General features: G+C 35.3%; 1 protein-coding gene across 2 annotated transcripts; it reads right to left on the bottom strand.

Annotated features, from left to right (window-relative positions):
* Positions 1-28,975: 28,975 nt before the first annotated feature.
* LOC121997244 (probable inactive histone-lysine N-methyltransferase SUVR2) lies at positions 28,976-55,705 on the bottom strand. 2 transcript variants are annotated; one of them, XM_042551566.1, is made up of 10 exons: positions 55,426-55,705; positions 55,032-55,249; positions 54,226-54,817; positions 53,999-54,118; positions 52,094-53,274; positions 51,440-51,705; positions 45,640-45,706; positions 45,482-45,532; positions 41,257-41,350; positions 28,976-29,333 (listed from the first exon to the last, which is right to left on the bottom strand). In XM_042551566.1, exons 2-10 carry the CDS (start codon positions 55,221-55,223, stop codon positions 29,305-29,307), a joined length of 2,592 nt encoding a protein of 863 aa, XP_042407500.1. In that variant the 5' UTR covers positions 55,224-55,249; positions 55,426-55,705; the 3' UTR covers positions 28,976-29,304. The 2 variants fall into 2 exon arrangements, with proteins under 2 accessions (XP_042407500.1, XP_042407499.1); XM_042551565.1 differs by having other exon boundaries at positions 55,032-55,228.
* Between the last annotated feature and the right edge of the window lie 16,384 nt (positions 55,706-72,089).

The following is a 72,089-nucleotide window of genomic DNA, read 5'->3' as shown; positions in this document are numbered from 1 at the left end:
AGTGAACGATGCTATCTTCTGATAGTTAGTTAGTAACTAACGGTTAGACAATTAAGGACAATTTATAGTTGATTAGATTATTTTGAAATAATCTCAGGTTCAAGGAGAGAATTAATTTTCAAATTTTTCTAAAAATTATTTTCAAATCACACTTATACTTTTCATAAATCCACCTTTGAAAATATGTTTTGGAAAACTTTGTTATTTCTCAATTCATAAGTTTTGAAAACTAAATTTGATAACTATTTCAATGATTTTTTAAACTACTTTAAACCATTTTTTTTTAAATTGTTTTTGAAAAGTGTTACTTAAATTCTTGGAAAATGCCTTTTATTCTTAGAAAAGTTTCATTGTTGTAAGACCTAGCATTTTCATAATTTTACCTTTGGAAAATATTTTTTTTGGGCTGTTTTAAAAGATTTGCTTTGCTCAAAACTCTTAAAGTTTTTTAAGGTTAATAGCTTTTGGAAATTTCAACTTTATTAGTCTTGTGAAAATTCTGATATAAAGTGTTTTAAAATTTGTTTTAAGATATCTTTTAAAAACAAAATCAATTTGACACCTATCTCAATTTTTGAAAATTGCTTTGAAAAATGTCTTGTAAAAACCTTATTATTTTCAAAGTTTCTTAAAAACCGTTTCTATACATAAATTCTTTTCTAAAATAGTTTGTAACTATAATAGTTTTCGAAACTATTTTAAGAGTATTTTATGATATGTTAACCAATACTTTTTGAAAACACTTTGAAAAGCCTTTATGGTTATCAAAGTTTTTTAACTCCCCCAAGTATTCCTAGAACTTATCCTGTTGTCAATTTTGTTTTACATAGCATATTTTTTTCTTCTTAGTTGTTGATATAGCGCAAATCTACTGTCACATCCGCTAATCAAATTTTACAAATGTATTTCCACTGAACCCCTTAATTTCACAATAACGTTGTAGTAACGAGCCCAGGATCGATCCGAGGAACCAACGGTAGAATGTAATTTAGGATTGTCTTTTTATTCCTATTTTTGGGGTTTTCGATATAAAAATGGAGTTGGGGGTTTTAAATGCTTTGAATCTAAATCTAACAAAAGTGAAACACAGCAGTAAAGAAATTAATCTAAAACATAACTAAAACCTACCTATGTGCCAACAATCAAACCTTAACGCATTGTCACTCCTACATTGAGATTAAATCATTGACACACTCTTAAACTAAGGAATGAAATACAAGATGCAAATAAATCTGATCTACAACACCAATTAAAACCCTAGCTTGAATTTAAACTCTAAACACTTAACCAAGCAACAAACAAGAATTAAACAACTACCAAACATGAATTAAACTTCAACAAAACAAAGAAATGCTAAATTGCAATGATAAGAACACTAATAAAACACTAAAAAAAACGAAATAAATCCTAACCAATCCAACTCACAACCAATCCATACAAGTTTCACACTCTTGCCGTCACACAAGAGTGCCAAAGTTGAGACCACCCAACTTTGGACCTCAGTGGAGAACTTCAGCAGCGTATCAGCTCAAGGAATGCTCAGCTACACCGACGGACCACCCCCGGCGAGCTAAAACAACCCAAAACCCCAAGAATGGCCGAAAATCTGGATTTCTGCAACCTCCCAACTCTGAATCTGGAATGATGCTATGAATGTTGGTGTGATGTCGGATGGAGCTCAGGAACGTCGGAGGACCACCGCCGAACGTCGCTGATGGGAATCGGAGTCGCCGATTGGAAGACCACCTCCAAATTGGCGCGGGAACAGAGAAGGACAGAAACGCAGAATTCGCCGGAGGGAACACCCGCCGGAGGCTCCAAATGATCGGGATGAGCTGCCGTGAAGCTCTACAATGAAGTTGAAGCTTGAGAGATTGATTGGAGGAAGAATCGGGGCCGAAATCCGCTGGAAGACGCGCGCCGGGACTGAGCTGCGCGAAGGGGATCGACGAAGAAGCTGTAACACTGTAGCTTCCCTTTTAAATCAGATCTGGGATTTGAACCGACGGCTGAGATCAATTTGGAACTAAATCAACGGTGAAAGTTCGCCTAAAATCCTATCTGAAGGTACTGATCTTGATCTAGGGTCTGGATCTACTCTCCCTTAGGTCAGATCGATCAGATCATCACTGGATGGCCCAGATCGGCCCAGTCTTCATTGAACGGCCCAGATTGTTTCGGCCTGGATCAATGGCTAGATGAACTCAGATCTGGATCAAAACTTCTGGATCTTCATCAATGGCTTAGATCTGCTCCCCATTAGGTTGGATCGGCCAAATCTTCAACGGATGGTTCAGATCTCTCCTATTCTTGATAAACGGCCCAAATCGACCCAAAGCTTGATCTTGTCTTTTGAATTCCGATTCGAGCCCAATTCCGGTCCAAATAGATCCAAATCTAAGATCCTCTGATGCCTACAAAATAAGAATCAAATATTAGCATCAAATAACACCAAAAATAATATAATTTGCAATTAAGTCCAAAATCTATGCAATGCACAAAAATGTAATGTAACCATGATTTAAACTATGAAACCAACATCAAAACCATGCATAAATGAATCAACATAATGCAGTAAAATCATGGTTATCAAATCCCCCACACTTAGTCTTGAACGTCCCGTGAAAGTAAAGTGAACTAAAAATCATTTCCATAGAAAATTCCCTAGAATATCTAAAAGATAGTAAAAAGAATTTAACTAAGATCATCTAAAGATCACAAACAATCATGCATACCATTCAAACAATAATCAGTAGGTATGGTAGTTTCAATCCAATTGAAAAATTAAGCAAGTTGCACTCTCACAAGGGGTTTACCTATTCTATCTCCCACACTCAAAATTGCATATATGTGGAGTTCACTCAATGCAACTCACAACATTTCACTACCATAAGCTTGCTTATTTTCTAATTCTCCACCACTATAAAACATAGCTTACATGAATCAAAAGGATTTTATCATCAAAAATTTAAAATGGAGCAATAAGAACAATTTAAGTGAATGAAGTGGCAAAAGAAAAGAATTCAATGAAGAATTGAGGAGATGAGAGTATTGGAGGAATATACTTGATGAGTTGACCATTTTGATGTAAAAAGAGTTGTATACCATTTGTTTTAACCAATTCAAAGTATCAAGCTACCCTCCCATTCAATTTGAATGCCAACATAGAATCTTGATACATTGTCTCCCTTTTGATACTCTCTTGAATGTGCCAATTTAAAAAAAAAAAAAATTCTTTCACTATTTTTCCACTTCAATTTCAGCAATTTGGAAGCTCCAAAATAATCTCAAATCATGAAGAATAATTCCCTTCCCCCACACTTAAAGCATTGGCCGTCTCGGACAATGAAGAACATCATGAATTTCCAAAACTTGATACATTTAAACCACTATTTTCTTGTCTTTATTCTGCAGCTTTTTCCTTGTAATGCTCATAACACAGCTTTGCATCTAACCACAGCATACATACCAACTCAAACTAAAAATCAGCCTCCTATGAATTTGAAGGTACAGAAATCAGAATCAATGAGACTTAAACTGCTCCAAAAATTAGTTGCTGGAATTTGATTTAGAGTTCAACAGCAGATTTCAACTTATTTAGACAGAGTTTCACAAACCAGCAACTCATGAAATTACAGCATCATTCCAGTTAAGCAACACTCTTCGAACTTGTACCTGATCAGAAAATGGTTGAAAAGTTAGCACAAATTAACTCATTTCCTGCATATCTCCTCATTCCTGTAGCTTCCAGAATTCGTTAAGTATCAGATTTGAAATACTGCTTTCTGGCACTTTCAGAAATGACCTTTCAGCATAATGTTATCCAAGTTAAATATCAGCACTTTCATTTCTTACAGCCTCAAAGCAATGTTTAGATTTCTGCAATTCTGTTCCAGCAGGTGTGTAAAAACAGAGAAAGGAAGTTAACATAATTTGCTTCTGTGAATAGAGGAACTTCACTTAAGTTTATAAAGGATTTGCTAGATGCCCACAGATTTTTAGTACACCTTGAACACCATTCTGCACTTCTGAATTTCGGAAACAAGTTCTTAATCCAGGATTCAACATCACAGCAGCAGTTGTGCAGTACTACAACATCAAAATTACCCATCTGATTGAGACTTGGATCAAGTGTTCTCATTTCAATTTGAACATTTCTTGCTGTTAACTTTCCTTGCTCTATACTCATGAACCTTAACTTTTTTAATCACCTACAGCAGCCTTGATCACAAAATTCTACAATAATCAGCACAGCCCCAACAACTTCAGACTGTGAAATTCATGTAATTACAGCTTTTGATCATATTCATCATTGTCCTTTCCCTGAAAAAGTTATCCAACTTTCTTACTTCACTAAGCAGTTCTAGCGAATTTGGTTTTGCTCAAGCAAACGAATGTGAAGTCAACAAGAGTAATTCAGCTAACCAGAGCTCTAGGAAACCAGTACTTTAACTATACAATCCAGAAGTTATCACAGTAAATCTAATTTCACAAATCAGATTTCAGAAAATCAAGATTAGGATCCTTTTAATGTTGAAATTGTACAACTTACACTAGGAATTTACACTGGAATAACAGAAGTCGAATTTAGGATGTTACTGAACAATAGCAACAAGTGGATTTGGCACTCAATAGGGCTTCCTCTGATAAAATTTCTGTTTTCATTTCAACACTGTGGACTTTCAGCAGGATGCTTTCCAGGATTAGTATCAGGACTTTGATTCCTTGTAGCCTCAAAGTTTTGCACACAAGAGACTTGAAAAAGGTGGAGAATCAAATGACAATCAAAGATCAACAACTTCACAGACTTATTCCAATTGCAGAATTCCGAATGCATGCAACTGCTGTCTTCAGTTTCAGAAATAGAGTCCAAGTCTAGAATTCTCAGCATCTACCAAAGCTTCAACCAATCAAATGTGAAGCTACTCATTTAAAAATTTAGCTTCACTGAAGTCACAGAAATTTGATTCAGGCTTAACAAACAAAGTTTCCTGCTTTGTGTGTGTGTGTGTTTTTTTTTTTTTTATGATTCAATTTTGTTAACATCACTTGTTACTGATTAAACAAGAACTTGACTTGAGCTTCCCACTGACCAGGAACTTACCACAAAGCTTGGCACGCAACATGTTAAAGTTGACACATCAATTACAGTTTTATTGGCTATTCAAAATGCCTTCTTTTTGCTTAGGTATGGGAGAAGCAGCAAGGGTTAACATTGAAACTGGAAATAAGACCTTGCAGAAATAAAGAACTCAGTTTTTCCAGCAAATGCAACTCCCTATGTATCACAACAACTTCTGAATTCAGCATATCAAATCTGATACAATAACTTGAATCATCTTTCAAATTTCAGGTTCATAGACTACTCAACACCAGGCTACAATCATCAAATCTACACTTTCAAGTTTCTCCTTAGTACAAAATTAAAGCTACCAATTTCAGAATTTGGAACTCCAAGAATTTTCAGCTTAAGTCATGAAGACTTCGGCTGTGCATTGGTTAGAAATTGAGTTTCAATTATGTTGATTGACAACTACAGTTTCTTTCTACAGAGTTCCTGCTCATTGGAGTCTGAATTACAGTCCAAGTTCAGTTTTTCAATGCAGGTTCAGAAACTTCATTCCTGCACTTCAGATATGTATCAAATTCCATTCCAGCAGCTTGATTTAATTACACTTCCAGATTTCAGGATTTCAAACTGGCAGCGATATATAATTCCAAGCTCCTGGCTGCTGTAAAAGTCCACTGATGCAAACTACAACAACTTCAATAATAAGAAGCCCTGCTCATTCTGAATTTCTGCAATTCTGCAATTCTGAATTTCTGCACTTTTGTTTCAGAAATCTGAAATTTCAGGTTATGCATTGCTAAGTTGATATTCAAACAGCCACAACATGAATTCCCAAATTTCAGACTTTACTTATGTGCCAGAACTTGTTATCTCAGCAAGAACAATTTTGAATTCTGTACTTCTAGTTCAGATTTCTGATTTCAATTTCAAGCATTGCAAATCCAGTAGCCTTCCCTATGTCTTCCTTGCCTCCATAATATGAAATTACAGAATTTTCAGCTTGTAAAACCAGAATTCAAAATTTTCCAGAATTGAAGCTTAAGTTTCAGAATTGGAAGCCTAAGGTAGCTTAAGTTCAAATCATATATAATTCATCCGGCTGAAGATATCAATTGATACTGGAATTAAAAGAGAATAAGTTCATGATGCACTTCCAAACAAAAATAACATAGATGTTCCATTTCTCTTCAGCTTCCAGAAATCCCTTAAACTTTTTGTTTCTTTGAAACCTTTTACAGCACCAGATTTCATAAATTAGCAACACTCCAAATTAGTTCAGTAACCATCTAAAACTTCCATCCATATCTTGACACAAACAATTACACTTACCACGTTGTCCACATCTTGATAAAGCTAACTCATCAAGCAATTCTACCAAAATCTCAATGAAATAGAGCAAGCAAAGGTAATCAAGAATTAAAGTACTAGATGAGAATGTATAAAGAAAATTGTGCGGAAAGGAATTGGGAAGTATGAAGGGAAATAAAATTGACAAAATCCTCAATTTCCATGCATACCAATGTTATTGTGACTTTGAAAAGAAACTAAGCAAGTTCTAGAGTTTCAATTGCTATGATTGCATGCCACACAAGAGAGAATAATAGTGTATAGGCTTGAAGTGGACCTCACTAGGTAATATTCATGCAAACAAGCTCAATTAATCAAATTGAAATCCACCACCATTTTAACCAATTTCATGTAAGATAAGCATTCAATCATGTCACATGACCTAAACTTGATGATCAAATTTAAGAGACCATTTACCATCTTAAAAATATTACTTAGAAAAAATCCCATGGAAAATTTTTATTCAAATGACATGCTATGTATACTAAACAAAATGCAAAGTATGAAAGAAAATGTGGAAATAAAATGCAAAATGTAAAAAAAAAGTGCAAGTGCAGAGTATGAAACCAAAGAAACGTATAACGAATTTATTAGAGAAAAACTAAACACAAAGCATGACTCAAAATGCAAGAGAAGGCAAAATTGGAACTAACTCCCCTTTAATTCCCGGTGGTTGAAGAAGGTTTAGATGAAGAAGCCACCCCGGAAGTGGAGTAATCGTGGTTCCGCTCAAATTCTTCTTATTAATCCTTTTTCCTTTCAAAATTCTTTCCGGAGGTCTTAATCGGTTCAGTTTTAGCACCCACTCCGGAAGCTTAATTTCTCCTACACAATCAGTAAAAGAATACACCTCCCACACACATGTGGGATAAAAAGAAAATAGGAGAAAATTAGTGTGAGTAAAACATATATCAAGAAATGAATCACAACTAATAAAATCAACAATTGGTACCTCAATAAAATTCTCTGAAAAATTACACAAAATACTCACCTTGTCATCTTGAGAAGTACCTGGAGTGGTGCTTGTTACCTCTATCTCATCAACTAATGGCTCAGACTCCAGTTCTGGTGTATGTACATCTTCATGTAGTGATTCTTGGGTGCTTGGCTCCATAGCACAAGTCCCTACACTTACATCCTTCATTCTTGGTGATTCTTGAGGTAATGCTTCCAGTAAGCATTCCCCTACACTTATATCATCTTCTGCAACAATACCTGCATCATTCACATCATCTAAAGCAACACTATTAGTAGAGTCAGAAATCTGAACAACTACATCATCACAAATAAAACTAGAAAATTGTTGTGAAGAAATAGTAGTGTCAGGCCTGACAAGATCTCCACAATCCACCTCTTCACTGGCTCTTTGTGCTTGTAACTGATTAATAGATGATGCAATCTGATCTAACTGACTCTGAATATTATGTATCCTTGCAAATTGCTGCTCTTGATGCTCTAACATTTGTTGCATAACTTCATTACATTTCCACATTGATTCTTCAATTTGTTCTTGTACATACTCATACCTATTCCATTGCTCCATAGGTAGGTAGTACTGAGGCTGATAATAATAGCTCTCCATCCCATCTCCAAAATACTGATATAGATCCATAGTCAAATAGAATTTCCTGCTCTTACACAACAACTAGCAAATAAAATTAGAAGACTCAGGAACAAATAAAATCAACACATGGATATATAATCATGAAAACAATCAAAACAACAATCCTAAAATTACTAAACATTGCATATTACAATATCCCCGGCAACGGCGCCAAAATTTGATATAGCACAAATCTACTGTCACATCCGCTAATCAAATTTTACAAATTTATTTCCACTGAACCCCTTAATTTCACAATAATGTTGTAGTAACGAGCCCAGGATCGATCAGAGGAACCAACAGTAGAATGTAATTTAGGATTGTCTTTTTATTCCTATTTTTGGGGTTTTCGATATAAAAATGGAGTTGGGGATTTTAAATGCTTTGAATCTAAATCTAACAAAAGTGAAACACAGCAGTAAAGAAATTAATATAAAGCATAACTAAAACCTACCTATGTGCCAACAATCAAACCTTAACGCATTGTCACTCCTACATTGAGATTAAATCATTGACATACTCTTAAACTAAGGAATGAAATACAAGATGCAAATAAATCTGATCTACAACACCAATTAAAACCCTAGCTTGAATTTAAACTCTAAACACTTAACCAAGCAACAAACAAGAATTAAACAACTACCAAACATGAATTAAACTTCAACAAAACAAAGAAATGCTAAATTGCAATGATAAGAACACTAATAAAACACTAAAAAAAATGAAATAAATCCTAACCAATCCAACTCACAACCAATCCATACAAGTTTCACACTCTTGCCGTCACACAAGAGTGCCAAAGTTGAGACCACCCAACTTTGGACCTCAGTGGAGAACTTCAGCAGCGTATCAGCTCAAGGAATGCTCAGCTACACCGACGGACCACCCCCAGCGAGCTAAAACAACCCAAAACCCCAAGAATGGCCGAAAATCTGGATTTCTGCAACCTCCCAACTCTGAATCTGGAATGATGCTATGAATGTTGGTGTGATGTCGGATGGAGCTCAGGAACGTCGGAGGACCACCGCCGAACGTCGCTGATGGGAATCGGAGTCGCCGATTGGAAGACCACCTCCAAATTGGCGCGGGAACAGAGAAGGACAGAAACGCAGAATTCGCCGGAGGGAACACCCGCCGGAGGCTCCAGATGATCGGGATGAGCTGCCGTGAAGCTCTACAATGAAGTTGAAGCTTGAGAGATTGATTGGAGGAAGAATCGGGGCCGAAATCCGCTGGAAGACGCGCGCCGGGACTGAGCTGCGCGAAGGGGATCGATGAAGAAGCTGTAGCACTGTAGCTTCCCTTTTAAATCAGATCTGGGATTTGAACCGACGGCTGAGATCAATTTGGAACTAAATCAACGGTGAAAGTTCGCCTAAAATCCTATCTGAAGGTACTGATCTTGATCTAGGGTCTGGATCTACTCTCCCTTAGGTCGGATCGATCAGATCATCACTGGATGGCCCAGATCGGCCCAGTCTTCATTGAATGACCCAGATTGTTTCGGCCTGGATCAATGGCTAGATGAACTCAGATCTGGATCAAAACTTCTGGATCTTCATAAATGGCTTAGATCTGCTCCCCATTAGGCTGGATCGGCCAAATCTTCAACGGATGGTTCAGATCTCTCCTATTCTTGATAAACGGCCCAAATCGACCCAAAGCTTGATCTTGTCTTTTGAACTCCGATTCGAGCCCAATTCCGATCCAAATAGATCCAAATCTAAGATCCTCTGATGCCTACAAAATAAGAATCAAATATTAGCATCAAATAACACCAAAAATAATATAATTTGCAATTAAGTCCAAAATCTATGCAATGCACAAAAATGTAATGTAACCATGATTTAAACTATGAAACCAACATCAAAACCATGCATAAATGAATCAAAATAATGCAGTAAAATCATGGTTATCAGTTGTCCATTCATATTTTTGATGAATGACAAAGGGGGAGGGTTGGGGATTAAGTTAGTAAACACCGAAATTCAAATAACTTAAATATCATTTGTCTATTTATGCTTCCATTTTTTTTCCTAACTTAACCTAGGTTGTCATTACATTAAAAAGGAGGAGATTGTTGGTGCAATTTGCACAATGGTCTAACTCAGGTTTTGATGAATGACAAGTAAAGTAAGTTAGGTTTGTTGTGATCTAACCACTTGATTAAGTGTGCAGGAGAAGTTCAGATAGGTCGACGGGTTGATCGGATATCTGGCAGAAAAACCAGCTAGGTCAACCGAATAGCTGGTACGAATTTCAGATAGGTCAACGGGTTGACCGGATATCTAGCAGAAAATCTAGCTAGGTCAACGGGTCGACTGAATAGCTGGTACGAAGTCCAGATAGGTCGACGGCCTGACCAAATATCTGGCAAGAAATTCAGGTAGGTCAATGGGCCGACCAGATAGTTCATGTGAAGTTCAGACATGTCAACGGGATGACCGGAGGTCTAGCAAATTGGTAAGTTAATGTAAGTCACTGGAGGAGAGTGACCTTGTGAGGATGTGTTTCGGTTGAGGGACAGTAGGCGTCGGTCCAGTTTAGGTCCATTTAGGATCCTTAAACTGAGACTTTGACTAGTTCCTGGTCCTGAGAGGATAAGAACTAATTACTACTCTTTATTATTAATTATTATTGTCCTAATATTTGTTTTGAAAGCTATTTAGACTAACGTTATTTTGCAAGACAAAAGGATCATATTTACCTTCAGATGAACAGTGTCCAAAGGCACCTTCAAGCAGTGAAGGAGCCTTCATACTGTTCATAGAAGGCACCTTCCGCAAGGTGAAATTTTGACCTCACCGCAGATAAGTGTCGGGTTGTTCGGGATCAAGTTTAACCCATTGGAGGAGCCTTTAGAGGCTATGGAAGGCACCTTCCATGCCTTATATAAGGCAGTCTTGAGAAGGCATTCACACAACATTGATATATGAGCTATTGTGCATCTGTTTAAGCTTTCGACTGCTCCTGATTCCTGCTACAACTCAACGATAAAGCTGTTATGCCCGACGACTGCTCTGAGGAGTTCCAATCATGTCCGACAGACCGAAATCAACACAAGTCCTCTTATTTCAATCTTTAAGTGTTGGTAGCATTTTGTTTGCTTAATTACTACAAAAGGACAAGTGTAGTGTGTTGTACTTGACCTAATCTCTCTTGTACTCAATTCTCTCTTCCAGAGGTACCAAAAGAGATTTTTAGTGGATTATCCATCGATAGGTCCGCGGGACCTGGGTCTTGGAGTAGGAGTCGTCGAAGGCTCCGAACCAAGTAAAAATTGCTCATGTTTTCTGGTGTTTTGTTTACTTTCTTATTTACTTTCTGCTGCGTGCACTTTGATTTTAAAACAAGAAAACAAGTTTTTAAAAATCCACGTGATTCACCCCCTCCCCTCTCACATGTCCGTATCGATCCAACATTAGGAACATAAGAGGTTGAGCAAAAGAAGTAGTAAGCCAGAAGGATAGCACAGGAAGAGAATCGACGGATTTTGTGCATCCGAGAGACGAGGAGCTATGGAAGAGTACACCAGTGGAGCGAGAGAGACGCACGAGGTGTGTCTAAGGGACGAGAAGTCGGTAGGAAGTCTGCATGAGGAGAAGGTCGGAGTTAGGTTCGAGTGAGCTCATCTTTGGATAACCGGAGCATCACCTAAGCATACGAAGAAGTGGATGGTCAATTCAGAAGTTGACCCTCCCAGGCGCCTCCAATTGATTGTAGGCGCCTTGATTTGAAGACTCAAGGCACCTCAGATGGATCTCAAGCGCCTCGCATGCAGAAAGGAGCGGATAACATCTGTGGGACCAAGACTCATCCGATTACTAGAGGCACCTCCAAAGGGATGGAGTCGTTGACGTGGAGATAAGCAGCAAAGTCCACGTCAACTGAACTGAAGTTCCTTTGATGAATTAAGGCACCTCCAATCCGCCAGTTCAGCCAGAGGAACGTTGTGGAGTGGATCACCATCAGTCAAACTGAGGCGCCTCCATTGGTGTTGGTTGCTACTCGAAAAACCTAATGGTTCCACTATACAAAAATTTTGTACAAAGGTCTGAACCTTTTCCTAGCTACCATGTGTTCTTTTAAATTAAACTTGGATCGCCTGCGGAACTTAACACGTTTGATCCAAAGTTTAATCTATTTGTTCTTTTAGGTTTAGACTCGGATCTCCTGCGGAACTTAACACGTTCGATCCAAATCACCTATGTTATTAATTTCATTAAATATTAGTTTCCAAAATTGGCTTCCAGTACTGACGTGGCGAGGCACATGGCCTTCTTGGATATGGGAACAACCACCACCGACTAGACAAAGCCTTTTAAGGAAAGTTAATATTTAATTTCCTTAAATAACTTTAGATCAACCAAAAAGAACAATCAAATCACAAGGAAAAGAAAAAACAAAAGAACACAACATCGAAAACAAATTCCGAATACTAGAATCGCATGCCTCTTATATTTGGTATTATTTCCAAAAATAACTAGTATGATGCGGAAAGGAAAAATACTAGTTATACCTTTTAGAAAGACCTCTTGATCTTCTACCGTATTCCTCTTCTAACCTCGGACGTTGTGTAGGCAACGATCTTCCGAGATGAGAACCACCAAGCACCTTCTTCTTCCTTACAAGTTTCGGCCATCAAAACTTCTCCTAGGATGAAGAGGTTCGGCCACCACCACCATGCTCCAAGGGATGCTAGAAACAAAACTTTCTTTCTCTCCTTCTTCTTCTTCTTCTCCAAACTTGATCCGGCCACCATATGAGTCTCCACAAGAAGGATGAGGTTCGGCCATCAAAGAGAAGAGAGGAGGAGAGGATGGTCGGCCACACCAAGGGAGAAAAAGAGGGAGAAAATAGAATAGAGTTATTCGCCATGAAGCCTTCTCTACCCCTTCTTTTATAATCCTTGGTCTTGGCAAATAAGGAACATTTAATAAAAACTTCCTTAATTATTTTACCATTGAAAAGGAAAATTTATTTAATTAAAAACAATTTTTCTTTTCAATTTACAATGGCCGGCCACACCATAAAATTTCCAAGAAAATAAAATTTTAAACACAAATTAAAACTTCCTTATTTGCTTCCGGAAATTTATAAAAAATTTCTCCAATAATTCTTATCCCTTCATGATTGGTTAAAGGAAATTTTATAAATTAAATCTTTCTTTAAACATGTGGATAATTTCCAGAAAGTTATCTCTAAAATTTAAAATCTCCTTTCAATCTACAAATAAGGAAAGATATCAAATCTTTTCTTAATCTTTTGTAGAAACTAATAAAAGAGAATTATTAATTTTTTTAAACTTTCTTTTAAATCATGAACATGGTTAAAAGGAAAGTTTTTACCAAAATTAAAATCAACCTTTTAATCTACAAATAAGGAAAGAGATTTAGCTCTTCTCGTAATCTTTTGTAGAATCTTATAAAAGGAAAGATTTAAATTTTTAAACTCTCTTTTAAATCATGTTATCCACATAATAAAAATTTTAAAAAATAAAAATCCTTTTATTTTAATTTGGGCCGGCCACACCAAGCTTGAACCCAAGCTAGGGCCGGCCACCTTGAAGCACCCATGAACCAAACTTTGGCCGGCCTTAGCTTGGTCTCCAAGCTAGCTTGGCCGGCCCCTATGGGATGGGTAAGAAGGTGGGTATAGGTGGGTATAGTACTCTATAATTAAGAGGCTACGATAGGGACCGAGAGGAGGAATTGGTTTTGGTCTCCCGATAAAATTAAGCATCCCGTGTTCGCCCCGAACACACAACTTAATTTTATCAATAATAATTCATTCCACTAGAGAACTATTATTGAACTACCACACCAATCCCAAATTACATTTTGGGCTCCTTCTTATTATGAGTGTGTTAGTCTCCCTGCGTTTAAGATGTCGAATGTCCACTAATTAAGTGAGTTACTGACAACTCATTTAATTAATATCTTAGTCCAAGAGTAGTACCACTCAACCTCATTGTCATGTCAGACTAGGTCCACCTGCAGGGTTTAACATGACAATCCTTATGAGCTCCTCTTGGGGACATTCTCAACCTAGATTACTAGGACACAGCTTCCTTCTATAATCAACAACACACACTATAAGTGATATCATTTCCCAACTTATCGGGCTTATTGATTTATCGAACTAAATCTCACCCATTGATAAATTAAAGAAATAAATATCAAATATATGTGCTTGTTATTATATTGGGATTAAGAGCACACACTTCCATAATAACTGGGGTCTTTGTTCCTTTATAAAGTCAGTATAAAAGAAACGACCTCTAACGGTCCTACTCAATACACTCTAAGTGTACTAGTGTAATTATATAGTTAAGATAAACTAATACCTAATTACACTACGACCTTCCAATGGTTTGTTCCTTTCCATCTTGGTCGTGAGCTACTGTTTATCATTTATAAGGTACTGATAACATGATCTTCTGTGTGTGACACCACACACCATGTTATCTACAATATAAATTAATTGAACAACTACATTTATCATAAATGTAGACATTTGACCAATGTGATTCTTATTTCTAGATAAATGTTTATACCAAAAGCTAGGCTTTTAGTATACATCCTAACAATTGGAACTTAGGCACCTTAGATGTAGGATTGTAAATGAACCAAGCGTTTGTGAACAAGCTTGGTGTTCGGCTTGGTAAGAGCTTTTTTATGTTCGTTCAATATACATAAGATTAATTAGACAAACAAGCTTGAACATATCGTTAAGCTAAACAAATAAGTTTGAACACATATGTGTTCAGCTCGTTAACGTTCGTGAACAATGTTCATGAACAATGTCATGAACAATGTTAACGAACCATATTTATTAATAAATCTCTTTTCAATATACTCAATAAACACTAAAATAAAATAAAATAAATAAATAAATTTAAATTATCAAGCTCAATAACCAATCAAACAAATAAAAGTTCCAAACAATCAAACAAGCTTGAATTGAGAGCTTGATAAAATCTAAACGAACCAAGCTCAAACCAAGCTTGAATTGAGAGTTTGATAACGTCTAAATGAACCAAGTTCAAGCCAACTTCAAACAAGCTCAAGCTTATAAAAAATAAACCAAGCTAAGCTTGAACACTCATTTCAAAAGCTTGGTACATTTTATGCTCGGCACGGCTCGGTTCGGTTACCTTATCAAACAAGCTTGAACATCCCAAAGCTTGGCTCGGCTCGACTTGTTTACAACCCTACTTAGATGTGCCACATCAACAATGGTCACATTTCGACCAGTGAGCTACAAATAGAGCCTTTGAGCTTGAAATGTAAATAACACACTCTATATTTCCATTTCCAAATCTATCTTTCAATTCTTGCTCTTAAACGTCGTACGGGGATACTATGCCTTCGACCATTGTCAAAAAAGGAGCTAGATAGTGCACCTGATATTGCCTTAAATCAGCAACCACCTAGGTTGTAAACCAAGTACATCTTTTAGTCTCTTACTTTATTTTTATGTTATTTCTTTTTAATAAATGTGTGTATCCTTGATAAGTTAGAAGCAAGAGATCTGTAATTTTCAATTTGCAGGTTATTCACCTCCTCTAGCCGGTCCACAGATCCTAACAGCTTCTAATCGATTGTCCTAATCGATTTTGAGACTTTCGATGTATCATGAAAATGCCCTTAATCGATTACTCTAATCAATTGGTTTGACCTTAATCGATTTCCCAATTAATCCCAACACCTTATGTGTTATCGTGACAAAACTCTCAATTGATTACCCTAATTGATTGGGCCATGCTGAATTGATTAGCCTAGTCAATTCAGCATCTTTTTGTGCTTCATGAAAATAACCCCCAATCGATGAGGCAATCAGCCTAATCAATTAGAACATTTACCAATCGATTAGGTAATTTGCTTAATCGATTCAGCACTTTCTATTTTTTGCGAATCAACCTCCCAATTAATTGCCCTAATCAATTGCTCAATCCGAACACTTAGAATCAGAGTTTAGGGTTCCTTTACCCAATATCAAGTCAACTGTGACTCGTTGGGACTTAGCATCTGGTCAACCTTTAACCCACTTGGACTTTTTTCATACCTAGCCCCGCTAGGACTTCCTCTGTCTAGCTTCACTCATTAGGGTTTTTCCGTTGCCTAACCTCTAGTTAGAACTTTCCATTGCCTAAATTTCAGTTAGGACTTCTCTAGACATGTATCTGGTCCTCCCTTATCTTACTTGATTTCTCTCTCACATATTTTCAAACATCAAAACTCAAGCTTAAGGCAACTCGAGCTTAGTCAAATTGGTCAACCTTGACCAGAAGATGATTGCACCAACAATCTCCCCATTTTTGATATTTGACTATATGTTTAAGTTAAGCTAACTCATATTATCCTAACTCCCTTATTTATCCCATGCAAAAACATAAATGAGAGTTTTCTAACTTGAACCATATATTTTTTCCCCCTTTGATACACATCAAAAATCTTCTCCCCAAGATTCATCCTTTTGTCATTCAAACTTCACAATGAAGATCTTATACACGTCCATTGTCTTCGATGCTCAACCTTGAGCATTCATCCATCATCATGCCTTTAATGAGAACCTCTCCTTTAAAACATACTCCAACTTTTATCATTGCACCAATAATGATTTGAAATTCTTATACCTTTATGAAGTTTTAAAATTTGAAGTTATGAGGTTAAAATTCATCCTTGAACATAAAACCTCCTCTTAACTCCAAATTAGTTTTCTATAACTATTCCTTTCTTATTTTTATCAAGAAAATTTTCTTTAAATGCTTGCTTAAGCACTTCAGAGAGTTAGGGATAGTTAAATTGACTAAACATGATTTAATGGACTGAAATCAGACCATTTTAGCCAAAAATAACCTTTCTAATCGATTTATTTCAGCTACCAATTGATTACTACTCATTCGAATGGATTGTCGCTCATTGTTAATCGATTACAACACATGCCAATCGATTGACAACAATGCTTAATAGATTGGAGTTTTTGATTTCTGAATTAAATTTCAAACCCAATTTCAAAAACTCATAAATAATTCTATAATTTTTCAAAAATTATGAAACTTTATGTAGGCATTACTTATATTATATACTATTGTGGAAAAATAATTTTTTATGAAAATACATCTAAGCTTTAAAGAATAATATAAAATTAGAAACCATTAAAAATTTCAATGTTTTACTCTAACTTTATATCTAACTAATCATTAATGATTCTTATCAACAAATAGACTTCACTAAGGTTTTTCAAAATGATTTTGTCATGCCCCGGGGGAGTCCCTGTCGATGAAATTTCGACAGCATCTCCCCTGTATGAGTGCCAATTTGAAAGTTGACCACATAGCTCTCAAGGCCCCTCACAATCCTCGGCCAACACGGCTGAAACATATACAATAATATAAACAAACAATCCATGCAGTTTATAATAAATCAGCCTCCTGCTGACTACACAACACATCATAACATGCAGTTTATTATACAACCTGCTCCACTACTCGAGGAAAACCCAACCCACAACGGAAAACCATCGCAGTAAAAAATAAGGGCAGTAGACCAAAACTCGATATAAAATCCACGAGTACAATATCTACACATCACAAGTATGTAGATCACAAAACAATGAAACAAAGTCTGAAAGTAGAAAACCATATCTACATGAGGTGGGGGACTAGCGACTGAAATCTCTTGACAGCTTCATCCTGAAATAGAAATATAAAGTAACGGGGTGAGTTCAATGAACTCAGAAGGTATCAAGCTGACATGCATAATAAGATATAGCTATTAGTAATAATCATGGAATACAGTCTCCTGATCAAAAATAGGAAATATGAAAATTGAACAAGCAAAGAAGTTATACTCACCAGGACCTCCTATCCGGATATAAGAGTCGTCAGACCAAACACATCATGTCTCCTATATGCATGTCAATCATATGCAACCATAAAAATGCAGCAATCACAAGCAATAAATGCAATCCATGCATATGAAGCAAATATCCTGGTCACCCCTGATGTAGTCAGCCACCTCACACAAGATAGTGAGGTCGAGTGGGTAGGACTGTGACAACTGTGCACTTTGTCATCACTGTTGGTGCAATTTTCTCTAGGTCAAGGTTGACCAAGTTGACTGAGCTTGGACTGAGTCAAGCTCGAGTCTTGATGTTTTGATTTCGATGTTTGACAATACATGTAAACAACACATGAAGATTGCAGGTGCAATTGTTCATGTGGGGAGATTGTGAAGAAGAGTCAAGTAGGTCAAGGTTGACTGGATACTTGACTGGAAAGTCCTGATGAGTGAAGCCAGGCAGATTGGAAGTCCTGGTGAGTGAAACCAGACAGAAGGAAAGTCCTGGTGAGTGAAGCCAGGCAGATTGAAAGTCCTGGTGAGTGAAGCCAGGCAGATTGGAAGTCCTGGTGAGTGAAGCCAGGCAATTAAGAAAAGTCCAAGTAGGTCAAAGTTTTGACCGGATACTTGGCACGAGGAAATCCAGGTGGATCAAGGTTGATCGGACACCTGGTGGTGAAAGTCCAAGTAGGTCAAAGGGATTGACCGGACACTTGATGAGTGAGTTCTAGCATGTCAAGGGTGACCGGATGCTAGGCATGATGTACCAACAGGTCATAGGTGACCGGATATTGGTTTAGGGGGCTTTGGACTTGATTTTGGGCAAAATCAAGGAGATGGATCGATCAGCCGATCGATTGGCTCATGCCCAATCGATCTAAGCCAATCGATCAGCCGATCGATTGGCTCATGCCCAATCGATCGGCCGATCGATTGAGTGAGTCCCCGCGACAAGCTTCCTCCCAATCGATCAGTGGATCGATTGGGAGAGGCTCGCAATCGCACAGAACAACGCTGGATCGATCAGCCGATCGATCTAGAGCTCCCAATCGATCGGGCGATCGATTGGGAGGTGCGATTCTGCGCAATAAGCCCTGGATCGATCGGTGAATCGATCCAGGCATTTCCCGAGAGCACAGAGGCGCTCTGGATCGATTGACCGATAGATCCAAAGCCTCCCCGATCGATTGGGAGCAATCCAATCGATCGGGATCCGACTGTTGGCGTTGGATAAAGCCGTTGGCATGCGATTCCTTCGGCACTGCCCGCACTGTTCACTCTTGATCTACACAGCGATCTTCGAGGGTTCTTCTCCATAGCTCACCGCAAGTTCTTGAAGCTTCTTGGAGCAGCGTTTCCAAGGTCAAGAGGCATCCCAAGCAAGAGGAAGAAGCTAACTAGGGTTTATTGTACACAATCTTGTAAGATTTACTTATATTTGCTTCTTCTTCTCTTCTTGTTTGTTGTGTGAGTTTGTAAAGGCTTCTCCACCTTCGGTAGTTACCGTAAAGGAGTGTTTTCATAGTGGAGGGTGTTCGTGTGTGTGTGGATCCTTGGATTAGTCACCTCATCTTGAAGTGGATACCAAGTAAATCCTTCGTGTTAGCGTTGTATGTTTCTGTTTCTTGTATTTCCGCTGCATATCATTGAATAAACAAGCAACGAAGAGCACGAGGAGCGCGACGAGCTATTCACCCCCCCCTCTAGCTACATTTTGGTCCCAACAAGTGGTATCAGAGCGAGGCCGCTCTTCACCGGAATCATCGCGGGAAGGGGCAAAGAGCTAGAGGGTGAAGAAGTTGGAGCAAAATTCTCCAAGTCAAAGATTTCTTCAAGCTCAACTTCAACATGGAATTCCAAGACGGACTTGGATTCGACACAAGGGTGCCTCCACCATATGTATCTACAAGCTTCGATTCTTGGAGATCAAGAATCGAAAATTTCTTGATGATGGAGATAGAGCGATGGTTTGCTCTAATGGAAGGCTTCGAAACTCCAATAAATTCAAAGGGAAAAATCCTCAAGAAGAGCAAATGGAGCCAAGAACAAATTCAAAGGTGTGAGGCGAATAACAAGGTAACCAAATTGTTGGTTAATTTATTGCCAAGCACCATTCTTTGCAAAATTGAAGAATTTGAAGATGCAAAGGAATTGTGGAGCAAGTTGGCCAAACTTCATGAAGAACCCTCCATTGTACCAAATCAAGATAAATCCAAAGAGGGTGACTCATTGGAGCAAGACCAAGAGAAGGAGGACTCCGAAGTTGAGAGATGCTCAACTTACAAAGAAGAAGAAGTCCAAGAAGCCTCATCTTCAAAGGAATGCAACGAAAAGGGCAAAGAGGGTGCATACTCTTTGTTTCTTGTAGAAGATGAAGATGAAGATGAAGAAGCCTCCACCTCTAGGATTGAGAGGGAGCAATTTTCGATGACACCTGATCAAGAGGAAGCCTCTACCTCCAGATCAAAAAGAGAAGATGTCATCCCTACACATGAAGGTATAAATGTTTCAAATAAAAATAAAAATCATATCATATGTTTTGAGTGTAGGGAGTATGGGCATTATAAGAGTAAATGCCCTAAATTGGCCAAGAAAAAGAGCCAAGTGGCACCAAAGGGTAAGGAGAAGCCCAAAAAGACCGCTCCCTCAACAAAGAAGAGCAAGGAGCACATTGTGTGTTTTTTGTGCAACCAAAAGGGACATTATAGAAGTCAATGTCCCAAGGGGAAGAAAGCGGTCAAGGCTCAAGAAGGAAGCACAAGTCAAGGGGGAGCCTCCAAGGTAAAACGAAAGGTATCATTTATTGAGTCTACCCCTTTAAATAATGGTAAAAAGCATGCTAGTTCTAATTTATATCATTTTAATGCTATTTGCCATAAACATAGGAAGCATGATAGCATTAAGGGAAATCATATGGCTCTTCATGCTAAAACTACCACACCTAGGGTTAGGAAGGTAAATAAGAATTTAGGCAATAACTCTAAGGATTTTAGTTATAAGCCTAGAAATAGAAATGCTCATGGACTTAATGATAAATCAAAAACTAAGGATTTATGGAAAGAAAATCAAGTCTTGAGGTCAAGACTTGATAAAATGGAAAAGACCCTAAAAAGGATGGAAAATATCCTAAAAGGGCAAAATGAGCAAAACCTAGGTTTAGGATAACAAAAGTCATCCAATGGCCATAGAGGTTTGGGATACAAACTTAAGACTAAGAAGGATGTAATTTCTTACCATAGGGTTCTATATAGCTATGGAACCGAGTCTAGGTCTAAGGGTCAAGTCAAAAGTACAAGGGAAGTTATCCCTAGGAGTATTTTTGCAACTAAGGTGACTAAGACTTCTAAGAAGTTTAACAAAGTCACTAAAAAGGCCACATGGGAAGAAATCCCTAGGGTTGACCTAGAAAAGGTGACCAAGGCTTCTAAGAAGCCAAACAAAGTCACTAGGAAGGTATCTAGAGAGGGTATCCCTAGCAAGTACCTAGAGAATCCAATGAGCACTAATAGGTTTTGGGTTCCTAGGAGCATTTTCTCTATCCCATAGATGGGTTAGAGAATGTCAACTCAAATTGAAAGGGTAGTTAACCTAATCATGATGAAGTTGACACTCAAGAAGCATTTTCAAGGTTATTATTAACCTTTGAAAATGAAAAGGATTATCATTTACTCTTAATTGGAGTAATATGTGCTATGAGTTGAGAAGTTTTGATGTATTTTCAATGGCACAACAAAATATGAGTAAAAGAAATGCTAATTTGGGATTTTGACATTTTCTTAGAAAGTTAAGGGCAATTTAGGCCTTATTTTTAAAAGGTTACTCTTGTAAGAGTAAAATGTACCAAACCTTGAGGAATTGTGTTTCTAAATTAAATTGGCACAATTGGGATAATAATAAGAACTACCAAGTTGATATGTTGGTAGTTTCTTAAGGGATTAAAGGCAATCTATGCCTTAATTCAAATGGTTACTCTTGGAAGAGTAGATTGTGCCAAAATTTGAGGAATATAGTTAATTTCAATTGGCACAACAAATTAAGAGTAAAAGAAATGTCAAGTTGGGAGTTTGGCATTTTATTAGGGACTTAAGGGCAATCTAGGACTTAAATTTTAAGTTAGCCAAGGTTTTAAGATACTTAGATAGGTAATCTAGGTATTTTATTTATGCTAAAACTTGTCATGATTGTTTGCCTTTTATATGTCATGACATCATATTTATTTTCTTTGGCATTCATACCTTATTATGAAAAATATAAAAATATCATGTCATGTCATGTCATACATACATCATATAGTCATAGGAAATTTTCTTTTGAAAATTATTTTTCTTTGATGTATGTCATAACATTATCATGCATTAGTTTATTCCTTGCAATTAAGGACTAATGACATTTATTAACAAGTAACATCCTTGGTGGATGTTCATAACCTCAAAATGCCTAGGTAGATATGCATGATCCCTAGATTAGGGCAAACCCAAGACTTACACCTCACAAAGAACTATAAGGTGGCTTGTATGTGTTTTTGTACACATTAGATGCAAGTGAGATGTTAGGATGATGAACAAAACTCAAGATGTGATTTAGTGCATTCTTTTGAGTTTTAGGTTCATCAAAACACATAGTTATGTGTTTCCAATCATTGGGAAACCTAATGTACAAGTCATGTGCATTGAGCCCAAGGAATATGGTTGGATATTGGTTTTGAAAATCATTTTAAAATGCTTTTGGAAAACCTTGGTGAAGGATATCTTTTGATAGTAATCATCATTGAATAGTTAAGCACAAACTTGAAGAAAACACTAAAGCGTTTACAAGTTTTCAACTTTGTGTCAATCTTTGAAAATATGAAGTATTTTCTTAGAAAACTATTTTTCCATGATACTATATGCCCTAAATAATGTCTACAACGATTTTTATAATTTTTGGAATTTTGTAGATTTTTCTAGGGGTTTCTGAAATTGACTGAAATGGAATTTCAGCTTTTTCAGAGCTTCAATCGATCACGATAGAAGGGTCTCAATCGATCGGGCGATCGATTGAAAGCGAGCTTCTCGCGAACAGAAGCTTCCTGGATCGATCCACCAATCGATCCAGCCCTCCTGAATCGATCAGTGGATCGATTCAAGCAGGTTCAATCGATTGGGACCCAACTCCAATCGATTGGGAATGCTGATTTTGGCTGGTAAAGCCTGATTTCAGCATTTTGGACCATCTTTAGTGTAGGTAACCATTCCTAACCCCTCAAAACATATTTATACACATTTAAGGGGAGTTTTCATGATGAAAACAAGGATGGATTGGTTAAGGAAGACTAAGTCGAAATTTAGGTTGAGGTTTGGTTTCATTATTGAATTTATGAACCTCAAAACTTCTAATTTTGGGTTTCCTAAAGGTTTAGGGATTCCAAGTCATTGTTGGTGCAATGACAGAAGTTTCGTGCATGTCATTAGGGGGAGTTACTCTTTAAGGACATGAAAAATATTTTTCATACACCTTGGAAGGTGGCTAAATTTTTTTGTGAAAATGCTCAAGGTTGGACATTTGAATATAATGGAGAGTGGATATCTTCATTATTCAAGTGGTGTCTGCTCAAGGATGAGCATTGAATGATTGAAGGGTATGGGACCTTCGTTACCGGGTTGTGAGCAACGAGTGAAGTTGTGAACAACGTTGGGTAACTCTTCATGGGGAGAGTTTGTTTTTTTGATGTGTGCCAATAGGGGGAGAATGAAAGGGTTTAAGTTAGGCCTTCATTATCTAAGAGGGAGTTTGCCCTCTTAGGGGGATAATGTAGGGTTTAACTTACGTCTTCATTACTTAGTGGCATGAAAGGAGTTGAGGGTATGAGATTAGCTTAACTTAAATGTGGTATTGTCATACATCAAATAGGGGGAGATTGTTGGTGTAATTTTCTCCATGTCAAGGTTGACCAAGTTGACTGAGCTTGGACTGAATCAAGCTCGAGTCTTGATGTTTGGGTTTCGATGTTTGACAATACATGTAAACAACACATGGAGATTGCAGGTGAAATTGTTCATGTGGGGAGATTGTGAAGAAGAGTCAAGTAGGTCAAGGTTGACTGGATACTTGACTGGAAAGTCCTGGTGAGTGAAGCCAGGCAGATTGGAAGTCCTGGTGAGTGAAACCAGACAGAAGGAAAGTCTTGGTGAGTGAAGCCAAGCATATTGAAAGTCCTGGTGAGTGAAGCCAGGCAGATTGGAAGTCCTGGTGAGTGAAGCCAGGCAGATTGAAAGTCCTGGTGAGTGAAGCCAGACAATTAAGAAAAGTCCAAGTATGTCAAAGTTTTGACCAGATACTTGGCACGAGGAAATCCAGGTGGATCAAGGTTGATCGGACACCTGGTGGTGAAAGTCCAAGTAGGTCAAAGGGATTGACCGGACACTTGGTGAGTGAGTTCTAGCAGGTCAAGGGTGACCAGATGCTAGGCATGATGTACCAACAGGTCATAGGTGACCGGATGTTGGTTTAGGGGGCTTTGGACTTGATTTTGGGCTAAATCAAGGAGCTGGATCGATCAGCCGATCGTTTGGCTCATGCCCAATCGATCAGCCGATCAATTGGGTGAGTCCCCGCGACAAGCTTCCTCCCAATCGATCGGTGGATCGATTGGGAGAGACTCGCAATCGCACAGAACAGCGCTGAATCGATCAGTCGATTGATCTAGAGCTCCCAATCGATCGGGCGATAGATTGGGAGGTGCGATTCTGCGCAATAAGCCCTGGATCGATCGGTGAATCGATCCAGGCGTTTCCCGAGAGCACATAGGCGCTCTGGATCGATTGACCGATCGATCCAAAGCCTCCCCGATCGATTGGGAGCAATCCAATCGATCGGGATCCGACCGTTGGCGCTGGATAAAGCCGTTGGCGTGCAAAGCTCAAGAACTGGCGGTGAGCTCTGGAGAAGAACCCTCGAAGATCGCTGTGTAGATCGAGAGTGAACAGTGCGGGCAATGCCGAAGGAATCGCACGCCAACGGCTTTATCCAGCGCCAGCGGTCGGATCCCGATCAATCCCACTCGATCGGGGAGGCTTTGGATCGATCGGTTGATCGATCTAGAGCGTCTATGTGCTCTCGGGAAACGCCTGGATCAATTCACCGATCGATCCAGGGCTTATTGCGCAGAATCGCACCTCCCAATCGATCGCCCGATCGATTGGGAGCTCTAGATCGATCGGCTGATCGATCCAGCGCTGTTCTGTGTGATTGCGAGCCTCTCCCAATCGATCCACCGATCGATTGGGAGAAAGCTTGTCGCGGGGACTCACCCAATCGATCGGTCGATCGATTGGGCATGAGTCAAACGATCGGCTGATCGATCCAGCTTCTTGATTTTGCCAAAAATCAAGTCCAAAGCCCCCTAAACCAACATCCGGTCACCTATGACCTGTTGGTACATCATGCCTAGCATCCGGTCACCCTTGACCTACTAGAACTCGCTCACCAAGTGTCCGGTCAATCCCTTTGACCTACTTGGACTTTCACCACCAAATGTCCGATCAACCTTGATCCACCTGGATTTCCTTGTGCCAAGTATCCGGTCAAAACTTTGACCTACTTGGACTTTTCTTAATTGTCTGGCTTCACTCACCAGGACTTTCAATCTGCCTGGCTTCACTCACCAGGACTTCCAATCTGTCTGGTTTCACTCACCAGGACTTTTCTTCTGCCTGGTTTCACTCACCAGGACTTCCAATCTGCCTGGCTTCACTCACCAGGACTTTCCAGTCAAGTATCCAGTCAACCTTGACCTACTTGACTCTTCTTCACAATCTCCCCATATGAACAATTGCACCTGCAATCTCCATGTGTTGTTTACATATATTGTCAAATATCGAAATCCAAACATCAAGACTCGAGCTTGACTCAGTCCAAGCTCAGTCAACTTGGTCAACCTTGACCTGGAGAAAATTGCACCAACAATATCTCCTTTTTTGATGTTTGGCAATATCACATTTAAGTTTGGCTAATCTCATAGCCTCAACTCTGACTGACGCACTTTGATTGGCAAGGCACTAAGAACAGACGTATCAAAGGACCTACCTCATCATAGCTCCAGAGGAAGGAGAGGAGGAGCCCAAGCAGGTGAAAAGGGCATCATCAATATTGATGGCATTTTGCTTATTTAGAATGATATTCGAACGTTGTAATCTATTAAAATTTAGTTGTCAATAAGGTCTCTATCTATATTAATGACATTTTGTTTATTGGGAGTGAAGTCCTAATGTTGTAATGCATCAAAATTTGACTCTCAATAAGATTCTCTATAAACGATCTAGGAAAGGCAAACTATATACTAGTTATAAGAGTTCAAAGGGCAGATCTAAGACTTGGTTGGGACTTTCCATTGACAAAGTATTTATGTAGGAAAGCAACCAAGAAGGGATTGGTTTCAATCTTGCAAGGAATCATTGTGACATGCTTCGACGGTAGGATCGATCAAATATGTATGCCTGTGACCTGTTTGGCATTGGCTTTTAACCTATATACTTAAAACTAAGTCAACCCTCATCAGAGATCTAAAAATATGACTACAACAAACCTATGGACAGGCTAAAGAATCACAACCTCATCAGAGATCTAAAGATATACTCAAATAATTCCATCTTATTAAAGAGTTTATTAAGTGTGGAAACATCATAGGAAGAGAGTATCTACTGATAGTAATATAGTTGATCTACTCAATAATTAAATGTGTTATCATCGCATAAACATTTTAGTCATGTTTAATCATTCAAAATAAGATACATGATTGAAAACCCTAGTGCAATCAAGAATTATTAGTGTTAAGTTCCGAAAGATAATCGCTATAAAATATAATTGCAAGTTATATGAATGATATTATTCTTTTATTCACAATTTCATTAAATTATCCTAATAGCATCATTGCTTTAATGATAAATCAAAATATATAGGTGAGATGATGTTACAACATATGGCGATGTTATAATTAAAAAGGTCCTTAGTCGTAGTAATCTTGATACAAGGTATTAACTTCATAATATGATCAATACCTCTTATGTGTATGCTATCTGATACCAACAAACAATCTCACACATGTAGACGCATGTGATGCATAGTCAACCCTCCTGGGAAATGGTATAGCAATACAGTGTTTTATCAGTTTGTCAGATATGTAAGGATTAAGTCTTAATTTCGAAATTAATTAATTTTTAATGGACGATTGATCTAACAATATTAAACTAATGGATCGCTCGATACTAATATTTCTAAATTTATTCTAATGATCGATAGAAAATTTCATGGGACCGATCTAAAACGAGCCAATCATCCTCAATATTAATCAATGTAAACTAAATACCTATTACTAATTAAATTAAAAAAAAAAAGTGATGCATAGCCAACCACGTGGTGGCATTGTTAGAGAACCACCTATTAGAATCCATTTGTTCCTTTGCCTAATGTCTACCTGAGTGTCATGCAAACATGTCTAATAAGTCATTAGACTTGAGGTTGCTATTTATCTCATACTATTATATCCGTAAGAGAATTACATATACACTTGTTGGGCATCTTTACGCCCTAAGGCATAGTTAAACCGGTAACTATATAATAGATTTGTAGCATGAAATAAGGGTGGAATCCCGATGAAATAGATGAAAAATATCCTTTCACATAGGAATATGTTCAGTACCTAATTTACCATCTTCCAATGACATAAGACAATCGTGGAAGTAGTCAGAATGACAGATTTTATTTTTTGCAGCTTGTTCGATATCTTTACAATTTTTTTTTATAATTAATAGAGAATTTATCACTCCTAGTTTAGTAGAAAGCTCTCGAATTGATGCTCTTTTCAGTATGTGATGACTATTTCAAATGAATCAAAACTTGCATACGTAAACCAATAAAAAAGATCTTAATGCGAGATTAAAACATGGGAACACTTAGGTTCATTACCACATACTTGAAAGCCTACAATATCAGCATACTCTAGTTTTTGGCATTGGATGTAGGTAGCTTGGGAGATGATTAATGATTGATTAAGTGCTAATTTTTCTAAATGGATAATTATGATTTAATTATTTTAATTAATGAAGAATTTAGTTAGAATCAACTAATCATTAATATATTCAATGGAATTAGATAAAGTAATCAACTAAGTGTTCATACAATCTTCCCAACGTTGCAATTCCGTTCAAACAAAATGAGTTGGTTAAGTTGGACATATTGTCCGTGCTAAATAAGTTGAAGGAACCAATTAGGCGAGGCGAGGCGAGGCAAATGAGCCAAGTGAATCGATTGAGGGGATTAGATAGGTCATGTCGAACAAGCCAAACATGCTAATTAGATTGAGCAAGCAAACTAATTGTATCGAGCAAGCAAATTAAACTGATAAAGTTAATTGATCAAATTGAGAAATCAAGCAAGCAAGCTAATAAACCTGGTCAAAAGGAATCAAATAGAAGAATTGAAGAGACCACTTAGGCCAAATCGGCTAATCTTTCATATAGAGATCATTCACTTTTCATTTTATTTTGTGCAACAAACTTAACATAAGAAATATCTATTCATCAATCAAAAGAAAAGTAAAGCAATCCCATTTATTATTTATTTGATTTCATGAAACAAACTCAACATAAGAAATTAGTCGTATTCTATTCTCTATCAATTTCACATTCACGTTACTCTGACTACGTTATTAAAGTTTATATATATTTATATAACCAACCCCACCTAGTGGGAAAAAATTTGATTGTTGTTATAAATATATCACTCCCTACCAATTTCTTTCCATAAACTAAAAGCAGCAACAAAAGTAAACAATCAGATCATCTAAAGTATAATGGAAAAAGATAATGCTCAACTAAGCTGCAAATTTATAATCATGCAGTAGAAAAATTCAATGTTCGAATGCCTCATAGATAATCTACAAGGTTCAAAGTTTTGCAGAGGTACATGTAGGAAACCCTATCTATCATAGATATTGATGAAAATATTCAAGCATACACTATTTAAAAAACTATTATATATGATTTTTTTTTTAAAAAAAAATGTACATGGAATAAGAGAGTGCAAATAATATATATAAAAAAACTTGCTTAGAATTTGAATCGTATCTATCACTTAGCACAGAACATAAGGAACTGCAATTACCAATCAAAGATCCACCAGATGCAAACGTTGATACACAAACACCTACTTATAATTGAAGTGGCTTGCATAGGCAGTTTTGATATCTACAAAATATCCCGTCAAATATCCCATTGCAAGTACCAAACGTTGGAACCAAGCTAATAAAGTGCCAGATAATGCTCATTCCAAAAAAAACGTTGAGATTTCTATCTAATTTGCACAACAGCAGCTTCTATTGACTATCTGTTAGTGCTAACAAAAACTTTCATTTGGAATGAACGCAAAATTCTCTCGAAGTCTATAGCTTCAAGTCCAGTCAACTACCTTGCAGATGCTCTTGATCGGGTCCCTGACAATAAACATTGCATAAGAGGGTCAATAGTAGAGAACTATTACACATACTTTTTCATAAAATGTATAGTGGATTGTAATAGCCTCGTTACTTATAATTTGATTAGGATAAGTAGGATTGTACTACTTTGTTTAAGATAGTAGAAAGCAGGTAAAATAGATAGCCTTGCTATACTTCCGATAGCAAACATAAATATACATATCGGGATGAACTAATTTAATCAAAAACGCATGAAAGTAGGTCAATTCTTATTTTATCAAACACTCCCTTCAAACTAGAGGTTAAATATTGACTATGCCCAAGTTGTTGCATAGAGATAACCAAAACTTATTCTTACTCTTGATGTCAAACATTACCCCTCAAAATAGAAATAGAGGATAGATATTGACCAAGCCCAAGTTGTCGCATAGATATAAACTGAGCCACCAAAATAGTTTGGTAAAAATCTAGACAAGTTTTTCTAGGAAACATGGCATCTCAAAATAGTGACAGTATACTTAAATGTGTTTAATGCATCCATGAAACACCAAATTCATTGCAATGTAACTAGTTGCTTATTGTTGTAATGCATATTCATTGTTTGATGCTTGTAAAACTAAATCGTCATGTAAACTTATGCTGTATGCTTTAACTAGAAGGTGCTATCACATGTAGCTTCATCCTTTTTCATGTAACTATATTACCTCTGACATGCATATAGAATTTGAAGTAGAAATTATGACAACAGAGAACCCAGCATAGCCATCAAAAAGAGTATCAAAATTTGAATTTCATATTTCTTGAGGGTAGTCCTTTCCCTGGATATCCTTTAATATACGTTGCCAATCAATGACAATTAAATTTTTACATGGACAGACATCCAACACTAACTGTTCAGAGCTATAAATAAGCATTTTCCACACCGAGGAAATAACATATCCTTCAGAAATCTTGAAATGATAAATTTTATTTTTGGTTTATTTTTTAATGATGTCATATCATTTTAATGACATCAGCATAGATTGACAAAATTATAATCTTGGTAGCACTATTGTTGGACAAAAGATTGAATGATCTAATCTTAGTAAACTTCAAACCATAGTTTTCAAATTGCGATCCGGATCGTAGGATCGTAGGATCGTACGATTCTATGATCCGAAAACCGAAAATCGATCCAGGATCGTGCAGAATCGAGTTTTACAGTAGGATCGCAGCAAGATCGGTAGGATCGGTAGGATCGGAACAGAATCGGTAGGATCGGAACAGAATCGGAGTAGGATCGGTGGAAGCTTTGAGAGGTCATAACTTTTGACTCGGATTGAACCATGGGGCTTATAATATATCAAATCAAAGCTCGTTCAGAGATCTTTAATAAATTTCAAAGTTTATCCTTAACCACCCTATTTCAAACCCAAAAAAATATCATTTAAATCCTTTTCAGATGTCTAGGAGATTTTATCATTTTTTTTTTATTATCTTTTTTTCATCTTATTAGGGTTTTAAATTATTTAAACATATGTTTAACTATTTTTGAGTTAGTTTTTTATCAATAATATTCTGTCATTTCTTTTCCCCAAAATAATGAGTTTTTGGATGTCTATTATCTAGTATTGTGTGGCATCAACCAGTCTTTAAAAGATTATTTCCGGCGTTCATATTTGAATCAAAGGATTCAATAGCTTCTATTATATACGTTAGGTGCTTTGTTGGCCTGTAAATTGAATTATCTTAAAAACCAAAGAAATATTTATTACATTGAAGGTGTTATTATTATTGTATTAATAGAAATTTTATATTTTTTTCATTTTTTAATATGAAAATATAAATATTATTACTATAAGAGAATGATAGTTGAATTACAAATTAATTTAAATTTGTACATGTAGTAATGTAATTTGAGGTGTTGAGTGTAAATGATTGCATATATATAAAAAATTAGTTATTTATTTATATGTAAATGAGTTTTTTAGGTATTTTTTCTAATTATTAATCATGTATGATAAGATTTTAAGAATTTTTGGTAGGATCGTACGATTCTACGATCCGATCCTGACTGATCCGATCCTGACCCTAAATCGATCCTGCGTAGGATCGCGATTCTACAAACTATGCTTCAGACAACTTGGTGACCTAATGACAAACTTTTCAAACCACATCCAATGATTTTGTTTAGATTAAAGATCTTCCCTTTTAGGTTTACCCATATACTAGGTTTGAAGGAAATTGATCTAACTGTACCCGTTTTGATCTAACTATATCAACCAATATAACCATCAGACAGACAATTGATTGTAAAACAGGAAACAGGTTCTACACCATGCGATGGCAAAACAAATTCTCATATTTCTTGCAATGGTTTTGGCTTCATGGTGCGATCTGGAAATCCTCATAGATGGCAAAAACAAGGGTATGCAAAAATCCAAGCATAAATTTTTAAAGAAAACTAAAACTGGGAGTAGGGTACATAATGAAAGTACACTTACCTTGCTGAAGAGCAGCAATCAAGGATGAATGAAGGAGGTACTAGTGTCAGAGAGCCTAATGAAAGAGTTACAAGTGACCACTAAGAATCTGATTGGGTTTCACTACAATAACAATGAACATCTAATGGAGTGGTAGTGGATACCCCTAGTAGAGTTGATGGAACTTATGATGTCAAGTGGAGATGGTGAAGAGTACAATAAATAGTTTGAGAAACAAGGTGTAGTTTCAAAGGATGTGGCATTGTATAAACCTACAAACTGAGAAATACTAAATTATAACACTTCTAGTAACTTATATGCGTACATATATATGAAAAACATCACAGAACATGTGATATGGAGAGGATTCTGATTCTTGCATTTTTGTGACACCATGATTACAATGTGTATATGCGCGCGTGCGCGCACACGCACGCACGCATAAAAAAAAGGTTATTTGCATATACACAAGTATTATCACTATCTTTTGATAGAATTGGAAAATTGTCATTTCTATATTAAGTACGTCATACCAACTTCTCGACAAGAAAGTCATGTCATGTCAAGACAGTCTACAGAATAATGAATCAATTGTCAGTAGAGATAGGTCTCGGACCTCAAATATGAGTGAACACCAAAGGGATAAAGTATGCTCATGAGTACTAAAGGAAAATGATGCATGTGGTTTTTTCCAAGTTCAGAGATGGATGGTAACCAAAAGACATTAACAAGACAATGATGCCATTGGTAAGGGGTTATGCTAGTGGTAGCAAGGGCATTAGAGAAGATTTGATCATCTATGTAATAAATTCCATAGAGTGAACAATGACAAGGATAACAGGTTACATAATTATTTAAGGACCCCATAGAGTGAAAATAGAGAATACCTTCATGAGAAATTGTAAAGCATAAAGATTTTTGACTAAGAACAATAAACATGTATCAAAAGAATATAGTCCTTTAAATGAGAAGTGTTAACATTAGAGACAAATAGTATGGTTAAAAAAGCGAAGATTAGAAATTAAATTGTGATTGTCTATCAGATGTGAAGATGCATATGAACCAGAAAACACGGAATTAAGGATTTTAACATATAAGAAATGGATCAAGAAGTGGTAGTGATAGCAAATCTAGATCAATCATTGCATTCTAGAGCAATGCCTGAAATAGTTCATATTCAATTGATCTAATAATAATTATGATCAATGTTGGGGGACAATCAGAAGTTACAGTGAAACTAAATGTGTAGGATCTTGTGCAGCAAATGATCTTCCAAACAAACCCTGCAACAATCTGATAAAAAATTAGTGCAACTACAATGAATTCATGGTAGGTATGAATTCTGTATGCATTCATAACCACATCTTCCGCCTCCTAGATCTTGTCTAGAAACGTGGGCTAAAGCTTTAGCCGAGGTTAAGAAGATTACAACACTTAGATTAAGGTGTTTGATAGAGATGGTATTGTAGCAATTGCAAATAAACGTGGATGCCACTGTGGAGATCATCAAAGCAAGCAATAACTTAGCAACTTGAAAATTGAAATTCTTCATAACACTTGGAAACTTTGGGATATGTGGAGAAGGGATGATATATGACAAGTTTATCCCACATTCTCTGAGGAGCAACAACGTATACCAGTAATGGACAATCATGTTGTGTATACTTAATATATACGAGAGGCATTCTGCATATGAGAGTTACAGAGGAGCATTACTGATGAAGCCTGATTGATTCCATTTGATGAGAAGTTATATAAAGTCAATAAATCATGTTAAGTGGCATGGTGGAGAAATGAGATGGTTGTACTCCCAATGAGACCCAATAAGAACTTCAAATGTTTATGCCCATTAGGGAGAACTGGATCTCTCGAGTTTGATATTGGTTCTGATAGTACCATTGGATTTAAGGCTGTTAGTGAATGAGTATTTCATGATGGATGAGAAACAACAAGAGATGTTGGTCCTAGTGTTTTAGATAAGCATAACCCAAGGAGAAGTAAATTATTCTGGATCTATAAGTGAACATTTTCTTACACAGACAAGGACTCATCCTTACGATAATTGGTGTTAGCATGAAGATCAAATGACAAAATATCCAAGTATTAGTTGTATCAAATTGAAAGAATGGACGAAGTCAAAACTAGTTGGGAAACTTTTTTAAAAAAAAAATCAAATCAAACTCTTTCCTATATAAATTATAAAATACGATTTTAAAAAACTCATAAAAGCATTGTTTAAAAAGCCCTTGCCTAAGTTGCCTATGTAGCCACATATACTTATGCAACATGGGATCAGATAGATAATATCCATTTACGGCTGCATACAGATTATACAAGCTAAATGAATCCTTAGCATCTTAAAGTTCAAATCAGAGTTTATATTGATTAAATATATTTTGCTAAATAGACAAAAGAAAAGCAAGCATTTCTAACCAAGAAAAACTTTTTGTTATGTGGATTGTGGCAGCTGATTAACATTTAGTTGTTATGTATTATTTGTTTCTGTTATCTAAATTGCTTAGATTCATATAAAAAATGTTTTAAAAAGCTATGGGTCAATTAGAAAGGATGGTTAATTTAACCATTAAGTGATAGATGTAAATTTTCTTTATACTGCAGAAGTTGATTTATTTGAGATACAAAATAATATTTTTTGACACATATTATACATTATTATCAATATAATTATGTATGCATCCGCATACTCTATATGGATATGCTTGTGTAATCTTACTTAAAATGGATGCCATATCATTGTGGCAAAAGCATCACAAATGGATGCCATATCATGTGGCAATGTACCTTATGATAACAGATTATCAAAATATCATGAGATAGTTATCAAATAGATAATATCAATTTCTTCCTATTTTATAGAAACATATTGAAACTTTCCATATTGTATGTATTAGATAATTAATTGACAATAAATCATATTTATTGTTTTAAATAGAAAGATAAAATATATCATAATCCATAATAAAATCATATTAATTAATATAGATATACTGCACTAGGAAATAGTAATATATTATTCAACAAAATTGTATTTTTGAATATTTAAAGGTAAAGGGCTAGTTGGCTCGTCATTGACAACGACGACGACGGCGGCGACAACTAAACCTTATCCCACTAGATGAGGTCGGCTATATAGATCCTTCTACATGCTCTATATCCTACTATATCATGATTTATATTTAAATAAATTTTATCTTCTTTTATTGTTACTAACCAAGTCTTTTTTTTTTTTTGTCTTTTCTTCATCATTTAATGTGCACATTTGTTATAGTTTCGGATTGCCCAACTAGAGCATTTTTTGATCCTCTATATATTTGTATCTATCTTAAGCATGTCTCCTGGAGTTTTTTCTCAATAGGTATAACCCTGACTTTTTCTTTAATATTTTCATTTTTTATCCTGTTCATCCTTGTATGTCCACGCATCTAGCTTAACATCCTCATCTCTACAACTCTCGTCTTCTGCTCATGTGCTTGAGTCATAATTCAACATTCAATTTCATATAACATAACATATCCAACTACTATTTTGTAAAACTTTCCATTAAATCTTAGAATATCATCCTGCTTGTATTCTATGTACCACATCTTTCGCAATCCTACTATGCTTTTACAAAAATGATCCTAAATACTTAAAGTTATTAGTTAGACAACTAGTCATCTCCTATCTTAACAATTAGCTCATTACGTCTATTATTGTTAAATTTAAATTTCATATATTTTGTCTTTACTCTACTAAGTCTAAAACCTTTCACTTCTAACGTTTTCCGCAAAGATTTAAGTTTAGCATTTACTCCTTCACATGTCTCATCTACTAAAACAATGTTATATACAAACAACAAACACAAGAGTATTGAATCTTAGATATGTCCAGTGAGTTCGTCCCTGATTAATAGGGACAATCTGATTCTTGATGTAACCCTATATTTATGGGAGGATATGTGCAATGAGTTCGTTGATAATTAATGTAAAAAGATAGGGACGATCTGATCCTTGATGTAACCATATATTTATGGGAAATGTTTCGATAAATCCACTTAAAGTCTTCACTCTTGTCGTTATATCGGCATACATGTCCTTAATTTGTTTAATATACGTTATACTAACACCTCTCTTTTATAAAATTCTCCACATAATTTCTCTTGGGACTCTATCATAAGCTTTTTCTATATCAATGAATATCATGTGTAAGTCATGTTCTATTCCCGTTAGTTTTCAATTAGTTGCCTCAGAAAATGTATAACTTCTATTGTTGATCTTTCAAGCAAAAATCCAAATTGATTTTCGATCACTATAGTCTCCTTCTTTAGTTTTTTTTCTACTGCTCTTTCCCAAAATTTCATAGAATGACTTATTAATTTAATACCCTTATATTATACGTCTCCTTCATTCTTATATAAGGGAACTAAAGTACTTACCCTCCATTATTCAAACATCATTTTCAATGTGAATAACATTGTAAGTCACTAAATACATTGTTTCCCTAGATACTTTCATATCTCTATCAAAATATCATTTGGTCCAACTAATTTTCCATTTTGCATCTGACTCAAATCTCGTTCTACTTCTGAAGTTTGAATTCTACGATAAATATTTACATTTTTATACTCATTTGACCTACTTAAATTACCTAAGTTAAGTTGATCATCCAAATCTTGATTAAAAAATTGATAAAAATAGCAATTCCATGCACTTTTATTTCCTCATCATTTAATAGTATCTTATTGCATTCATCTTTAATACATCTTATTTCGATAAGAACTCTTGTTTTCCGCTCGATCTATTTATAAATGTCTCTTTCTCCTTTTGTATCAAATTTTTTATATAAATATTCAAAAGTTTGATTCTTAGATTCATTCACTACTTTCGTGGCCTCTTTCTTGGCTACTGTATACTTTTTAAAATTTTGCTATTCTTACAAATGTATAATACTTTATACATTATTCGTTTTTCTTCACTTTCTCTTGTACTTTCTCATTCAACCTCCAAAATTCTTTACTTGGTGATACACATCCCTTTGACTCACCGATTACACTATTAGCTATTATTTTCAACTTTAATGGCATTTTATCCCATATTATATTTGAGTCGTCGTGTATTTCTACTTAAATATGTTTTGTTTCTTATCATTTAACTTTAACCCCTTAATTCTAAGAGTCGTGCACATTTTCCTTCTATTGATACTATGCTTAAAGAACAAATCCAACACTACTAATTGTTGGGTAGTTAAGATTTCTCCAAAGATGACCTTACATTAGTTACAAATTTTTCTAGCTTTCTTACAAACCATAAAAAAATCAATATGTGGATTTTCACTTTTAAATCTAATCAAGTGATCTCTTTTCTGAAAAAATGTATTAGCTAGTATAAGATCGTATGCTGTCGTAAAATCCAATATAGTTTTCTCTTCTTCATTTCTTGTTTGAAACTCATAACCCCTATGCACCCTATTATATTCCTCATTTTTCATTCTTACATGCTCATTTAAATCTCCTATTAAAATCATTTCGGTTAGCGGAATATTTTGTAATACCTCATCTAGGCCATCCCAAAATCTAGATTTGATGTTTTCATTTAATCTTAATTGAGATGCATATAAGTTAATTAGATTAATAGTTTCTTTCGCCACCTGAGAGCTATAATCATATCCTCCTTTCTAACTTCTCATATTACTTCATCCTTTAGCGAACTATCTATAACAATACTTCTCATTTCTTATTTTACTCATTCTTGTGTTTCATAACTTTAGTGTACCATAACTTATAATAGTACCATAACTTAGTTGGGTCATCAATTACATTCAAATCAAGTTATATTTAAAGAAATGAAAATTTTTAGAAAACTACTAGTTCTCGATTATGAGGGGTTATTATCACCCTCTATCGACATTTGAGTGAGAGAGAGATTGCTAAACCATAAGCCTATCTAATGGTCGATTATGAGTGACTACAAAGTTGAATAAGCTATCTTCAAGCTCAACATAATCTCTAATTCCAAGGATTATTCGTGAAAATCTAAGCCCGTGTATTGTCCCTGCATTGTTGAAACAAAAAAAAGATGGTAGTTGGGGCATGTGCATAAACAATCGTGAAATCAATATTATCACTATCAAATATTAATTCCTCATTCCCCAATATTGGTTGGATACGTTGGTTGGTTTTTGTATCTTTTCAAAAAATGATTTGAAAAGTGGATATCATCATATACACATAAGGCCTAGAAAATGAATGGAAGATAACTTTTAAGATTAAAGATGACCCTTTATAAATGACTCGACATGTTTATTGGCCTTTCAAATGCTCCTAAAACATTCATGCGCATATGAATTATGTATTGCAACAATTAATCAAAAAAATCTTATTATTTATTTCAATGTTATCTAAATTTATAGAAAAAATAGAGTAGACCATTTATAAAAGTTCTTCACAAGGAGAAGCTTTACATAAATTTGAAGAAATACAACTTCATAACTTCATCTGTGATATTCTCAAGTTTTGTGGTGTAATCTAAAGGATTAAGCATTCAAGCAAGCTAAAAGTCATCCAAGAGTGGTTATTATCTAGGACACTACAAGAAGTTAGCTTTCATGGCCTAGTAACATTATATCGGTCATTCTTTAAAAGTTTTGATTGTAAGAAGTAATATCAGTTTGTTTGGACCAATGCGGCTTCACAAGCTTTTGAAGAAAGAAAACATTAGCTGACACATCAATTCTTCAACTACGAAATTTTTCCAAGGTTATAAAAGTGGAATGTGATGTATCTAATGTTCGAATCTGAGGCATATTAAGTGAAGAAGGGAATCCTATTGCATTTTTTAGTAAAATGTTGAATGAGACAACAACAATGTTCCACTTATAACAAAAAAAAATTATGCATTAATTTGAGTTTTGCGCTATAGGCAACCAAGGTATAAAATCTCTATCCGTGCCAAGTTTCGGTGCTAGACCGGAACGAAACGATTTTCTATCATGTCGTGCCGATACGATTTCGATATTTTTTATTTATATATAGTAATTATTAGATAAATATGTTTATTGTATATAATTTTAAAATGAATTATATATTGATTTTATATAAATTCTCCATTGTTGAACAATTTAATATTGTTAGAAAAAATAATTAAATATAATTTTATTTTTAAAAAATTGAACTAGAAATAACTCGAATTAAAATTGATGCATCATAATATGTTACCTTACTAATATCAAAAGGAATGACATGAATCAAATGGAAGCATTGGTTCTTGAAATATTCTACTTAGGTCAACTAACGCACAGATTAAATAATCATAATTATATAAATTAATACAAAGATATTATTTTATATATAATAATTATATAAATTAACTATTTATTTATTTAAATAATATATATTAAAATAATAAAAAAATATCAAAGTATCAATTAAAGAGTAAAACAGTAAAAAATATATAAAATAATAAAAAAATCAAAATATAAATTAAAAATATTAGAATTTTTTAATAAAATTTAAAACAGTAAAAAATAATATCAATTAATAATTTAATTTTAATTTTAAATATATTTTTTATATATTTTATTGGAATAATTTAATTAAGATTTATAAAAGTCTCTTCGAAATATCACACTTTAGTTGGAAATTATTTGAATTAATTAAATCTCAATTTTAATTTTCAATTGGAACAGGTCGCGGGACGGTTCTAGCAGTGCCTAAGGCATCCCGCGATACCTCTGGCGGCGCCAGAAATATCACAGGAAGCTTCTGCAACCCTGCAAGGGTCGCTTGGGCATTGCAACGCTTCCATGACCCTGCGGGGAGGGCGTCGTGACGCTTCCGCGACCCCACGGGCATCGCCAATCCGTCACGACACTTCCGCGACCCCACGTGGGTCGTCTCAGCGTCGAAGTGCTTCTACAGGGATCGCCACGGAGTTTCGCAAGGCTACGGCACTTCCGGGACCCTACAGGATCGCGGCACTTCCACGACCCCATAGTGGTCGTCATGGGATCACAGCTCTTCCGTGACCACATGAGGGTGGCCAGGGTCAACCCAACGGCGGTCAATGCTGGCCACATTCCGGTGTCAGGCTACAGGCAAAACGATAAGTTTCACCCATTTCACCTGGCACGGAACAGTATTTTATTCATGGTAGGAGACATTACCTTCATCGTCAAAACCTTGTTCAATATGCTTATCATCAAACTCTTCAATACATCAATTCCCAAAGGAAATAATCGACATCGGAAATGGGTCACCTTCTTGGAAGAATATTCCTCCGTAATGAAACACAAATCAAGTGTTGTTGAAAACAAGGCACTTGATTCACTAAGTAGAATGGTATATTCTTTTGTGGTTGTACAAATGGAGTTTAAGCTATTCAAGAAAGGCTATCCTTCATGCAAAAATTTCAGATTTATATTTGCTACCTTGTTTGCGAGATAGTATGGGGTCATTTAGAAGGGATAAGACAACAACATTTGACAATGTTTCTATTGGCCTAGCCCTTAATAAAGATGTGGCTAAAATTGTTTCTCGATGTTGCACACGCCAGTTATCCAAAGGAAGATATACCACAGCCAAAGTCCTTAATTTAACCAGCAATTCAGTGCAGTCAAAGTATTTTTATGAGCCATTTGTGTTTTTTATATTCGAAGATCAACCTACTAAGAGATTGCTGAGAAGATTAGTGTGGAAGCTTCTCAAGGGAGGAAGTGGGGCCCTCTTGCAAGGTGGGGGTGGGGAGAGACATTGAGGAAAGAAGGGAATGGCGTGGGTCCCTTCGCTTGTGGAAGAAGACTAGAGAGATAATGCCGACGAGGGTAGAAGACTTTGCTACTTAGTAGACACTAAGAAATTCCTAATTGGGTTACACCTTCAATATGGCCTAAAAAATTTCATTAAAAAAAACATAAGATTAGGTCTTGCTATTTCATGTAATCTAACAAACAGAGGTAAACTTACAGAATACAACAATTTTATCCCTCATCTAAACAAGTAGATAGTCTCAACTCATTTAGAGATTAGGAAGCCACATGTTTTACTATGGTTTTAAAAGTATGCTTTTTCAAGCTTATGATAGAAGCTTCACAGCAGGACTGGGGTAGAAGAGACGAGATGAATCAGCCATCACACTGCAGGCTAAAACAAGGGTTTAGACACACCACACAAGAGCTTAAAATTAGTCACAACTAGAACAGAAAACATTGTCTTAGTTACGAGTACAAAAGAATTGGATGGGAATCCTTCTTCTAGAAGGGAATGCCTAAGTTTGGAGGGCATTTTCATCATTCAGAAGCAATGAACTTTATTGAAGATTGTGCTTGACTTGGCTAGTAGCACCACATATTAAAAAGAAAATATTGAACATCCTATACAATAAAGCTACAAAGGACTAGCAACGATCAACTCATTTTTATTCTTAAGCAAGGGAAAAAGAATTATCCAACTAATAGGTATCACATTGCTTTTGAACACAACTTACTTCGGTGTTTAATATCTCTGCAAAGTCTGCTTCCACATCTACATTTAAATGCCTTGATTGGGTGATGATCATCATCAAAATCAATACCATAATCCTGCCATTGAAGAACATGTTATCGAAGAATTAAAGGAAAACAAACTATGCAAGAGTACATAGAAAAGATTCAGTCTTCCATGAGCATCAATAAGAATAAACTCCCCAAAAACCCACTCATGCAAAAGGACAGATTTAGCTAGACCAAGGTTTACATTTCAGGAAACACTAGAGTTTTAGTATCTCACCAGAAAAATATGGCTACAGGATCGTCCTTGTCATGCCAACGATTTCAGTACTTATTTAATTGAATTCTTAATATTAACATTTGACTTTTATTAAAATTAATTAATAATTAATTAAATTGCCAATACATAATTGTTTTTTTTATATTTGTTGAATATTTTAATCAACTGAATTTTTTGATTAAATATGGCTGCAACTAATTGAGTTTTGATTTTTTAAAATGTCATTTGTAAATTTCATAATTATTTTGTTTCATAAGTGTTTACACTTGTAATATATTCAACTTTTACTTTCATTATTAAGGATGTATTGTTTTGTTTACATGAATGTATATTTATACGAGTTTATGCAATTGTATTTGAAATTTATTCATTAACATTTAATTAAAAATTTGTAAATTAAATATCATTTTATACTTTGTTTGATAAAACCAAAATAAAACTTTCTTAGATAAAGTAAAATAATTTGATTTTAATTTTTCAAGTAACCACAATTATATGAAAAATAAACGTATGGGATTTTTTTAATTTAGGATGTAAAATATTATATTTTACACTTACATTAATTTTATAACTAAATTTACTTAATTTTATAAGTATAAAATTTTTAAATAAAAGTATAAAAAATTTGACTTGAAATAGACTTAAATCAAACTTGAAAAAAGTGTATCCTTTAACTTGAATTGAAATATAGTCTTTTAAAAATTATTCTGATATTTCAAATAAAGGAACTAAAAATAGTGAAAGGAAATAAATAAAATACTTTTAACTTAATTAAATAAAATTTATTTAATCGTTAAAGATTTAGCTTGTCCTGTTGAACCTTAATTTTTTCATCACATTTTTTTATTGCTTGCTCATACGATCTTTCAAATTTCATCTTATTTAAGTTTTTATTTTAATTATTCTTTAATTTGAATACTACTAATTAAGATAGATTAAATAATATTTTTAATTTTCCATGAAGTAGACATGGTGATTAGGCTTGACTAGGTTCAAATCAAGTTCGATTTAAATTAAATAAAATTTATATATAAAATATTGGTTTAGACATATTTATTAGATTGATTGCATTTTAAAAAACTTATGAATAAGTTTAGTGATCCTGTTCGAACCAAGGGTCAACGAACGCTGGGGATGTGGCGCTCCTTGCTGGGTCCTCGAGGGCTCCGGTGAACCTGCAGCAAAACCGAGCCGGGAGGGGTGTCCCGGCGACGGCCCTCCGACGCTCAAGTCAGGCGAGGAATAACAAGAAGGTGGTCTCCAGATCAAGATTTCTCATACCTCCGGTGAAGAAATGGAGGCCTTATATAGACCTCCCGAAGAAGCCTGGGCGCACCAATCAAAGTAACCACCTGCCTTTGACCATGCCCAGGTATGGGTCTGTCAGAAGGGTCATGCCCAGATATGGATATGTCAGGAAGATGTCCATGAGGCCATACTGCTACTGTATCAACATTTCCATGATGTGACGGCAAGGTCCTCCATCGTGCGATCTTGTGTACGGCCTAATCATCAGACATGCTTTAGCTGATATCCCATATCCCGAGCCGAGTGCATAGGCCGCTCGGCCCCTTTGTACCCTCGCCCTTATCTTGGCCGAACGGACGACCCGCTCGGCCCTTCGGTTCCAGCCGAGCCCTTCTGCCTTGGCGTCGGAAACCCAAACCCTTGGATGGGTTATGTCTAGCTCCGCTCGGACTTACTCAGCTGCTCGGCGTGGCCATTAACCGCTTAGTCAGCCCTTCATCGGTCCTCAAGCTGAGACCCTTCAAAAAATGGGTCCCCCATTCTTACCGCCGGATCATTTAGTAATTATTTTATTACTCTTTTTTCCTCACGTTCCTTCTTATTCCTCCATGATTGCGTAGTGCACCTCTGTTCCTTCCTAATCACATGGAGTGCTTGTGTCACACACCACCAAACGACACCGCAATTCTTCCTATCCAGTATCCCTCTTCTCCCTCCTATCCTCCTCATCTTTCTCTTGCTCGATTTTTCTTCTCTTCCTTTCATTTTCTCTATTTCTCACTATTGGCGCATGCCTTTCCTCCTTCCTCTCCTCCTTTCTCTCCTTCCATCTTTTCTCCTCTATATTTCCAAATCATCATGTCACCATGGCGCCATGCTGAAGGGTTTTGTGCCAATCACCAAGTGGAACAATAAATTTTGTCGGTGCCAACCAAGATGACTCAACACTTAAAACAATGGTGCCTTCACCATAGGTATGATGTCAATGGTGGAGTGGCTACTCAATGGAGAATACAATACCAATAAGGATAGATATTTCAACCCCGAACTCTATCAAACTGTTGAAGGAGAAAATTACCTAGTTAGTCTTCTCTACCTATATTTAACATTAGATTTGTAATATTATATGGTAACATTTATAAATTAAGTTCTAACAAAGTGCTAGCTTAATCTAGAACAAAAAATCATTGTTGCACATAAACAAAAACTTGAACAAAAATAGTCTAAGGTTTAAGGAAAGAAAATCTTAGGGGGTGTTTGGTTCGCGGAAGGGAATCAGAATGGAAATGGGAATGATAGAAGTGGAGAATGGGAATGGGGGGTTTCCATTCCCCGCATTTACTAAGTGATGGCTCATTCCCATGTTTGGGGGGATTGAATCTGTGGGACCCACCACCAATTCCCCAAATCAAACACCCACTTTCAATCTCTTTCCCATTCCTCACTCTCATTCCCCCCAACCAAGCACCCCCTTAAGCATTAAATGTGTTCTTGTTAACCGCTAATAAGTAACGCAAATGACATAATCAGTGATTGAAAACAAGGGAGCGAAATCGGCACCGTACGCGCGACAATTTCGTGTGCGTCATCACATGTGCCACACTCGCGCAATGTTACTCTGCCGAAGAAAATTAACTATGAATTTAATTAAATCAAACAATTCCCAACTGATATTTCATAAATCCTAATTAAATTAACCCAATAAAATATATAAAAAATATTTGAAATTTTTTTAAAAAATAATAAATTTTATTAATTGATATTCTGAATTTTTTTACTGTTTTAAATTTTATTTAAAAATTCTAATAAATCATATTTATATTCTGATATATTTTTTTTAATGTTTAATTGATATTCTAATATTTTTTTTACTATTTTAAATATATATTATTTAAATTAATAATTAATTAAAAGAATAAATAGTTAATTTATATAATTATTATATATAAAATAACATCTTTATATTAATTTATATAATTATGATTATTTAATCTATGCGTTAGTTGACCTAAGTAGAATGTTACAAAAAACCAATGTTTCTATCTAATTCACACCGCTCCTTTTGATATTAGTAAGGTAATTTATCATGATGTATCAATTTTAATTCGAGTTATTGATAGATCAATTTTTTTTAAGAAACTATATTTAATTATTTTTTCAAACAATATTAAGTTGTTCAATAATGAAGAACTTATATAAAATCAATATATAACTTATTTTTAAATTATACACAGTAGACATATATATCTAATAATTACTATATATAAATACAAAATATCAAAATCGTATCGGCACGGGATAATACCGAAACTGTATTATTCCGGTCTGGGGCCGAAACCTCAGCACGAGTTGAGATTTTAAACCTTAGACATAACATGATGAAAAAAATACAAAATACGTAAAATGATTAACAGAAATCATCTTATGTATCATACTAAGAAATGCAATGCATAAGTTTGGCCCATCTTGTCAAATGTTTCCAGTTCCACATCATGTTGATAAGAACAAGGTAACATAAATTGGAAATTCTTGGTACAATTTTGCAATTATTTTCCTACACTCAGAAAAACAGGGACTTAAAGAATTTTTCATCTTTAAGAATGCAAAAAATCTTCAGAAACTGGAATTAAATTTATTTTGTCCTCACAAGCTAAGAAGCATGTTTAACATGACACTCATAATTTAGAACTACTTACCCATGTCAATTCTTCCAAAGGTTCCACTTTTCTAGTTGTAAAAAAAGCAAGCTGCAAGAGCATTCAATGGGTACATAAGATTCCCACACATAAAAGAAATCTGGAACTTTGCTGGAATACTGAATAAACAAATTTGAATGAAAAGATTCAGCACTTACATGGTAATAATGATGATCTGGCGTTTCTATTTCAACTGGAATTTCAATCAGATTGGCATCGCAGCATCTTGAAACAATACATCAAAATTGAAGTAATGTGTTACACTCAAAAGTGAAAAGCATAATTCATCAAGATCATGTACAATGAGAGTTAAAGAGGCATACACTAATAATCAATTAAAGTGCATTACAAGTTTAGAACTAAAAGAGAGAAATAAACTTCCAGCAACTTTGTAGTTTCATGACAAAGAATAGGGACCAACCAAACCTTGCAAAAACAATACTTGGACATAAGATCATTGATCATCTTTAGTACTCACACATAATGACAAGTCTGGTCCAAAAGTATGCTGTACGCATGTTACTAGCAATATTATTGTAAAGGTATGCTATAAGCATTGTTGTTGAGTTCAGATTACACAAACTCGTGTAAGTATCTAACTCAGGTGTCACAGGTGTGGATCAAAATGTCCAACAATGGCTATTTCTAAAAAAAAAATTAACATGATCAACAAAAATACGAGGATTCTATTATGTGTTTATGTGTGACTATTAGTATCTGACACGTGCGAAGTAGAAGAAGAGTCCAAGCATCAGAGTTGACTTGTTCAACACATGAGAAGAGTCAACATGAATCCAATGGTGTCAACCTATATTTTGTGAGAATTTATAATTTATCTATTTCTCTTGACATAATCTCTAGGTTCTCCAGTCAAATACACTCTCAGTTCTCTGAAGAAAATTCTCCCTTCATAGTTTGCCTCTATAAGGTTTTAACATTGAACTTACATGATTTCTTATTCTTATTTATCCTATAAAATTCTCTAAAATTTAAAAGGAAGTTCTTCAAAAGGACAATTAGACCTACTATGTTATATGGAGTTGAATGGGTTATGAAACGGGTACGCGAGGAGAAGATAAGAGTTATAAAGATGAGGATATTATGGTGAATGTGCGGGCGTACAAGATGAACGGAATAAAAATTAAAAACATTAGAGAGAAAGTAGAATTGCACCTATTGAGGGAGAGATGCATTTAAGATGGTATGGACAATAAATTAGGCGACCAATAAATACTCCAGTAAGGTAATATGAGATCGAGAAAAATACACACATTGATCTAGAAAAAGGGAGACCAATGAAGACTTGATTAACAACGATAAAACAAGATAAAATTCATTTCAATATAAATGCTAATATAGTAGCGAATCAAACTGAATGACTTGAGGATTCATACAGTTGAATAAAGGCTTGGTTGTGTTGTATCTATCTTATAAAATTCTCAAGATTTTCTAAGAACTCATATGTTGTCAACTTAATCTAACATTTCAAAAGAAATCTGAGACCTCAAATATTTCAACGCTGATCATGTTAAATTACATACAGAGTTACTTGACTCGTCATACAGTGACATCTTCATTTGACATGTCCAATAGGGTCCTACCACTACTAAGGCAAACATGTTGAATAGAAGCCTACCACTACTACTGAGTTCCAAATGCACATAGCTACCAGTTAAGCCAATGATTTTACACATTTCTTATGAAAAATCAGTATAAAGCACCCAACTAAGTGCGTACACAAGAACTATGAAATGGATTTAATGCAATCTGCAGAACACTAAGCAACTGTAAGATCTAAGAATATGAGTCAATGTGCCTAGAATCAAAGTTTAAAATCTAGAGTCATTCTAGATTTTCGATCTTTGACTGAAACGATATGGTTTTAGGACTATAATGTGTCATGCCAGCATGATTTTGATACTTAAATATTAATCTTAATATAATATAGGTTGTAACTTCTAATAGACTTTTTATTATAATTAATAGTCAATAATTAATTAGATTGTTAATATGTATTTAATACATTGTGGCAATGTATTAAACATGCTTCTTCTGCATGTTTGTTGATTAATTTAATTACCTCAGTTTTTAACTTTTAAAGTTAAAAAATCTTTCCAACTAATTAAGTTTAATTTTTAACTCTAGTCATGCATAAGTTGAAATATTCTGTTTCAGAATGATTTGCACTTATATTTATTCAACTTTTGCGAGTGTGACATTGGAATGACTGAATGAGCAATGACAACATGAGACTTTCATGATCCACTACAAAGGGCATGCTTTGCTTTAGAATTATGCAATAATACAATAATTTCAAAGGCTTGAAAAGCTTCCATTGTTGAGGTGTAATTTTGTTTGAAATAAATGTATACCTTATAAGTTTATATAATTGCATTTAAAATTTGTCCATGAGCATTTAATAAAAAACTTATGCATTAAAAGTATTTTATTTGATAAAAGATAAATTAAACATAAATAATTCAAAATTTTATTATTTAGTTCCAATTTAGCTTTGTTTCTTCCATGTACCTACAATTATAAGAATAAAAAAAATAGAGATCTAAGGCGTTTCATATTTGGAATGTAATATTATAAAAGGTTTCAATTAGATTTCAAATTTTGTAATTAATTTTATTTGGTTTTTAAGTACATAAAACTTGACTTAAACTTAATTAAATTTGAAAATTTTGGATTCAAAATTTATTTGATAAAATCAATTTGAATTTAAAAAAAAAATCTAATATGATAAATGAACACTTGTTGCAATCATCCGGTATCTTTAACAATATTCTAATGAAATGGATTAAAATTATTTAAAAATAAACAAATTATGTTTAACTTTTATCACAAAGGAAAGCATAATGTCAAACTTAGTTGTTCCTTAACACTTAAACTAAGGGTGAGAACAAACACCAGGAAGAGAAGCACGAAAATCTCATCAAACTCTAACTTTTTAGTCTTGCTCACACAATCTCCGGCCATCTCTCTTGATGTCACCAAATTTACATGGAAAAAATCTTATCAATATTAAATAGCAATTTTATCATATTTAAATTTTGCATTTTAAATTGTTTTTAAAAACTTTTTAGATAATTAATTAAACTAAATCAACCCAATATTTTGAGTTCTAGGGATGAATGAAAGTCACATTAGGATTTGGCGGAGACCATTAAATAGGTGGATTTGGATTTATTTTGACTTATAATTGAATAATGTTTATACATAGATAGGATAGTCAAGTTCAATCCTATTTAATTAAAATAGTGATAATTTAATTCCACTGCCATTTCTCTTTATATAAGCACTCCTAACTCATCTCTCTGAACCCTCTCCTCTCCCTTAATCCCTCTTGCTCACCTACATCGCTTGTCATGCCTCCTGCTAGTCCCTCTCCCCAAGGTACTCTTACTCTCTCTCCGGTAGTTTCACCCCTCTTTTAAATTGAGTATTTTAAGTTATGTAGCCAGATAAGTCATCTCACAAGGTGGGGAAAGTTCCTAAGGCATGAAAATCTCACTAAGAGAACCTTCTCTTAATAATAAAGAAAATTTAATTAAGCCATAAAACTTAACTTTAAAAAAGACAATGGACGATTAACCGTTGAAGAAAGAATGCTCTACATGGCATTAATCATGACTTTTCCTCACAAAGCATAACATTTTCACATTATATATGAAATGAAAGAAGAAAATTAACTAAGCATGAATTAAAAGTTTAAGATATCCTTCTAACAATTAACAAATCTATTGGGAATGGACTTCCATTGGTATGTATCTTTGTAATAACTTATATTTCTAAAGCTGGTCAACCTAGAAACTTAGTTTTCTTGTTTATTTCTTACCACAATTAAGAGTAACATGAGCATATAGAGGTGTATGTGAACACAACAATTATTATAAGGATACAATGATAAAATATACTACCCTTTTATCTTCATAAGTAGGGGTCGCAAAAAACCCAAAATCAAATGGATGACCAATCCAATCCAAATTTGGATTATTCACATGTCAAAAAACATAATGTATTTGAATCTTGAGTTAATATAGATATCTAGTTCAAAAATACTATTGACCCAAGTTTAATCATATAAATATATAATTTACTCAAATTTTAATTAGATACATTGTGAATCATCAGTTAGACATCTCTATCATTGAATAACAGGATTATTTACTCTATAAATAAATAATAATAGCATTAAGAGCAACAAAAGACTAGTAAATTTTTTAAAATATATATATGATTTTAGTCGGGAAGACCATTGCATTGTGTGACTTTTATATTAATATTTTTCATTTTTAAATCTATAATTATAAGTAGATCTTTGATATTGATTTAACTTATAATATTAGAATCTAATTTTATTCAAGCAAGGTTCAAAATTTGAAACTGACCGAAATGATACTGTTTCAGTATCGTGCTGATATTTTGATGCATGGTGTCGATAATGGAGGGGAGTTGAAGAAGATGAAGAATAAGAAGGAGATATTGTCCATCCCAAGCATGGTTTTAAATCTTGTATCATACCAATCGAAATGGTCAAATTGATAAATTAATAAATTATCAAAACTTGTTACCACTCAGTAGAGACAATGTCTCCTTCCTTTATTTCATTCCTTTCCTCCTTTAACCTCTAATATATCATCGGCATTATGTATTGGAGCGTTGGCACAATACTAGAACATTATTTTTTACCAAAACGATATGTTTTGACCATTTCGATCATTTTACGCAGCACGGTACAAGATTTTAAATCATGAGATTAAGTGTCTTTGTATTAACAAACACTTTAATGGTGACCTAAAATTTGATAACCAAGCATTCATATTGAACTTCTAAACTCTTATCAATTTATTGTTCCTAAGCTTTTTGGTTATATAACAAGAAGCCACTGATAAATTTGGAATAAAGGTAAGAGATTTAACATCTATTTAGGAAATTATTATCTACAGTGGTCCAAAGGTGAACCACCATGCTAGTTAGAAGTTACCTCGTCAAACTCAAAATGGAGATTGACTTAAAAAAATAAAAAAGTATATGAAAAAAATAAAAAGTGGATCTCATATCTTTTAAGTGATCTATGAGCCAAAATATAAATTTGACTCGCTAACTTGAATTATTGTAAGTATATATTTGCTTTAATTTTTATTTAAATAATAAGTTGATTATGACAGAGAAGGAACAATATCTTTTTGCTGAATAGAAAATGAATATTGATGATAGCATTAGATTGTGAGATGAAGAAATTTTATTGTTCAATTCCAAAGTTTCAGTGCCCGCGTTGTATTGCGTTGATGCTCACTCTTACAAGTATGTCAAGATTATTAATACTAATAGAATCAATAATTTAATAATATCATTATTTATTTTTATAATTAACATGAACTTGCACTCCTTATATTGGCATACCAACCGATATTAATAAAACTTGTAAATATTTATGTCATAAAAAATATCATTATAACTTGTTAATACTTAATACAAAAATTAACTGATTAATATTCACATAAGAGTAAATTATTAATATTCATTGATATATTAGAAACATCAATTAATTAATAATTTATACTAATATAAACTTGTAGTAGTTAAAACCTGCAAGAATTACTATTAATTGCAAGTATTACAAGTTACAGGTATCAACTTAATGTTAATTTAGTACTAATAAACATAAATTAATGTTAATTTCCTTATAAGGGTTTATTAAATAAATGTAACCACGGATAGCACACCCTACTTTTTGCTCAGCCATGTAGATATTTCGGATGCTGTAACTAGTTGGGTAATACAGATGGAATGGGAACACATGCGCAAAAAAAACAATTTCAAGCATTAGAAGTTCTCCTAGTGACCTGAAAACTAACAGGACCAATAGTAGCAATAGTTTCAGCAATGATAGACCAAAGTATGCCTAACCTACATAAAAAAAAAAGAGCACAAATCTTATGAGGAGCATACCTATGGTTAATAAACCTTGCCACATTACCATAAAACGTTGCATCCAAACAAAGTGCTTCTTCATCCTTAAGTGTACCTTCAGCTCCCCAATCAGCATCAAGTAGCACAGGATATGTATGTTTTGCATTGCCAGTTGTTTGCATTGTCCTGTCATAGAGCTCCATGTTTGTCAGTACTTCCCCAACATATTCACATACAAATGCACCCCTAGGCAATTCATCAAGTGTTCTCAAACCCCATCCCTTTTCCTCAGATGTACGAAATACCTGGGTGCACATGATAAAAACTTTAGCTATAACTCAAAAACTAAGTCGATTGGAAATTTTTCTTTAAAAAATAACTTAGCATTTTAATTAGGAACATCTCATTTTGTCTGAGAATTGGTTGTCAAGATATGCTCAATCAGAGATGCATGATATAATGATAAAAAATTTAGCAGCAACTCAAAAAGTATGACTACTGGGATAAAAGAGCGAGAACAAAGCTCTAGTAGTATTTGAGATAGATATAGCTCTTTTCTACTGTAAAGAGAATTGGTTATAATGAAACATCATGGTGTTCAACCAAAGCTATAACATAATGTGGCTGGAGACAGACCTATACAAAAAGAAAATGACACAAATTTATTAATTTCCAACAAACAATAAGCTTCACCTGCAAATTGCGTGTAATGCCTCTCTGTACCAGACGATTGCCACAGTGCATGCTGCAGCCACATTTGCTCCAACATTCTTTAATGAATTTCCTAACCAAATGTCCTTTGCATGGCTCTGGTGAAATTTCATTCTTGGATCTTTCTAGAGGGCAATCTGGACAATAAAACTTGTGGTGCTTCTCTGGTTCACGATACATCGAAATACACTCATCCAAGAATTCCCTTTTTACAACCCCCTGTGTTGTATAGGCAAAGTCACCTGCTGTTTCTCTTGCACATGAACAAGGAATTGGTGCAGCCAAACAATCATTGAAACAGTCAGCACAACAGTCCTCATCTCCAATTCGAGCAAGAGAAAAATTCAGATATGCACTTTGGTACACAATGTTTCGTGGTATGTAATTAAAAGATGGTGGATACTTATCAGTTGTGATTTCATTTACCACTGGTATTCGCACTCTTTCTTCACCTTTAGATATGTCATCCACATCATGAAGTGGTTTAAATTCTGCAAGTTGATATTGTGGTTGTTGAACCATGACCAAACCCTGTGATGTATCCTTTGCGGATTGAGAAAATCCAGGTTTCTTTCTTTTCTTACTCGTCCCATTTTGATTATTCTCGGCATCATTATGACAGTGAGATGGACCAGATCTATCCTGAAAACCACCAGATAGTGTTGGACCCAAGAAACAATCTGAACTTGCGGGCATGCACACAGTAGGCGTAACAGGTTTCTTGAGTGAATCGAGCAAAGAATTTATCTGTACAAAATTTTCCTGATCATTGTCAGTTGTTTCAGAACCTAGTTCTAGAAAACATTGGCACATCTCATTCATAAGGCTTTTAATGGAGAAGCTAGGTTGCAGAATCTTAAATGATCTCAGACATTTGTCCTCCACTAGCTTGTAAACATCCTCCAAATTTGGCACATGGAAATCGGGTCGATCAGAATTGTACCAAAATGATAGTTTTACCTCCCCTAGATCTGACGAACCAGCATTGACATTGACAGAAGATGAGCCCTGAACTGACAAGATTTTGGATGGGGACCCTTTGTTGCATGTGTTATCTAGGAGGTTTTCTTTATCCTTCTCACTTTGTTCATCATGTGTTCCATCTCGATCAACAATTTTCTGCAAAATAGGACTCTTCGAAGAATGTTGATGGCTTGCTTCACCTTGAAGAGACAGAAAGGGAAAATTGAATCAATCACGAAAAGTTCTTTGCATGACCAATCACTTGTAGATAAATACAGCATGCCTGGTACTAAAAAAGTGCTTCTTCAAAGGAAAGTGCCATGATTAAATTACAAGTCTATCTAGGAATTGTGAAGTCACTAAAACTACAATTTGAATAAGCCACATGCTCAAACTTCTAACACCACCATATGGCCTGAAGTGGTGCAGCTACTCAGCACTCATATTCCTACTACGTTCAGAGCAATGAGTCAAACACGGCTTGAACCTAACAGGAATAGTTATTATACTACCCAAACTAGATCAACTGGTAAAAATCACAGATAAGAGAGACTGGATGTCAGGTAGACAAAAATACTTAAGAGTGACTACTGTGCATTATCCTTGTGTATAAAATTTGTTAGCCTAATTGACAACATTCCTTAATGCGGTAAAAAATCAGTCTCAAAAATAAGTGCATAGGTCATTTTCACATCAAAGGCAAATCTTACATTTCAAGGCACAATAAAATAAATATATATAAGTAATATAACTCCAATATCAGACGATAGAGATAGTAACAAACTAGAGATAATATTCTAATTAGATATTAACAAATTATTTTTGTAAAACCAAAGTGCATAATGCTTCCAAGGAAGTGCTGGAAGCACAATATAACAATTAATGCGAACCAACTGCACAGAAGGGGGAAGATTGTCAATATACCAACATCATGAGAAGATATGGGCCGAGGAGGGGGTATCACTGCAATAGGAGTCTCACATAATGGTATGTCATCATCACGTGGTTCATCTTTAGGCATGATTGGAACAGAAGAAAAGTTACCTGCATTGAGTTTTGATTTTCAAAAGTCAATTACTCATTCAACTTTTAACTTTCCAAGCAAAGTATCATCAATTGTCACTAATCATGCAGGTACTTAGAAAGCATACCAGTTTGATCTGGACCAGAACAAACTTCGAGTCCTCGTATTTGAGATCTTGTCACTCTAGAATTCATAAGAGATGAAGCTTGGCCAGTCCTTCTGTGACTATCATATATCTGAGGTATCAAGGTCTCAGTTGTCCATTGCTTCTTAGACAATGGCGGCGTTGACAATTTCTCAGGTGCTTCTACAAAAGAAGTAGGCTGAGATGATGTTTCTGTGACCGTTTTGCCTTTGTGGTTCCTTGAGTAAACTGCTTGATCTTTTCTATGTTCTATTTCAGGCAATTCTGATTCAACTGTTTTTCCCCTGTTATTCTTTGTGTAAACTAACTCAGAACGGGCTTCAGGCAATGAAGTTTCAACTATTTTCCCTTTGTGGATCATTGAATTAGCTAGCTCATCTCTTCTTGTTTCAGGATAGGCTTCAGAAGGAGCATCTGCTTCTAATTTTGGCCTTTTAAGTGAAGGCTCTGCAGCTGCATCAGAGCTAATCACTGCTGGCCCAGGGTCATTGGCCTCTTTCCTATTTCTTGTTCTTTTCTTCAGAGGCTCAGGTTCGTTACTAGCAGCATCATTCTTACCCATACTGCCCATATCCTGTTCAAATAAGTTAATAATGCTTGAGCCTAGAAAGAGAACACATTGAAGAAACTACACATACAGAAGATCTAAATTAGGATACAATTCTCATTCATCATAAGGAACCTTCTCATGTTCCTCGTGAAGTTTTCACGACAAAATTTAAAAATATATATATATAAAAAATGGAAAAATAAAATCATAGAACAAATAAGTAGCATTAGAATGGTACCTTTGATTCTGACTCTTGCATGTCTAGTATAGCATCAGCGAGAACTCTGTAGTTCTCAGCTTCAATGTGCTCCCAGTTATTATCATAAGCCTTAAGAAGATTCTTCAAAACCGGTTTAGCTGTTTGCATAGGTATCCCGATGGCCTTCATTGCATTCAGTGCTGCCATAGCTTTTGCAGGAACCGGAGCCATTCCAACTACAATATCACCAAGAAGAGCTACAGAAAACAAGGAGATCGAAAAATGGCAAATGCTGACACGAAAGAGCAAAAGTCTACAACAAAATCCAACGCAGAGAGCGAATACAACCCTAAATGCTCAAACGACGGTTAGAAAAATGCAAAAACCTACAAAAAATTCCAATTATATCCAAGAAATAGAAGGAAAGACCTACACTTTCTAAGATATTCGAGGCAGATTAAACTGAGATACAACAGATCCGCGAGATTGGGTGGGAACGCTTCGATCGGCTTTGATCAACGAAAGAGGGGATGTCAGTGGGAAGCGATGCTGGGGGACGGCGAGACGAGAGCATGCAGTGTCGCCCTTGACAGCTCCAAGCATGGGAAGGAAAATGAACACAAAGGGGGAAAAAGCAGCCCTGAAGTCGGGGCACGAAGCGACACTACATCGCTCGCTGAAGTCACGACTCGGGACCAGTGCCGCGATTTGAGTCCTGCTGCCTTGGGTTAGGGCAAATGCATTTAATAATTAAATTTACGGAAAATTATATCAATTAAAAAGAAACAAATAATATAAAATAATTAGGTTAGATTATAATAAAAATGCATCTCTTTGGAGTGTTTTATAGGCGGATTTAGAAGGTTGGAATTGAAATAAAAATCTATTTAATTTTTATTTTTGGTGCTTGGTAGAAGAAATCGGAATTAAAATAAGGATTTAATATCTCTGATTTCATAACACCCTCGTCCTCTAAATTATCCCTAAATTCATTCATCTTTTTTTTTTTTTTTTTTTTCTTTACAACTTAGCCCTAAGTCATCCAAGCCTCTTCTCCATATGAGCATTTTCTTTGCTTCTCTTCTTTCCCACCTGCCTGAGCCTCCTGGATTCGAATTCTCTGGTCCCCTTATCTTGATCCGCTTCTGGACCGAGATAAGGGGATTGGTGGGAGGTCATGGCCCCCACTTGTTAACAGGTGGGGGCCATTACCTCCCACCAATGCAAAGGTTGGACCATGAGTTGGTCCAGCCTTTGCGGACCAGAAGATCCGCCCCCGAGCTTCCTCCATTCTTCTCGTCATTCTTCTTCTCCTCTCAATTATGCCCCCTTTCTTTTCGGCGCATACTTCTCCTCCTCCTCCTCCTTGCTCGGTCGTCTGAGCTGTTGCCATCGAAGTTGATTTTTCCCCTTCCTCCTCCTTCCTTTCTTGCGCTACAAGAAAATTGGGATTTTACAACACTTAAAAGACAACGCTTTTTTAAAAAAGCGTTGTCTTTTTCTTTTTAAGTACGTTTTTAGTGAAAAGCGTTGTCTATTTTTTTATTTTCTTACTAATAGACAATACTTTTTTAAAAACCGTTGTCTATTAGTGATTTTTATGGGTCAAACACAACGCTTTTTGAAAAGCGTTGTCTATTAGCATTTTTTTAGTGTCTACGACAATGATTTTTAAAAAGCGTTGTATATTGTTAAATCCTCATCTAAATCTACGATAATACAAATCGTTGGATCAAGTACCCTTAGGTTTAACTCTCACAACTCCTCATCTCATGCCTATCTTCCCGAACCCCTCTCACAACTCCTCATCTCATGCCTATCTTCCCGAACCCCTCTCATGCCCTCTCCTTCCAACTCCTCCTCTCACGTCCTCTCCATCCAACTCCTCTCCAGCAAACCCCTCTCCAGCAAACTCCTCTCCACGAACCTCCTCTCCTCTGAATTCCTTCACCTCTTCGTCAAATAGCAAATGCCCTAATCACTCCGCTCTTGGATCGCCGCCTCCACACTTGACCTCCTCTTTGGAAGATTGATATTTGCAGCTCGGTCTTTGTCTTGCTCTAGTTTGTCGGAGCAAATTGTTATTGACGGCCTGGGGGGATTTGTTTAAGCCGATTCATCCTCGTTTCTTCCTTTTTTTTGTTAGGGTTTGCGAAGGCGGAAAGTGGTACGGAGGATGGAGAAGAAGCAAGGATTCTTCTCGGTGCTAAGGGAGGAGGTTGCGAGGGGGCTTTCTCCAGCACGGTCGCGGGGAAGGCCGAGGTCGGAGAGCCCGCGGCAGAGCACATTGCCTGTGGCGGAGCTGTTTTTGTTTTCACGGCTGTGGAAGAGGCGTGGGATTGCTGGAGAGCTTGCGGTGCCAAGATCCGGGTGCATGACACCTCTGATGGAGGGACCGGAACACGCGGCGGGAGAGGACGCGAAGAAGGAGCGTGGGTGGGGACAGTGGGTCAAAGACCAGCTATCATGTGCGTCGTCCGCCTCTCCTTCTACTTCCTCCTTCCGGCAGTCGGATCTCCGGATGCTACTAGGCGTCATGGCGGCTCCCCTCGCCCCTATTCATTCTTGCTCCATCGACCCGCTTCCTCACCTCAGCATCAAGGTATGCAATTTCACGGCTTGTATCAAGTATGCAATTTCTGTAGTATTTTATTCATTGAGAAGGATTTTGTGCTACAAAATATGGTTACCACTTGTTGCTTGTGGTATAAACAGTCTCTCTATGCTTTCATTCATGAGATCTTCTTTTCCCTTTATGCATTGTTGCTGGTTCTAGGTAACTACTTAATGGTTTTACTGGTTTATACCTTCATGGTGTTTGTCTTGTTTTTCTCATACTTTCTACAATTTGGCTGTATTTGAGATAACTTTATGAATAAATGTTTGTTTTTCGAGTGTTGAGGATACTTTTCCTTTGCAGATTACCACTGTTGAGGAAGCTAAAGAATTCTATCCATTGTTTGGACTTGGGGCTAATATTGCCCTCATCTTCTCGGGAAAAACAGTAAAGTATTTCTCTAATTTACGTAAGAATCTGGGACTAGGGGTTGATGGTTGGGCAATTTCACTGAAAGGAATGATGAGCATCGTTGTGCTTCTTGGGCTTGTAATATCTGCAATCTATTGGGGTGTAAATAAATTTGTGGTGAACGACCCATCTCTTCCAAGATCAAACCGCAAGAAGAAGGTTTGTTTCTGGATCAATACAGACATTACGTTTACATTTTGGATATGTATTCTGTCATTTATCAATATCAAGTATTTGTTTGCATAGGTGAAGAAGCCAAAGCTAGGCATGAATGAGAGCCTCAAGGTTTTGTTGTCCTCCAGATATGTAAGGGATCTAGCCACGTTGGTGGTTGCTTATGGGATCAGCATCAACCTGGTGGAAGTCATATGGAAATCAAAGCTCAAGGCACAGGTATTTTTGGGATTGTCGTACCTTGTTTTAGTTAAAATTGATGTAAGTTCATTACCTTCTTGATGGCCCAAAAACATCAGATGAGTTTAGGAATATAAATTTGGGATTGTCGTACCTTTTCAGGTCAAACAAAATATGACTGACAGAACTCATCAACTTCTAGATGCTCGATCAAAGGGCAAGTAATATCCAAGAGTCGGCTTCAATATCTTGTAGAAAATACCATGTTTACTGGTTCATAAATGGGTTTTTGCTACTTTTGACATGTTGAATTTTTAAATCCTTTCTTTGCACTCTAGAATCAAAGCCATATTTTATATGTATAGTTTAGTACACCGGAAAACTACATTTACTACTGGAAAATTTCAAGTCAAATTGTATTTGATAAAGCTACAAGTTCTGCAAACCAAAGAAATCAGAACATATGCTGATTTTGACTTTAGTTCATGTGTAAGAACTCAAATGAAATATATGTTGTTCTTTTTGCACTGCATCTCAAATTATGTATTTAGGTCTCACAGTGGTTTCCCTAGCATCTCCAATTATGTTATTCTTTTTGCTATATTTCCATGGCGGAAACAAAGTAGCACATGTATTTTTCATTTGCTCTATTCCCCGTTATTTTATGCTTAATTCTTTTGTCTCTCCGAGTTTCCAATTCTCATGGCCATTTTCACAATATTTCAATCAGATTACCATCCCCAGTAGTAATTGTTTTCAAATATTTTTGATCTATTTTTTTTTTATACGGGCCAGATCATACTGGAATTATCTGTTATATGAAGAATGGCAATGATAGTCAATTATCTAAAAGGCTCTTTATTCACTGGTCTAATATTTCTCAAATATAGAACAAGTATCGATAAGTTGCTCTCATATTCAAATCGTAGGAAGAACACAGAACATGACATCTTTAAGTTGGCGGCAGCGTCTCCAGATTACAGTTGAATCTGCACAAGGTTTGGTTCTAGCACAACGTATCTGTGTGCTTTCCAAGTTCGTTGCTCCGGTCAATCTATGGCCATCATTTTTCATAGGTTCTAACTTCTGGTGATGTTTAGGACTGGAGTATCTGCACACAGCCTGCAAACCACCTATCATTCACAGAGATGTCAAGACAGCAAATATACTCCTGAGCGAAAGGTTCGAGGCAAAGATAGCAGTTGGAATATCAAAGACTTTAAGCGAGGCAGACACTCATATATTGACCGTAGTGATGGGAACAGCAGGATACTTGGATCCAGATTACTTGCCTTCTCGCATCTCTTGTTCTCCTGAGAAATAGATGCTTTTCCTAACATAATTTTTTTGCTTAGTACCTCTCGTTTCATTTCGCGTATGAAGTCGTAATTCTTATTAACTCACTCAGGTACCACGTTACCAGCCAGCTCAGTAGCAAAAGTGATGTTTATAGCTTTGGGGTGGTCATTTTGGAGCTGGTGACCGGGCAAGCTCCAATCATAACCAGCGCAGATAAGGCACACATCTCAGTCTGGGTTCGCCAAAGGCTCACCCGAGGAAACGTAGAGGGCGTTGTTGATCCAAGACTGCACAGTGAGTACGATGTGAATTCTATCTGGAAGTGCATCGATACCACACTAGGATGCCTGGCAAGAGCAGCCCAAGCAAGGTCGACCATGGGGAATGTGGTTGCACAACTGAAGAGCAACTTGGAACTAGAGAACCTTCGTATTAAGAACGGTAACTCCGTCGCTAGCAGTCAGTCAATGTTCACGTCGAGCTACTAGATGTAAACCAGATTATTTAGTCTTTTTGAAACAGAAATATTAAAAAAAATATTTTGAAACAGAAATATTTAGTCTTTATGTATAGTTGAATTCTCCTGTAAATACTAATACTTTGTAGTTGAATTCTATTATTTGGTACGAGTTTGAAATCATTAGCTGAGCTAATTAATGCTATTTTATATGTCAAATTTGAATCTGGACATGGTAAAAGAAAATTAATAGTTTTGTAAATATAAAAAAAATGATTTTGTAAATAGATTTTTTTTATTTTTTTTTTAAAAAGACAACGCTTTTAAAGCGTTGCACAAGTGTTGTCTTTGCTAAAAACAACAACGCTTTTAAAGCGTTGCAATAATGATGTTTTTGCAAAAAATACACAAAGCTTTTAAAGCGTTGCAAAAACGTTGTCTTTGCTACAAACGACAACACTTTAAAAGCGTTGTCGTTAAGCAGACTTTTAACAACAGTGCCTTTAACAACGCTTTTTCAGGCACAAAGACAACGCTTTAAAAGCGTTGTCTATTAGCTTTTTTCTTGTAGTATTGTCCCTCCTTCCCCTTCTCTTCCTCCTCTCAATCGAAGTTGCTTTCCTCCTCCCAATCAAAGTTTATGCCATTGAAGCTTCCTCCTCCTAACCGAAGTTGTTGTCATTGAAGCTGCTTCTTTGGCTTCCTCCTCCTCCCTTTCTTCTCCCCCCTTCCCCTTCTCTTCCTCCTCCCTACCGAAGCTTCCTCCTCTCAACCAAAGTTGTTGCTATCGAAGAAACTGTAATATGCAAGTAAATCATTTTATCCAAATGGTTTTTTGGAATTATGATTTTTCTAAGTTAATGGCTTCTGATTTTGGAATTATGTTTAATTTGTCATCGGTTGTCATGTGATGTAGATAAACATGGCACGACCACCATTTAACCATAGAAGACGTAGATTAATGTGAACTTTGTGGAATATGTATGGAATGCTTATGGTTTGTTTGTTTGTCATACTTTATTAAATTATAATACTTGCATATCATCGAAGTAGGATTTGTAAATACCTTGGATTAGTTTTGATGTATTCAACTAAGTCAAGTTACGTTCTGTTATATGTTTGATCTTTGTGTCTAAGTATGCAGAAACTTAAGAACATAAGAAATCAAGCGAAAGACGCAGCTGGTGAAAAGGGTGACATGGAAAGCGAGTTAACGGACTCAGTGCATCCAAGGAATGAGATACTGTGGAAGAGTACACCAGCGAACGAGAAGGATGCGCGCGGTGCTTCTAAGGGACGAGAAGTCGAAGCAAAAGACTACTCGAGGAGAAGGTTGGAGTTGGGTTTGAATGAGCTCAACTCTAGATGCCCGAAGAATTACCTAAGCAATTGGAGTCGAAGCCGGACAAAGTCAACTCTAAGCTGACCTTATTTAGGCGCGTGTACCAAGTCCAAGCGCTCAAACTCCGAGCGCCTGGGAGCCCAGACTGCCTTGGTGCCAAACAGGCGCCTCGTCGTTGTGGATCACTTTTGGGGCCATGTCAGTAGCAATTTAGGAGCCCAAACCGGTCTGAGCGCTTGGGAGTGGATAAATGGCTTATCACTTAGTCGTTGTGAAGAGGATTGAGGCAACCAACGGGGGCTGCCCGGGCTAAGTCTGAGCACCCGAGATCCTCCCCATCAGCAAATAGTCACTTCTGTTAGTGCAATTTGCACTAACGATCTAACTCAGATTTTAATGAATGACAAGTGAGTTAAGTTAGGTGCTATCTTGATCTAACGCATTTACCAAGTGCGCAAGTTTTGGGATGTTCAATTCTCGATTGTCAGTCAAGATGTTCGATTCCTGACTGGAAGAAAGTTCAGTCAGGATGTTCAAATCCAGATTGACAGTCAAGATGTTCGATTTCCGATGGGAGAAGACCGGATGTCCGATTCCAGTAAATCGGGATGTGCGATTTCAGATTGGAGAAGACCGAATATGCGATTCTGATTGATCGGGATGTGTGATTCTCGATTAGAGAAGACCGGATGTGCAATTCCGGTAGATCGAGATGTGCGATTCCTGAAGTTTAGATGTGTAATTTCGGAGGTAACTCTACACTTGATAAGTAGAGGTAAGTCATTGGAGGAGAGTGAATAAGTGAGGATGCGCCCCAGTTCGAAGGGACAGTAGGTGTTGGTCCGATTTAGATCCATTTCGAGAACCTAAATCGAGACCTTGATTAGAACTTGGTATTGGGGAGACAATATCTAATTATTACTCTTTACTATGATTGTACTAACTCTGTCTTTGCAGGATACACCTTGTATTATTAGACTAACATGTTTGCAGGACAAAAAGGAGCACAAAGGCCTTGAGTGAATACTATCTGAGGCGCCTTCTAGGATACACCTTGTATTATTAGATTACTGTTCAAGGAAGGCGCCTTCAGTATTATGGAAGGCGCATTCCTCAGGATAGATCTTGGACCTCATCGTAGATAAGGCACAGCAAAGCCGGGATAAGATTTCTCTAGTTGGAGGTGCCTTCAAGGTCCATGAAGGCACCTTCCATAGCCCTTATAAGAGCTTCTCGACCCAAGCTTTAGATACAACTAATATACGAGCTTCTGCGCTTCTAAACGATTTTCTGACTGCTCCGACTTTCTGTTGCTGCTCTATTATGACTCTGCTATGCCCGACTGTCACCGAGAAGCTGACCAAACACTTAGCTCGAGCTGACCAACTTCAGACATTATTTGGTAACTAAAGTTTTGTATAGCATTTAATTTTTGCAAACGAAAGTGTAGCGTGTTACACTTCTTTGATCTTTTTATACTCAATCTCCTCTTCCAGCGGTTTCAGAAGAGGCATTTAGTAGATTACCCATTGATAGGTCCGCGACACCTGGATCTTGGAGTAGGAGTCGCCGAAAGCTCTGAACTAAGTAAAAATTGCTTGCATTTGTGTCTTTTATTTACTTTTCACTTTTGTCTTTTCTGCTGCATATTTACTTTGATTTCAAATAAAAAAAATAAGTTTTTAAAAATCGCATGATTCACCCCCTCCCCCTCTCACGTGCGACTTGATCAAACAACTTCGACTAGTGAAGCTATAAAAGGAAGCTTGGGACTCAAGATTCAATAGAACACTTGAATACAAACACTGTACTGTCATTTTCTTATTATGTAGTTTCTTTTCTGAGCTTTCAACGTTTGCAAAAGACTACTCCACCTTCAACGAAGGAGTCATTTAGTGAGCTTAGTCTTGGATTAACAACTTCCCCGATTATAAATCAAATAAATCTTGTGCCTCTTATTCTTTAATTTATCTTTATCTTTATAACTACTTAACGTGTGTTTGTCTTTGCTAAATAAGAAAGCAAAAGAAAATGTTAGATTTTTTTTACAGGGCAATTCACCCTCTCTTGCTCACCGCACCGGGACCTACAAGTGGTATTAGAGTGAAGATGTTTCAGAAGGACTAACTGTCGACTAAAGCAATAATAAATAGTTGGATCTAGCATCTACCCATCAGTATTCGAGGGGGAGTTCACTTTTTAGAAAAAAAAACGCATGGAGATATTTTTCAAAACCGACTTCGACATGTTATTAACAATTAAATTTGGTTAGAAGTGCCCAAGAGTAAAGATGGAAAAAAAACTCGAGGAACATTATTGTACTAACAAGCAAAGGGAAGAATTTATGGCAAATGGTAAAGTTGAGTTCCATCTTCTCAGTGTGCTAACTGCTCAAGAACTTATAAGAATCAACACCTACAAATGTGCAAAAGAACTTCGAGAAAAGTTCTTGGAACTCTACGAAGAACCAAGAAAAGAATAATCTTACTCTTCAATGGACATCACTTTGTCATCCGACTCTTTGTAGACATCACCTCGTCATCAGAGGAATTCGAGACCGCAGAGATTACAGACACAGTACTAGTAGCCGAATACCTATCCGAACACGAAGTCACTTCCGAGGAGAGCATTGATGAAGGGGGAGTGTCTATCGATGAATGCAATATGATAAGTCAAGTATGTAAGCTTCCTCTAGATCAATTGTATGAGTGTATTCAAATGCTAAGTAGATCTTTGTGTAAAACTAGATCTAGGGATATAAATGAATCAAACGGTTCGCGAACTATTCGGAGCTCGATTCGATAAAAACTCGTTCTAGTTCGTTAATTTATCTTATTAAGCTGAGCTCGAGCTCGATTTTGAGCTCAACAGTTTTATCGAGTTGAGCTCGAGCTTAAGGACATTTGGCTCGTGAACATATTTGTTTATAGGCTTGCAAGCTCAGGCTTGAGCTCGGCTTATTTAAAGGGCTCGAGCTTGGCTCGTTTAAAGTGACTCAAGAACATGTTCGTTAATTGGCTCGTGAACTCAGGCTCGAGCTTGTCTCGATCAAAGGGCTCGCAAACATGTTCAATGATGTGTTGAGTTTAAAAGTTTAATGTAGTAGCTTGGGATATTCAATGATATGTTAAGTTTATATTATTTTAGTTGTTAGGTTTGTTGAATATTTATTCAAACGACTTTTCGAACTCGCTTAACAAGCTTGCAAAATGAGCTCTAAAATGAGCCTTAAAACAAGCCAAATGAGCTCTAAAACGAGCTCGAGCTCACTTAATGAGTTAGGCTCGTTAACTCGAGCTAATAACGGGTCGAGCTCGAACTATTCGCGAGTTTGGTAATTCCAAAATGAGCCGAGCTCGAGCCTTGTGATAAAAGTTCAATTCGAGCTCGAGCCCGAATATAACTTAAACGAACCGAACTCGAGTCTAATGTTGTTCGGCTCGGTTCGGCTCATTTACATCTCTAACTAGATCTAAATATATAATAGTAAAGGAAGAATATGAATGTCTACCAGAAAATTTTAACAAACTTAAGAATGAGAATGAAAAATTAAAAGATGAACTACAAAAATTGAATACATATTCAAATGATCATAATTCTAAAAATTTTCAAGCGTTGAATTGATATTTTAAATTTCACAAGGGTCAAATTAGAAACATTTCTAGAAATTATATATCACAATTTTTTTTTATAAATTCAGTAGGTAGAAATTTATTTTAGATTCCTAAAACATGTTTAACTTGACTAAAATTAAATTTTATACATATTTTAATTTTAATTTGTCTCAATCAAAATTGTCTTCTAAGTTAAATTTATCAAATAAATCTTTTCATATCTTTTCTATTTGAAATTAATTAGATTTTAATTTTTCTGTGAAAAGAAATTTCTTACGGTAGAAAATTTTCAGAATTTTTTACTATTAAATAACTTATTATAAAAATTTATTTTCTATGATAAAATACCATGTTCTTTATTACATAAAAAATTTCAATATTTTTTTTTATCATTATCTAATTTATTTTAAATCATTTACCAAAAATCATATTTTTATAATTAAAAATTATCTAGTCATTATATTTAAAATTTTAAATTTTTTTAGATAAGTATGAAATTTTCCATATTAAAAAAAATCGTGATAATTTAGATATCATATTATATTTTTAAGTATTTAATTTTAAAAAGTAGTATTTTTGATTAAATAATTCATACAGAATAAATATCGTTTTATCATAAAAAAGTTTATTTTGACCTCTTTATTTCTATTTGATCATCAAAAAATTTTTTAGCATTTTTTAAAAATTAAAAATTCTTTCTAAATTATTTTTGATAAATCTGGTGTTTAATCATTAGAAATTCGGATATTCAAAAATAATTCTTGAAATTTTTTCTCAAATTGGGTATTGTTTAATCAAACTTAGACATTTTCTTCAGATTTGTTTTTTCATAAATTAACTCTTATTTTTTAAATGTGATCAAAAAGGAAAAAAAATTAGGAGATTAAGGGGAGATAATTTGTAATATTTTGCTTATACTTAATTGAAATATCTTACTTGTAATAATTTCCAAATTATTGTATTATTGCAATAATTACTTAGTTTTCTATTTAAATTTAACTTAACTTGGATTGATGCACATCAAAAGGGAGAGATTGTAAGTACCCTGAATTGGTTTTGATATGGTCAACCAAATTAAATTAAGTTCTGTTATGTGTTTAATCCTTGTATTGCAAGAACTTAGGAACTTAGAAATACGAGCAGGATGGCATGAGAAGCGAGTCAACGAACTTAATGCATCCGAGGGATGAGGTGCTGCTGAAGAGTGTACTGGCTGATGAGAAGGACGTGTGTGACATTTTTGAGAGACGAGAAACCAGAGCGAAAGACTGTTCGATGAGAAGACCGGAGATGAGTTCGGTGAGCTTAACTCTAGATGGCCGAAGAAGGAGTCGAAGCTGGACAAAGTCAACTCTAAGTTGACCTTGTCCAGGCACCTTGAACAAGTCTAAGCGCCTGGACTCCGAGTGCTTAGACTCCAAGTGTCCGGATTGCCTTGGTGTCGAACAAGCACCTCATCACTGTAGATCACTTTTGGGTCTACGTCAGCAACGATTCGGGTGTTCGAACCAATCCGGGCATCTGAATCGGTCCGAGCAAGAAGGCCAGTCCATGCGTCTAGGAGTGGATAACTAAGTGGGGGCGCTTGGACCCCGGTCTGGGCGCTTGGGATCCACCATTTCAATAAATAGTCAGTTCGACCAGTGAAGCTATAAAAGGAGACTTGGGACTCAAGATTCAATAGAGCACTTGAATACAAACACTATACTGTCATTTTCTTATTCTGTAGTTTCTTTTCTGAGCTTTTAACGTCTGTAAGAGGCTACTCCACCTTCAACGAAAGAGTCATTTAGTAAACTTATTTTGTCTTGGATTAGCAACCTCTCCGGTTATAAAACAAGTAAATCTTTTACTTCTTATTCTTTAATTTATGTTTATTTTCTAACTACTTAACATGTATTCATTTTTGCTAAATAAGAAAGTAAAAGAAAGCGTAAAATTTTTTTATAGGACAATTCATTCTCCTCTTGTCGGTTGCACCTGGATCTACAGGATTTATCAAATAAAAAGTAGGGAGGACAAGCAGATTACATAGATGTTCAGCCTTACAAAAGAGAACGATAAAATAAATATTAGTGAAATTCGAATGGATAGGAAAATATTCAAAAAAAATATGGAATCGCCACATCAGCGGCCCCCCTAGAGCCGATCCCACGGATATGGAGGGAGGTAAATGCAGGTACACAGGTGGAAAGTGCATGGATAGGAAAATATTCAAGATATTGTGTGATATGGTACAAGACATTAGGAGTTTAAAAGCCACAAAAATACCACCATTGATGAAATTGTGGCCTTATTTGTGTACGTATTGACACATCATAAAAAAAAATTGAACGATGAGTCTCTTTTTTAAATAAAGTCATGAGACAGTGAGCCGTCATTTCAATCTATGTATTCGAGTAATTTTACAACTACATAACATATTGAACCGGTACGCAATGACTGTGAAGAAGATAGATGGAAGTTATTTAAGATAAGAATTTTAGCATTTGACTAATTTTGATGAGATTAGATTAATTATGATCAAACTAATTTTAATTAATATTTGAAATATTTTATTAATATTAAAATAATTTTAATTAAAATTACTTAAAGTATTTTTTTAGCATGTTAAAAGTGGTTTTCGCTAAAATTGTAAAATAGGAAAACGTCTTTTTAATAATTTTTTTAATTGAGCGAGTTGAACTTTTGATGACAAAAATATGGATTACCCTTTAATTTTTGTCCTAACGAGTGGAGAATAAGAGATTAAAACTTTATACAGTCCAAAACGGGAATAATAACGAAGGAACAAAGTAAAAAATAATTAATTGATTATTATATTAAGTAAATAAAAAGTAATAACTTCCGTCAATATTAAAATTTTAGAAAAAATTTAAATCACATTAAATCAATTGTATATAGTTTTATATTACATTTTACCCGATGTTGTTATGTGACTTGAAAATTTTAAAATAACATAACAACAATTTTATCGTGCTAAGACTCCTCTTTATTGTTTTAGATAAATGACAAAAAGTAATACGAACAATATAAAAAATTTCAAAACCTTAAAAGATATATATAAAGAGAGGCTACTATTGCAAAATATTATAATTCATCAAAAGTTAATAATGTTATTTTATATCTACAATATGCCATAATATTAATTAAATTTTATTATGCAGAAATAATTCTATTACATTAGAACTTATTATATTCCTTAAGATTTTTCAAACTTGATAAAAAAATTTATAAAATATTCAAAGTCATGAAAATTGACTAATAAGAATGATGACTTAAAGTTAGCAAAATATTTTGAAAAATCTTTTCTCACTTCCTCATTAAAAAAAAGTGTAAAAGCTCGTACATCTTACTATTTTATTAAAAATCTCCTCTTTTTACTAACTAACTTTGGTGAAGCCTAAAATAAATTTACGTTAATATCTTTTTTTCTATTCACACTAAAAATAATTCCAAGATTTATTAGTAATTCCACAAGCAAAACAATCAGTGATCTAGAGTTCGAGACTCAGCTGCGACATATTATTATGAATTTTTATCATCATTAATTTTCTCTAGTTGTTTTATATAAAAAAATATAGTTCTCTTTAGTCCCACATCTTAGAATTGACAATACTATGATCAAAGAAGCTTCTATAAATATTTTAGGCCGACAATGTTAAAAAAAATACTTTTTTTAATTTTTTTTACTAAGATAAGGATAATATTAAATTAAATTATTTTTTTTTCACAGGGAAGTCCGTTACAGTAGTTTGTTGTTGGGATTTTCTAGCGTCATCCTTACTTTTACAGTAGTTTGTTGTTGGGATTTTCTAGCGTCATCCTTACTTTTTTGCATGAGTCTAACGAATCTTACCCAAATAAAGACCCAAATAATTTAGATTTTCAAAAGTCAGTACTTTACCCTAATGACTCTATTTTAGTATTTTAATGCTAAAATACTTTAATTAATATAATTTTATTATAAAGGGTTAATGTGATTTCAATGTATTATATTACACATGTGACGCGTGTGCACGATTACTAGTATTGATAAAGAATAACATTGCTTAAGTAACATCAATGTTAGTGCAGTTGTATCATAAATTATTTAGTTCAACTAAAGTATTTTAATATATTTGACAAAAGAATGTAAATTAAGTTATATTTTTTGTTACGAATTTGTATATGAAGTTTGTGAGAACTTAATAGTTGCACATGAATGTCATAGAGTTTAAGACTTGATAAGATTATGATGTGACTATTGACTTAGCATATCATGTTAGTTTTCTTAAAAATCTAAGTCATTTGAATTCTAAAATATAAAAATCTTATGTATAAAAAATACAAGAACAAAAAAAATCTAATTTCATCAATTAAACATAATATGAGAAAGCAATGCATAAACATAAAGACAAGGAATTTGATTAAAGACTTAAAGTCCTTATCCTAACATCGTTGGTTTTGATCCCAATGGAAGAAGATACAGCGGAAAGAAGAGTCTTCCAAGAGACTTGGGGGTGATCACACTGAAAAACTTCTTGATGATAAGGAACAAGAAACTAGGTTAAGATTCACCTAAACCTTTGGGGGCATCACCTTTACATAGGAATTCAATCTATTATCAGCACATAGATAATAATAAATTGGGCTTGAGGTTCTACATATTGAACTTGCATATAATAAATCGAAACCAATAAACATAAATTAGATTACTTTAAAGGGTTCAGATTGTATTCACATGTTTAATTTACAAATAAATTCATCTAATAGGGATAATAAAATTCAACACAACGTCCATCTAGCTCTTGTTGAAGAGTTGAAGGGCAATAAGAATAGGAACAAGTTCCTAACGCTTGTTCAATAGCTTTGATGACAGTTGCAAGAGGTGAAATGCACAATAAACTGATGCCCTATAAAGTGAGTCGAAGGTTTGGCACACCTAAAGGCGTTAAGGCCTTGATGCGAGATGAACTCTTAAATAATATAAAGTTATGAGTGAATTGTGGTTGTGCTTGTTATAGTCAACTTAGATGCTTATTTGACAACCAAGTCAATTTAAATTTTATACTCAAAATAAGCATTTTTTTAGTCTATTGAAATGATTGTTGAGTCAACTAATTAAAAATTATTAGATAAATAAATTCACTAAAACATCTAGTTGAGTCAATTGAAATAGATCAATTAAAAATTGAATTGAGTACATCCTCAAAATCAAGATATCGAGGGGCGAAATGCATATGTTTATGTTGAGAGGAGATGATCATGTCATTTCCTTCCATTAGCTTCTCTTTCACCTCTTATTCATATACCTCATATATTTTTTATAATTAAATTTTGAGAGAGGGGTCGGTCATCGCCATCGCCCCTCCTTTGGCTCCATCCTGTTCAAAATGTAGAAAGTTGAGTAATTATTGATAGTTAACCTTATAATTATATCTGAGTAAGTTGATTAAAAAATTCAATTGAATGTAGTTAAGTGAATATTAGTCATGAATTATTAAGATTTTGACTCAACTACTCTTGAGTTGATTGAATTCGAGTATATGTTATCAAAATGAATAGTCTTATCCTATATTTGCATACACCTTCACTACTATAAATAGGATAAAAGGAATTTCAAATACATAATTCATACGTAACAACTATTCCATTATAAACTCTCATTGTAAGGTTTATAGACTATAACTCATCGCATTTTTTTAAAAAAAAAACTCCATTCTCATATTCTTCTTCACATTTGTAAAAAAAAAACGTTTTTTCACTTTGTGGAAACTTCAAATTTGATCCACCAAATGAATCGTTAAACCAAAGTAAGACATAGTGGTGGAACCACATAAAATAAATATCATAGCGCTATTGTTTCTTTTTCTATATTTATTTTATTATTATTCCACTATACTTACTCTAATGTAAAACATGTACATAAGCATTATTCATGGAACCTAATACCTAGCACAAAAATGTAAGAGAAAGAAAACTTTCAATTTGCTCGTCAAGACAACATTTAGCGATTTAGTTGCCTCTGGAACACCAATGATAACCTTCTATTTCGATCAACTTTTTTTAAAAATTTTTTTTGCTCCTATCAACAACAACTTATTTTAACTACGATCATTCAACTTATAAGCATAAACCGAGTTTCATATCTTATTTGCCTTACATGGTGAATGGTCACAATCCAATTTGAGGATAAATCACAACTTAAGCTTTCTTATTGGTTAACTTGCCAATTAGGATCTCCATGATCGAATCTATAAATTAGGTTTGGTTGACTCGTTAGAAGAGGAGTTAACTGTTAATAAGAGAGATAATCCAGTTGGAGATCAATCTTTATCCAGTTAGAAATTTGTCGTCATTTGGTTAGTCAACCAACCATTGCATTGTTGTAAATTAGCTTCTATTTGGCTAGTTTAACACCCATTAATTCAGTGTCAAATCATGCATTATTTGGTTGATTTACTTGCCATTATTTGGTTGATACAACTATTTGACAACGACTAATTAATCATCCAACCTCTTATAAAATGAGAGTCTTATCCCACTGGAAGAAGATAAAAAAACTCTCTTTTCCATTCTCTATAGAAACCTTGCAAAGTTATTTTCTCTACTTTAGGGATGACAATTTCCCCATTAGTTTGGGATCTCATGGGGAAAACTTGAAATGGGAGCGAGTTTAGGGAGTATTTTTAGGTGTGAGTTTGGATTCGAGGATTTTTCAATTCTCCATATTTGAACATGAGCGGGTATCATCGAATATGACACAATAGGAGATGGGGATGGGAACGGGGATTAGGATTCCCCAATTAATTCAGTAAATGTTAGATGGGAAGTAGAGATGTCTATTTTTTTATATTTGTTCTCGGGAATGAAAGGCGGAAATGGAGATGAGGATTTAATCTCTGCGAGGTTGGGGATGGAGATTCCTCGATTAAATAGAACCATGAATAAGGGTGGAGATATAATTCGAATATAGGGATGAAGATGACAAACCAACCACCGCCCCATCTCATTGCCATTT

This window comes from Zingiber officinale, chromosome 6A (genome assembly GCF_018446385.1).
Source record: "Zingiber officinale cultivar Zhangliang chromosome 6A, Zo_v1.1, whole genome shotgun sequence".
NCBI classification, from domain to species: Eukaryota; Viridiplantae; Streptophyta; class Magnoliopsida; order Zingiberales; family Zingiberaceae; genus Zingiber; species Zingiber officinale.
The sequence above is the reverse complement of the archived record's forward strand: the minus strand, read 5'-3'. Positions and strand labels throughout refer to the sequence as shown.

What these genes read in the sequence shown, in the direction of transcription:
- LOC121997244 (XM_042551566.1), bottom strand. Translation starts at nt 55,223, where the DNA reads ATGGCTCCGGTTCCTGCAAAAGCTATGGCAGCACTGAATGCAATGAAG. An exon ending in TTCTGGTCCAGATCAAACTG is followed by an intron (nt 54,119 to 54,225) that starts GTATGCTTTCTA and finishes AACTCAATGCAG; the next exon opens with GTAACTTTTCTTCTGTTCCA. An exon ending in CATATCTTCTCATGATGTTG is followed by an intron (nt 53,275 to 53,998) that starts GTATATTGACAA and finishes TGTCTCTTCAAG; the next exon opens with GTGAAGCAAGCCATCAACAT.